This window comes from Prosopis cineraria, unplaced genomic scaffold, assembly GCF_029017545.1.
Source record: "Prosopis cineraria cultivar Desert tree isolate PC_DT_omini unplaced genomic scaffold, ASM2901754v1 PC12, whole genome shotgun sequence".
Lineage (NCBI taxonomy): Eukaryota > Viridiplantae > Streptophyta > Magnoliopsida > Fabales > Fabaceae > Prosopis > Prosopis cineraria.
Window position 1 is genome coordinate 37,684,127 of NW_026555343.1, and position 70,550 is coordinate 37,754,676.

Below are 70,550 nucleotides of genomic sequence, written 5' to 3' on the forward strand. Positions count from 1 at the left end.
AAAAATAATTTTATTTTAAATGACCCAAGAAGACATTGTTTATGGAACATAGGAAGAAGGCAGCTTCCGTTCCCTTTTTCATGCACTCTAATTTTATTTTAAAGTCTTTTATTAAAAATAGTTTCATTCAAGCCCTTGTATATAATTTTATTATTTTTTTGCAATATTTGTTTGTATATATTATTATTGTGTAATATTGAAATTTTCTTCCAAATAGAATCATTTGATCACTTTTGCTATGTTAAAAAATATAGCCCTTCTTTAAGATAAAAAAAGAAGTGTTTTTAGATAGTTAAAAAAATTTATAAAAAGATATTTATTTCTTGAAACTTTTATAAAAAATAAATATATTTTAAACTGGTTACAATAATAATAAAATTATGATATTATTTTACTTATTTTAGATTTATAATATTTTACCTGAATCTTTATTTATAAAAAAATAATTTATTGTTAGTTAATTTAAATTTTTTATAATTTATTTATATATATTTCTGTATTTTTATGATATTATCTATAGTCTAGCATCTAGCACATGGTATTATTTTCAAAATTTATTAAAGTAATTCTTAAAATAATTAAAAAATATGCTTTTTAATATCATAATGAAGAGAAATATTTAGATAGTAGATCGGTATACACGTCATTTGTAATATGTCTAACACATTGATAAGAATAATTATTCTTGTTATATGCATCCTAATTGTTAATTATTAATTTTTATTAATTAAATTACTTAGATTTTCGCCCTAGTTTAATTTAACTTTTATTATTTATTTATTCTCTTAAAAATTTATAATGAAGTTTCTACTCTCTCGGTTCAAAAGTGTAAGGACATTATTTAAAAGGTTAGATATTTTAAAATATAATACATTTTTAGCATTTTAACGTGTATTAATAATTGTTTTTTTAAAAGTGCTCATGATAAATAAATCACTTTATATTTATTTTAAAATAAAATATTATATTAAATTAAATAAAAATAAATATGAAAAGATGCTGCTACTTTGAAGACTATTAACTATTTTATCAGGGTTGAGATTTAGTTAAAAATGTTTTACATTTTGAATGAAGAGAGTATACTCTAGTAATTGTAATACTCATCTTCATGTCATTATTTTTGGGGGAGAACCACATCTAAGGATCAGGAAGAAAGACAATTATTCAAAGATATGAATCAATGCAAAATGAATTGTTATTAAAATGAAAATGTGACTTTTTTTTTCTGAATAGGACTTGTTATTGATTTTATCTATCTTTCCTAGGCCCTTATATGTGATCTCCTTTTTTTTTGGAAAATATAATTTTAGTCCCTATACTTTACCTAAGTTTGGGCATAGATTCTTGCACTTTTTTCGGTATTTCAAGTTCTTACACTTTGCTTTGTTTGCAACATTGATATATACATTTTTAGGAGACATTGACAGTTCTTTTTTTAATTTGAATTTGATGCTTTATTGGTAAAAAAAAAAAAAAACTAGCATTTGCTTGCTATTTTTATACATGCCAGACATGGCCAATTGGATTTTTAATACCACAATTATTCTGCTCTATTCAAACATTAAGGTTTTAATGATATCAAGCAAGTACTTGGCAATGCTTTTTTTGTGGTTTTAAAAAGTTTAGCACTAGAAGCTATAGCTAAAGATTTTGAAAGGCTCGGTATGCCAACAAAATGAAGGTTGGAATCTGTTGTGTTTATATAAACGAAAGTCTAATTTATTTCAAGTTTTAAATGTACTTCCACAACATTGGGAATAACAGTTGGTGTGCACTATCATGTATTGCTTAAGCTATAGCTATTTTTCTGTCTGTTTTTGTCTTGTTATCACTGTTGATTGTCAATTATGTGCAGGCCTAGTTCTTCTTGCTTTTAAAGAGTTACTTGAAGGTGTTGAGCATTGCTTTTGTGGTAAAAGCCATTTATATGCGATATCAAGACAAAATATGGAGGAGGAATCGGAATTGTGATTTAGTCCTTCGTGCTTTGAAAGACACATATAAGGTGAAATGGAAACAACAAATGGATGAGTTGAAAGCAATTTTGAAAAAAGCCTATGATCATTTGATAGGATTTTCTTCCTAATTGTTGTACCAAAGTTCTCATTTGAAGAATACTACAATTGGGATGTAATCACTTGCAATATTTTTAAAGTCATTCAACAGAAATTGTCAACGTGCTTATTAGATCAATTGTTAGCATGCAAATGGGAGGCAAGAGAACTTCCAATTGTCAACATGCTTGATTGGATTGAACATGCCTCATGACACGATTGTTGAAAATTGTAATTCCTCCTTATATTAATCTTGATTAACTCGAAATCTCAAATTAATTAAGAGATTGTATTAAGATAAAATAAACATAATGCCATGTTTATAAATAGTTGAAAAGTTAGGATCCAAAGTTTTCAAAACTAAAACCATTACCAATGATATTTAAAATAAAACAAATCAAAGTTTACAAATTATGTGGAAGCATGAGATCATTTCAAATATTAATGCATTAGCTAAGGAAGCAAAAATAAAAATAATTTTGCAAAAAAATTAGGGTGTGCGCCATGGCTTATTGAAAACATATGTCGCGGTGGTGTGTTTGCCTCTGTGTCATATGCCACAGCTTGTGTGCACATGTGCAGTGGCACACTGCACGATCCATGATAGTAACTCTACTGTCAATTTGACAGCTTTTGGAGAGTTAGCTTGTGATGTGTGTCCATTTCTTCGTTTGACGTCCAATTGATGCAAACAAGATGTTTGTGAAAAGATTTTTCAAGCTCTAACTAATGACTATGGTCTCATAATCAAATTATTACACAATTAAAATTTTGAACACTCGTTTTTAAAAATTATACTTTTCAATATTTTTCTCAAACTAAGTATCTAACTCATTCACCAAAAGCCATAGATATTAACATTACTAAGACTACATGCAATATACCAAACTCACTTATGCAACGTACCACATCATATCAAACACTTACAATTCACAATTCTATACTCAACCCCTTAATTCAAAACACAAAAAGGGGAGTTCAAGCACCCTTTCCATCAAATAATTCATAATCATGACACAATATGCCCTCCTAACTCTCACTTGCATTAATATTTTGGCCTTATCACAGATATCACATTTCATAAACTCCACTCCCTAAGGCCCAAAAACTTACTCCACAAGACACATAATGCAAGTTAAAATAAAAAATAGACTATTTCTAGTTGGCAAGTTTCAATTGTCACATACATAAAGGCTAAAAAATAAAGAGGCCTACTAAATAGGATCGCAGTCCTAAGCCTCTAGTTACCTTCTTATATTCGATCTTCTTGAGTTATTTCCTTATAATATTGAAAAATAATTGAGTGAGTACAATCACTTAGTAACCAAGGTCTAACTAACTCATACTATGTGTATATTAATTAATTTAAATGTAAGTGGCAAATACAATGAAATGGCATATACTCAAAGGGATTAAGACTCAATTCATCATTTTTAGTATTAGGTCACAAATACAGACCAAATCATGTGTCTTTTTTCACTATATGCATGATCACATCTTCTTTATATCCTCCTTATTCCTCTAACAAAAAATCATGGCTTTTCATATACTAGGATAGCCTATAATCTGGGACTTCCCTAGTGTAAACATTTGTGAAAGGATTACTTGGCCAAGGTTTACCCAACTTACTTGTGCAACATAATTTCTCTCATTTTTTCACACATGGAGGTGTCATACTCCTTTAAACTAGCTTTTTTCTTATGAATCAGTGAATAGCTAAGCTAGCTAGTGTGAGTCTCTCGTTAAACTAGTGAGAACAGTCCCTTGTTGAAACAAGTAAGAACAATACGAATGTAATCAATCCAGGCAAGCCATCAATTCGAATAAAAGCCTTACCATATGGATTTAATTTTTACTCCTCTACCTAGGTGAACTCCCACCTCTCAAGATCATGCGATACATATTCATGCAATAATTCAACATTTAAAACACATTATGAAATTCCATAACACATATGTCATTAAACTCCTTAAGTACATAGTCATTGTACTCTATCATAATTCACATCATTGAATTCTAAATAAACCAAGTCATTGAACTCTATATTTTCACAATCATTATATCTCACTTATTCACAGTCATTAAACTCTACTATTTTATATATTATTGAACTCTTTATAAACACATATACTTTAAAACTTTCATTACAAGAAATCATTATACTTCACTAATCACAAAATCATTGAATCCCAATAAATCACAATACAAAAATCCACCAATATTATTTTCAAAGAATTTCACATAACAAGTCATAAGACTCACAAAAATCAACCTAGTGGATTCTTAAATAATTCATGCCATACTTGCATTTCATTTCACTTTATACATTTCAATGGTCAATTATTAATCAATAATCTAATTAACACACAAAAGCTTCAGATATAGAATTTCCCTAGTTATCTCAAACCTTTGAAAAGTTAAAAGTTTTACCCTTTAGATACTCACTCTTAAAGCTTCCAAGAAGATTAAATGGTGCCAAGGATAGTCACTCTATAATCATTATAATGCAAATCATCAATATCTACATTTGGGCTAATTTTTACTAATAATTTAACACTTTTTCATACTCAAGATTCAGTCTTGACTCATATGAAAGTACCCATAAAGTTTTTTTTAACTTTCATTAACTCTCGCTAACATCATTAAGCTCTTTAATGATCATTAATAAAAACCATATTGCCCTAACTAAACACATTTATAGGGAATTTTGAATATCTAATGCTCCTCAACCACCAATCATCATAACTCCATATTTGCCTAATCTAGTCCCCTTAACTTTATTTAAGCCAATGGGTTCGGACCTATAGCCTATATGGATCAAAAATCACCATTATCAACCAAACCCTAACTTCTACTACTAAGAAAATGGAAGAAGAAAGTAGGATTTAAGTGTAGAAACTTACCTTTAATATTTGTGAGCTCCAAAATACTCCAATAGTCAAACTCTTCAGTTCTAGCACAACTCTTCAGATGGCCCTTTTGAAATTCTCTCTTTTCTCTCATTTTTGCAAGTAGCAGGATAGACTTATTTTTTGTAAAAAAACATCCATACGCTGCAGCACATGGCACAAAGAGGGCTTCGCTAGGCATTGGCTCTTGATCTATAAGTCGCGACGCATGACACAGAATGTTGCCTTCATATATTTCTTCCTTTTTTCATTCTCTCAAGTAACCTGATTCTCCTTCAAACTTGTGTTTAAGGCTAAAATTGAAACCAAACAACACCTGTTAGGCCTCTCTGACCCATATATCTGCTAATACACTTAATTAATCTAATTCAAGCTTAATTAATTTAGTTTAAAATTGAGGATGTTACAAAAAATCATGTGAAGGTCAAGGGAAGAGAAGTACTGTGACAAGGAATATTGTTTGTCCAAGACCCCACAAAAGGTTGGATAACTAATTGCGCAAGAATCAAGGAAGGGATGATTAGATGAGCATGACATTAATTGATATGAGTTTCATATCTCTCACAAAAGTTCAAGTTTAATCTAACTAATAAAATATGTACTTTATAATTGGTGGCAACTGAATGGCATTCCATGCAGGTAATTTCAATAAGCTTTGCATATAAGCTATTTTTTATGTCTATTCTAACTTTCATAATACTTGTCATGCAAATAATGCATTTTTTCTTGTCTATTTAACAAAAAAGGGAGGACCCACATGAGTATGTGGATCATTACTTAGATTTGCAAACTTTTATAGTTTATTACTCAAATATCATAGAGCTTATCAATAGAGATAAAATGTGGACAAAAAGATGATAGAGGACCCTATTGATCCCTTAGTAAGCCACAAGCATCTTGGACAGCTAAAAAAGAAATGAAAAGGAGGTTAGATGAGGATGCAATATCAACAAAGGTGATGAGAGAAAATACAAGTCTTAAAGTGTTTAGGTGTTAGGAAGTAGGTATGGATATAATTGAAGGATTTGCAAGGACCTTAATAATAACTTGTAAAAAAGGAAGAAGCATACTAATCTCCCTATCAAAAGTACATTCATCTTGCACACAAGAGTCCATTAATGCAACTCTTCCTAGAAACAGTCAACCGTAATGTAGATGTGAACTTCTTGTAGTTATAATGAAAAATATGGGATGCCTTTTTATTCATGTTTTGTACATGGGATTTGACTTCAATGTGTTTTTGGGGGGATGTGACTTAAATGGTTTTTTTTTATGACTTTATGTATTACGTTTCACTATATCAAGACAAGTTATGGTAAACGTTGTATTTGACTTGGTGCACTAAAATATGGGATACATGAGATCATCATAAGTTCCTTTATTTCACATATATTGACTTGGTTTATATCAATGGATACACACATTTTGTTGCTTGATAGGTTATAATCTTTTGGCATATATTTATGAGCATATAGGGTACCATGTTTCACGAGCAACAAGTATTTAAGTATATAATAGATTCCTTTGCAGGGAGTTTGTAATTTTTGGTTTATTAATGTGGAAAACTATTTGTTTGGTGAAAGAAAGTAGGTGGAGACTGGTTTTTGTTTATTTTGTATTTGTGTAATTTTATACATCCTAAAAAATTTTAAGACTCAAATTTATTTTAAAAATAAATAAAATATTTATAATTAAATTAAAATTTAGAATAATTTAATAGAGGGTCTAGAGTTTTAATTTTTACTAAGCAAAAAAGTTTGGTTTTATTTGATTTTTAACTATGAAAAAATTACCAAAGTTAACCCCGAGCTTTTTATGCTATAATAAAAAATGTTGGGTCCTTTCTTGTAATTTTTGCCAACCAACTTTTAGCAATCAGCAATTTAAAAGACCAGAAATGATTGCAAAAAACATAGAAAATGATCAAGGAAAGAAACGCACACAGCCGGGAGAGAGAGAGAAAGGAAGAAAGAGAGGAGAAAGAGAGGGAGTTAGGCTTAGATTTAGGAGTCTTTGCGACCATGCGAGCTCGGCTACACGATAGGTAAACTCCCTACTTCAATCCTCTTCCCTTTCTCTTGATTTTCTTTAATTTTTGGAAGAGAAAATTTTTGAATTTGTATCCCCAAAGGCTTTATCTTATAAGCTTTTGTTTCTTTGAATCTTAGGGAGGATGTTTTGAGTTTTTCTATATAGTAATCTAATGTTTTAAGTGGATAATTGGATGAAAAAAGGTTGTTTTGGGCACAAATCAAACCCCAAAAGAGACCCAAGAGATTGGGTTTTTTCTCCTCAATGGTTTGAGCCTATTGATTTAGTTATAATTTTGCTATTTGAGCCAAAATAGATTTAAATTAAGGGTTTGGTTTTTCATCATAAGGGCTAATGGTGAAGTTGGTGGTGGCACTAATGAAAGTTTTTAATTAATTAAAAATTATAAATAAATTGGAAATTAGCCTACTAGTGATGGTTAATAAATATTTTGGTAGTCAAGCGATACTATGTGAATGATTGGTTTAATATATGGACCATTAGGATGGACTATGGCACATAGACCCAAGTTGTGTGGTATGAGTTATAGTCTTCATAATGCTATTTTGGACATAATGATAAGTGATGTGGATCACTTATATGTTGTAGGGATTGTTAGTGGAATTTGTTCGGAAGTTAAGGAACAAACCAAGTTTTATTTGTATAAAAAGGAAACCCTTTTGGTACCAAAGGGTTGGGTAACAGGAGAAATTTATATTTCTTATTACTTCTAGGTTATTTTTGAATAAATATTATACTAGTTATCATGCATTACATGTTTTTAAAAAAGATTAAATGTGCTTTATAAAGGGGGTTATGGGGTACTAATTTAATTATAGTGGCAAATAGTTTTCTAATTATTTAACAATAATGTTTTTATGGAAACGAGATTTGTTACATGTATTTTAATCATAAGGAATAGAAGTTACACTTAAGGGAAAGTGTTAACTAAGGTACCTTAGATAAGGCTAAGGAACCATTTAAGGGAGATTTATAAATGTTATACTTACCTTAGAGTGTTGAAGTGGTCAATTACTCGGGAAAGGTAGTGACACGAATAAAAGGCATGATCTCGGTGGGAGTTCACAATGAAAAGGTGTGTACTTTTGATATTCTATGGCACACTGCCAGTACTCAGTGTTGCCTTACCATATTATGGGCTCAGTGCACTAAAGTGGTTAGTGTATTGAGTGTTCGACACTTCTCAGTAGGGGAGGGAATCCGACATATGAAGTGTGAGGTTAAGTGCCTAGGCCAAGGTAGCCTTCACATGGAGAGTAAGTCAGGCTGGCTCTGAAAGGGGAGTAGCTTTAATTGTTCAGAATTCACATCGAAGGGGCATAGGCGGTTCAGTGGATTAGATCATGTCTTAGATTTGTTTTGTGCCTGTGGAGGTACAAGTAGGTATATATTTACCTGCAAGTTAAAGAGTGCCAGGGGCATTCTGTTGGTCATGACAGGGCATACCGGCCTATGTCATGCATTCATATATTTTAAATGGCTAAATTATGTACTATGTGATTTATTAATTTGTTTATTTGATTATGGCTTACTTTATAATAATCAATGTAGATTTCTCTGTTACTGAGACTGTGGTTGTCTCACCCCTTTCTTTTCCATATTTTCAGGTCTAGGCGAAGGGATTTAGTGGTGGACAGGGGAAGGAGCAAAGCTAGGGATTTGCTTGTGATTTGTAAAGAACTGCAATCCCTTTCTTTTGAGAACAATATATTGTAATGTATTTTAGGATTAGGGTGCCAGTAGGATATGATATGATTATGTATGTGTGTGGTGAATATGTATGGATTGTGTGCTTGTGTATGAATTTTTATCTGTTTGTAGACGTGTGGCTAAGGAAACTTAGTTATGGTATGTGGTTTTGATGGATTTACTAGTAGACTCAAATTTTTATTACAAGCAGATATTTATTTTGATGATATATCTGTGTGTGTGTGTGTTGTGTGTGTGATTCTATAAGCAAATGCAAAGTGGTTGCATTGCAAATGGTGTGCTATAGGCAAGCATACACCTTGGATAGAGAGAGTGGTGCGTGGGGTCCCACAAGGAGCTCTGAGTCAAGTGAAAATATTTAGCACATATATTAATAATATAATGCATTTTGGGGGTTTAGGGTCCATTTTGGGGAAATTGGCACCCGGGTGGTCAAATTTTGATGTATGGGAGTTTTTCATCATTTGAATGTTCTATCAGGTGTTTTTTAATCTTATTTGACGTGTCCAAAGTGTTCCCACAGGTTTTGTGACCATTAGGATGGAGATTTGGACAATTTGAAAATAGTTTTTACCAAAAAGCTGGCACTTTTGCATCCGGGGTGTCCAAATCTTAATCCGATCATTGGATTTCTCTAAAATTTGGGTCACAAGTAAAAAACCTTTTATAAGCTTTGTATGGATTTTGGAATCATATCGATCAGATATCGGATGGAGAAACGGCGCACTCGGAATTTAGATTTAGTTTGGCGGGTACTATCATGACAGCTATATTAGTGATATTGTAACCTGCATAAAATTCAATTCGTCTTTTGGATATTTTCAAAATTTGGTATGCTAATAGTATTCTTTAAAAGTGACATGTGTGCTTTGGAATCACTCCGATCGGAGATTGGATGATGAATTGGTGCACTCCGAAAGTTGGTCCGAAAGTGCTGTCGTGACAGCTTTTTTAGTTGTGGTTATGACAGCAAAAGTACCAAATTTAAACATATCAATTTTTAATCCAACCGTTGGATCTTTTTTGAATTTAGTAAACTTATAGTTACCCTTGAATGTGACGTGTGAGCTTTAAAATTTTTTCGATTGGAGATCGGCAGACAGAACGGGTGCCTCCCTGAAGTGACTCGGGAGGGTTGTCATGACAGCAATTTAACAGCATTATTTTTACCTTTCTTTCGTCTAACTTGCTCCTTGCGTTATAGGTAGAACCTATAAAATTTTTTTAAGGCAGTTTAAATGTTTAATTTGCAATTGTGTGTTTGCTTAGTGATTTAAATGGTTTGTTTCCTAAGTTGGTTTTAGGATTAATTCCTTAACCACACTTAGTTTATTTGAATTGAATTGTGTGATTTTTGGATAACACTCGGGGCAAGTGTTACAAATTTGATATCTTAGATTCATTTAGTGATTCATGGTGTTTTCATTCCACAAAAAAGTTTAAACATAGAACCTTTAGGTAAATATATGTCTGTATCTTTTTATCCTAATTTGTTATTATTCGATAGCTAGAATTAGAAGATATTAAGATAAAAATGTTTAATCTCGGAGAGAAAACTTATGTGCCCAAGACATGTTAGGTCTCGGAGGAGAAACTTATTGTTGCCAAAAGACAACGTCTATCCTATCGTACTTTGGCCTCATGTTGTCTTTGCAAATTTTGTTTGTTCAATTTTCCTCTATACTCTACTATGTGTCTTCTTAATTGCTTTCATATGCATTGATTCAGCTTGTATAAGAGATTTGCTCAGCTCGAACTTCATTACATTACTTATGGAGTTCAGCTCGAGGGGTTTTCATCCATGATTCATTTCATCGCAGTCTTCTCCAGCATCATTCTAAGTAATTTTACTTTGTGTGTTTTGTTGGTCCTTTAAGAGTCCAAGTTAGCGCATGACGTAAGCTGTTTTTTTTTTTAATTCTTGTTATTAAAAAAACTACACTAGCATTAGTTTGACACATATGTACAAAAATAATAATATTAGTTTTTGATAGTCAGCATTATTAATATTATTTGTATCACTAAATGTCTCTTTAAAAAATGTAAGAAACAATTGCTGTAGATAGAGTAAAGCATAGAGACTTTAAAACACGAAGAGAAAAAATGCAGGGGGCCTCTATCAAAAATTAAGCAAAGTATATTAATTAAAAGTTGTGCTTTCTCTAAATTTTTTTTTATGCATTGATATAGAACAATAAATTATCCTCAGAGTAAATATTATATAATTAAAACTTTTAATGCGTTTGGGGGGGCTGGAGTAGCTCAGTTGGTTAGAGCGTGTGGCTGTTAACCACAAGGTCGAAGGTTCAAGCCCTTCCTCTAGCGTTTTTAACCTTCAAAACAGTTTCTTTTTTCCTTCCTTCAATCTACCTCTGAAGGTTTTAGCAATGGTGATATCAATATTTATTTACATCACCAATCCAACCAGCATTAAAGGGGGAAAAAAAAAAAAAAAGGTCATGCAATGCATAAGCAGATAATATAAAGTGAGTATGTGAAGTATTTTTATTTCATCAAGTCATCACCTGAAATTAAACAGTGCGGAGTCAGATGACAAAAAAATTGATAAAATTCTTTAAAGTGCATGTCATTAATCTTGTTGGCTCAAGTCTGTTGAAATGGGTATGTATGTAATAGATCTCATTATCTGAAACAATACTACAGGCAATTAGTCGGAGGGAGTTATTAAGAAAAGTTTTAATTTTTTATGGAGAGGGGTTACATTGCTTTGTTTCTGGATATGTGTACATATTTGTTCACAAATGGTAATTCTAGAAGGAAATTAATCATTTAATTCATTGATTTAGTTTTAAACTCAATCTCTAAATTTTAACTTAGTGCCAACTCATTAATCTTTGTAGTTTTAATCTGATTGGAATTCAATTCATAAACTCTAAGTTGGGTATATCTTACTCCCTGTAGTTCATATGGGAAATTAGCACTTCTACCATTTCCGCAGTTGCCGGATTCAGCGCTAAACTCTTTTGAAGCAACAGTACAGATTCCAATTACTCAAGTTTGCCCAAACACCGCACATTTTCATCAACTGTACTTTATTTGATCATCACAATACCCATTTCAAGAGCTTATACTCATGCATATTGAAGAATCTACCATTCCAGTTAATTCTACACACAGTATCAGTATCTTCCAACATTTTGCAGCCTAAGCTCAAATCTGGCAAAGAGATAAATCCCACAGAGAAATAAGCATGCATATGGATATGGGTCCTCAAACTTGATATTTTTAACCCATCAATGCTTTATCTTGTCTTTGCATTTCTTGGCCTCTTTTCTTCGGAAGATCAATCATTCTCACTTGATGGGCCACACATACACCTTTCGGCTATAATGAACAAACGCAATTTGCATGAGCATCTCCATCAGAAGCAAAGTGGTGTCACCTTTATATTCACTAATTCAACAGAAATGATCTTGCTTTGTTGGATTCCCAAATTTTCAACCTTTCAGAGTCTTATTTTCCACCTTTAAGCAATTATCTCTCAATCTTCTCAATCCATTTGTCAGTTTGCGATGATTTGAAAAATTTACAGAGTCTCTACTTTTTACTCAACATGGCAAAACCATGACTAGCTACTATAACTTGTCCATTGCTCTTGTAACAACATGGCAAATGAAGATGTCTAGCTAGTTATTAGGCTTTTTCTTTCTTTTTTTTTTTTCCTGGGATTTTCAATTATTGTTGCGATAATCACTTGCATACATAATTTTCCACCTTATTCCTCCAAGCACAAAAGTTGAAAGAAGATACTGCAGAAAAAGAAAGCCATAGAGATCAAAAAACACTACTTCACATACGCCAACCTACTGAATCTTACAGATCATGATGATAAATTAACCCCAGAAAGGCTTTACAACAGAAACAAAGATGTCAAAGAAGGAAAAAGCAAGCAACTCATGCCTCATGCTTCTTCCTCCTTTTATTACAGAGAAAACAAACAGGAATGTGTATCGATCAGAATCAGAATATCAGAATCAGAACTCATTAGCCAAAGGTGCATGTTCAGAGTGCATGAAAACATTGGGATAGACAAGGCCAGCCAAGCCACCACCAATGAGAGGTCCAACCCAGTAGATCCAGTTTGTCACGGAAATCACCACTAGCCACGGCAGGGCCAAAGGACCGAGCCGGGTTCATCGACCCGCCGGAGAAGGGGCCGGCCGCCAGGATGTTGGCTCCAACAATAAAGCCAATGGCAATGGGAGCAATGGTCCCAAGAGAACCCTTCTTGGGATCAGCAGCTGTAGCATACACAGTGTAGACCAAAGCAAAAGTGATGATAATCTCCATAATCACTCCTTCTATTGCTCCGACTCCGGCAGCCAAACTGTGTGTCGGAGTTGTCTGACAAAAAAAAAAAAATCACCAAAACACAGTTTGGTTCAGTTTTATTAACATAAACCAAATAAACTTTTTAATAAGCATAAAGATGAAGATATATACACACACATACCAAGCCTCCGGTGACAAACTTGAGGAAGAAGCAAGCGACGATGGCGCCAACAAGCTGAGCAATCCAGTAGAAGATACCAGTGAGGATTGTGATCTGACCTCCAAGAGCTAAACCAAAGGTCACTGCTGGGTTCACATGGCCTCCAGATATGTTGAATCCAACTGAGACTGCAACAAACAAAGCAAATCCATGGCAGATTGCTACTGCTACTAACCCTGGAGGATCCAGTGCTGCATCGCTTGTCAACTTCCCTGCATTACGCACACAAAACAAACAATCACTTGTCAGAACCTATAATAAGAACCACTTAAACATAGTCACATGTATCTGCAGATGCATCAGTTTTTTGTCTTATAAATATCTGCATGGACACAAACATGAAGGAACTAACCATAGGCCATGGCAGATCCAACGCCAGCGAAAACAAAGAGGAGGGTTGAGATGAACTCAGCAAGGTAGGCTTTAATGGATCCCAGACTGAAAGAATCATCGAAGCGTCCGAAAGCTATGCCTGCCATATCTTCAGAATGTTTCTAGAGGATTCCTTCTTCAAGGTGGAGAGAGATAGAGTGAGAGAGAAGATAATAGGGAAGTGTTGAGAGTCAAGAAGAATATGGAATGAAGGGCTTCTCTGATATGATACATGTATATATACTCACTAGAACTTGCCAAGTTTAGTTTTGAGGCTTATTAAATAAGTTCCCTTTCTCATGAGCTCTAGAGTTGCATCATTACTGTACTGTTACGTATGTCTTTTATTTATTTATTATTATTATCATGAACAAGTGATTTGTTTAAAATTTCTTTTGGGCGTACTTTCATCCAGGCGCGTTCAAGATTTTAGATATTACTTGTAAATATTTTTTAAAATTAAACAAGGATTATTAATCAATCAATCAATATATATATAATATATATATATCCCAATGGATTGAGGTAATCGTATATTGTAAGTGTGTTTGACGTTTGAAGTACAAAAACAGAATAAGAAAAATTAAATTTAAAAAATTGCAAATAATATCATTAAAATGATAACCAAAATAGATCCTTAAATTACATAAAGCTTTGAAATAAGTTACACTATTTATGACATTTGATTATATTAGTTCTGACAACTTTTATAAATATTTTAATAATTATTTAAAAACATAAAATTATTTTTAGTTATGTATCTTTTTTAAAAAATAAAAAAGTCAGTATTAAATTTTATTTAAATAGAGAATACAACTTTTAATTTCTCATGTTTGTATCAATTATTACTTGGTCCTTTAAATTTAATTTTTATTAATTTAGTCCCTTAAATTTATTTGGATTATCAATTTAATCCTTATTATTTAAAAACAAGATTACACTGTTAAAATTTTTCTAACTTGAATGATAAAATATTGATAGCAGTCATGTAAATAGTGAAAATGTTCTATAATTATTTAGATATAAAAAATAGACTCTGAAGTTTTTTTAAAAAAACACACATTATAAAAATATTATATTAATAAAAATTAAAGTCATTTGGGGTTAATTTATTTTGTATAGCTACATATACATTTTAAATCATCAATATGCTTTATCTATTATATCATTTTGAAAGTCAATATGTGTTTTAAAACTTAAAAAACTTACATAATATTTTAAAAAAGTATAAAAAATAAAATTAATAAAAATTAAATTGACAGTGTAGATAAACTTGAGGGATTAAAATTTTTATTATCCTTTATTTAAAAAAACAATGTATTATCGTTCATCCTTCACCTTCCAATTTGAGATTAACTTTTAAACTTTGAGAGTCCCTATAAATTTATAGAATTTCCTGAGAACATAAATGAATGAAGTTTGAATTGTTGCATATAAATTGAATTGTTGCACGAGAATATGGTTAGTGAGTGTGGAAGAAAGAAATCCATGGGCGTCCAATGAGGACAAGCTTAGCTGGCAGTAACGTGATTTAATAGAAATGTCGAGAAGCACATGAATGATTCCTCCATGTGAGCAGGAGAGAGAAAGGCGGTGTTTGGTGGGACAGAAAATGAATCAAAATCATCATCAAACCCAAAACCAGTGGTGGGTGCAACACATCAATTGCTATTATGGGCCACACAGAGCACCGCCCATGCCCCTCCAAAATGGCTAACAAGGTTGAAGGACTTGGAAAATGGGCGGACACAAATTCATGACAATGAATTATTGAATTAAATGATAAAGTATCCGACGTTGATTTTAGTGGAAGTGATTATATGACTGCTTAAATGCAAAACTTCAGTTTCAAATCAATGTGAATACAAAAAAAAAAGGTCCTTGAGAGAGATATCTTTAGTTAAATCGGACAATACTTAAATTTGACCCTTTCAAATAATCATATCAAAAATTAAATTGATAGGTCTCATGAGTTTGGCTTATTAATTAATGATTTGATTTGGAGCTGATATATACACCATTAAAGAGGAGAATCTTGTGGAATTTTCTAGCTCCTTTGCTTGGTTAATGCACAAACTTCCCCTGAAAGGTTGCTTAATCATGATTATGTTATCATTATTTTAAATACTAGATAAAGTCTTATATTGTATTCATTAATAAGATATAGTATATGAAATATTTTTGGTTATCCAAGAACAAAAGTAAAAGGGACTTTATTTTTGGGTCATAAAAGAGGCTTTAGGATATCCCCATGTGATTCTTGCGTCCTCTGGCCTAGTCCAAAAGTTGACATCAAATTAATTAAACGGATAGTGAATGGTCCTCCATCGACTATGCTTTTCGAGTTTTCTGTTTCTTTATTTGTTCATTTATTTATTTATTCAGTGAGGTGGGTCAGGAACTCTTGCATAGTGTTTGATTTAACAAAAGCAAGGAAAGCTTGGGGATTTTACCAAGAGAATGGGAAGAAATCAATTTTATAGAATATAAATCATACTCTTGCCATTTGGATAAAGTTTTATTGTTGATTTGGAGTTCTATTCTAAACATTGGTTGAGGTTGTCTCCATGTCAAATGGTCATGTTCTGTGAGAGAACTTCTCTCTGGATGCACACAGAACAAGAGTATGCAAATGGAGAGGACAAAAATAGATGTTTAGAAGAGAATATTGATCCCCTAAACACACTTCATATTGCTAATATCTAAATGCTTATTTTAAATTTTAAAAAATTATTTTCTTACCTGATGATAAGGCTCAAAAAATACTTATAAGATATTTTTAAATTACTTATTAACAAGATTCTTATGTCTTGGCAAGAATTTGAATCATATTTTCATAAATAAAATAAAAAAGTCATGTCCTTCTCATCTTGCGAACTTTCACTATGCCTTATATATATATATATTTTTTTTTGTTATTTTTTAAAAGTCTGAGTTCGCCAGCTTGGCATCTCGTGTTATAAGATGAAACACTCCTTTAAATTTAATGTCTGAAATAAACATAAATGAAATGAAAAGAGAATAAAAAACTATTTTGAAGATAAAAATTAATCATGATGTGTGTGTGTGTGTAAAGACAACTAAATAACAATTACAATATGATAAACATTGTAAAGAAATCATTCTTTCCTCCATCAAATGGGCTCAAGTATACTCTCTTCCAAAATTATGCATAGCTTAAATTCAAGAAGAAAATTGAACCACACATGATGATAATCACATACGGTCTTCTATCATGAGATTGGAAATTTCATACCCCAAGAACTACTTAGATATGTTCTAGTAATGAAACGTGTGAATAATTATTACTACAACATTTATTAATAAAACACAATAATTAATATGGGTGTTTTAGCTTTTACGTATAAATGATGGGATATGAAGTGAAAAATACAACATTAATACATTAACAACAATATGTGTGGGAAACATATATATGGCATAACAATCAAATCGAGAGAAGTCTCTTTGGATGCCTTTTGGGAGTGGCATTGATAGTAATTATGGATCCTAATAGCAGACAACCGAACATCGAAGAAAGTGGCCAACAAAATCACAGCCAAGATTGCTTTTTGTGATCAATGGCTTCCCCGTGTTGAGTTTCATTCCAATTTGCAGCAAACTTAACCGGATCAGATTAAAAAGGAAAATGGAATGAAAAACAGTCTTGAAAATAATAATAATAATAATAAATGTTCATATTCTTAATTTTCTATAACAAAAAAGTAATAGGAAACATAAAAACTATCAGACAAAATGAAAATGTCAACTTTATGGGGCTATAGGACCGGATTGGGATAGTCCTCTATAGGTTGAACAGGCCGGTACATCACCTATGACACGTATTTATAACTTTATTTCTCATCAGATGAACAGCATAAAACAATAATGAGGATATGTAACTCGAAAAAGAAGAAAAATAGATTTCATTGAGGGATTTCCACATATCACAATTACTAAACTGATACAGGAATCATTAATACCCTAGCATTAATTACGAAGAATTTTTGCTCATATATGAACAGGAGGAAGTATAAGTCTACAAGAAAGCCATTTCAGGTAACACATTTGAAACTAAGAAGTTAGACACCAAGGTTGACAGATCTTTTTATTCCCACAGAAAATAAAGCTGACTAAGCATATCGTCAATGCATTAATCATTCTACTTCTACCTCCATATTTTCAGGAAACGGTATTGAAGCACAGCAGTGATAGTATCCATTTTCATCAAAGGAAAATCTCTGGGAGAGATGTACTTCTCGAATAGGATACTCTCCCCAATCCTCTGATCCGTACTGCTCGAATATGCCCCGTGCATCGAAGGAATCAAACTTTCCTTTCCTCTTCATCCTGAACACCGGCAGCTTATGTCAGCTAAGGGCTATTTAAGCTAAAAATATCTTAAGGAATTCCAAAATTATACCTTTTCCTATGCCTTGCATTCATCACAGTTGCATGCAACTGCAAATCAAGAAGAGAATACCTTGATGATTGCAAAATATAAACCAAAACCACAAACAAAATGCATGGAAGAAGGAGACTGATTATGGTTGCTAGAGATCCTACCCAAGCATCAAGACATATTTTGCATCTCTGCTTTTTCATAAGCACTATTCATGTTTTTGTTTTTCTTCTATCACAATCAGCTCAGAATGTACATATCATTCTGTACATACCATGCTTAGTTAACAGTTAACATCCAAAGGAGGAAATTCTCGAGACGTGTGCATATGACATCATGTCAAAATCTGGGTTTAAACAGTTTGCGTGTATATATTACAAGACAAACGGGTATTCCACTACATAGCATTAATACCAAAGGGAAGATAAAAGGGAAAATTACATTGAAGTCCCCCAGAATGAAGTTTATTACTGAGATGTCGCATGAATTTTACAAAATACTCCTAAGTTCTAAATTCATGATGTCAATGTGCAGTTGCCCAGTTGCCCATGAATTTTTTTTAAATGGCCATTGCCCAATTGGCAATGTCCTTAGTTAAGTTGTCAATGCATAAAATTTGAAACTTGGAAGTATTTTGTAAAATTCATGGGACCTCTCAATAATAAACTTCATTCTGTAAGACTTGAATATAATTTTCCCAAGATAAAACTGTCACACCAAAAACTAGCTCAATCAGATGTATATTATGTCAATATTTGATTTACCCTTGATCCAAAAGAAACAAACAAATTATGATAATTGTCTAAATTTAACGTACCTTCAGTTTCTGATTAAAATCATTCTCCAAGACTAGTCCAGCTTCAACATATGCATCAATAATGATTTCTAGAGAAGCTCAGAAAACTCTTATGACTTTGTAAGACTAATATATGATCTAAACCAGACAGAATTAACATCATTTTTCACGGGTTTAGAGAATAAGAGATGTTTGATTTCATGTTGAAAACCACCGATACCATGGAGAGATTCTTTATAAGCCTCTTGCTTTTTCTTACTTCAATAAAGATTTTATTAACCTTCTGTTCTCGTACTTTACTATCTTTCTTTCTTTCCTTTTTAACCTTGTTTATTTTCTTGCTCTTTACTTTTTGTTCATCATCTAAATTGTGCAGACTACCGCTGTCCTAGAACCATTTTAACTTTTTTAACTTCTTGTTTTTTAGTTTCTGCATTATTATCTAGTTGCATTCGTTAACTATTTGCATTCTTCAGTCATATAGAGAGCAAAACCATAGTTTTAGTGCTTTGGGACATAAACCATACATGCACTAACAAAACCAATTTCTCTAGTACAATTATGGATACGACAAGCAAGTAGAAGACGGCCCTCACTGCCAACCTCTTCCACTGGGGCATACAGAACACGAGCTTTTGCTTGAGAACCTTTCATGCAATCCTGCAGGATTACATACATTATTTCCTCAATAAAAATATCTCATAAACTTCCTACCAAAAAAAAAAAAAATTCCACAAACTGCATAGAAGTTTAATCTGATAATAAGAAGAAAAACAGTCTCCAACTTACGTACAAAAGCCATAACAAATCTTTTAATGAAAGACTGCTTTGAGAATGAAAATTATAAGATCCTATGGTTAAATATTAAAAAAAAAATCCTATAATGAAATGCTGAATTATAGGAACGATTAATCTATAAGCCAGCAAAGGGTAAACTTGCAAATTCTATGTATATCAGTAAGAAGAAATCTGCAGATATAAAACCTTTAACTTGTGCAGTTATTGCAATCTACAAACTAAGTACAAATATAAGACATTGTCAAGGCACGGTATCCAATCAATAAATACTCAGCATTTATAAATTTATATGATGATTGCATCAGCCAAATGGAGATCAAGATGGACTCCTACCAATCCTTTTAATTTTACAGAGAGGGGCCGATTGTCAAGGGCTTCCCTAACTCTTGAGGAGATATTCTGCATAGTGACAAAAGTAATTACAGGCAAAGAATTTACTAGAAAAAAAAATCATATTTTGTAGAGATTATAATAAAAACACTATATGCATAAGCCTTCACTCAACAGGTTAAGCTTTTAAGTACAATGAGCTTTCACTTACCTGTAAGACCTCAGTAGCTTTCTTAACTCGATCCTTGTTCCACAATTTCAGCATGAGTACAGTAAGATGAAACGTTCTAGGCTTAATGAATATAGACTTGTCAATCCCCAGGTCTAAAAGGTGCAACATAAATCAGCATATAAGGAAAAAAAAAAAAAAAATAATGAATAGAAGAATGTAATTAACTTGAAGCTTCTAACAAATCCTCGTTGAGTTTCAAAATTAGGCATGGAAGTAACTGATTACAGTTAACATAGGCATGCCTTGGGAATATAACTTGAACAAGAATACAAGATTAGCTAAAAAGTTCTCAAGCATAACATAACATAATATAGCTTGTTTTTATACCAGATAGATCAGGAGACTCGGATGCAGAAGATTTGGATGCTTTAGGTACATAACTGACAAGTGGTATGTTTTTGAGATTTACTTCAACTGATTCATTGCTGTCACCGACTTTAAGTTCAACTGCAACATTAGGTTTTTCCTTTGACAAACCATGCTGTTCTTCATTGTCAGTATTTTCTTCATTGGAATCAGATTCAAGATTCTCATCCATGCAAGAATCACCAGTTCCCAATATAGAATTTTGAAAACTGACAAGTTTATTAACTAACTCAGGATGGATGGCCAATGGTAGTGATATGAAGTGTGAATAATCAAGATTTCGACTCTTAACTGCCTGTTATCAAGGAAAGATACAATGCATGATACAGTAACTACAGTAGTCTTCATTATCACTGACATAATACACTTTTAATAAACAAACTGGAAAGAGGAGTTAAATTCAAGTCTAATCTTTTAAAGGGAAGCATGGACAGGCAACTGACCTCATCAATTATGGCTTGTATCCTCTTGGAAGCTAGAGTCACACTATCAATCGAAATGCCTTCAATGGCTGCAAAAGACAATCATACAAAATCCATTAGATGTAGGGCCATGATACCCACTCTTCCTTGATTCATGATGACGTCCAGTGATTAGGTCAAATTTGGCTTTAGGGTATATAGAGTTCAACAGAGTCTAGTCCAGCTTGAAGCAGAAGCCCAGAAAATCAGAGTGATTCTTACATTCTTTTGAATGTAGGCAAAAAACTATTTCTTATGTTAAGCCAACATTCAGTTTTCCAAACATCTCAAAGCATAACAAAAATCGGGCTCAAACAACGGCATTATAGAGAATATTTATTTCTTCTGAGTCTAAATGCTGGTTCCAAGAGAATTATTTCAAAGCTGACGATGAAAAGACATACAGTGTGTATGGGCAAATCCAAAGACTTACTGACAAAATCATCTTCTTTTGAAGATGGTAATATTATCTTAACCCCCATCTCCTCCTCAATATTTTTCCGCGTGGATCCCCTGAAATAATATCAACCATCAAACATAAGGTAATAACTAACAATCAAGTAATCTAGTTTACATGTAATATGCACAACTTTCCACCCCATCCCTCTGATAACATCAATAACAACAGGATTTGTATCCCTTATAATGTTTGTTACATGAATCCCAACTCAAACTGTTTAGAATCCTTTACCTATATTACAATTTTCTTTTCCAGTCTATCTTTAAATCTTATCAGAGCCTACACCTTTATCAAGTATATATACACAAACTTCCACCCAAGTGATCATCAGCATCCATTTCATCTTCTTAAATTAGTTATCAATGCCAAATAAAAAATTAAATCTAGTTTTTACCCTTTGCCTTTGATAAAACGAAATAGAGAAGCACCAACTGCACATCAAACATAATAAAGTTAAAACAGAATGAAAAGGCTGCAGTAATTGACTGGCTAACGCATAATAGGAAAAAGAATAACAAAAAAGTACAGATTAAGTGGCTGAACCAGAGATCAGAAATCTGGTGGCAGATAGTGTAACAAACTTTCCACAAAAGCAACAAGTAATATCATTTCTCTCGCTTACATATTTGTAAATAAAAAATAAAAAGACCAGAAATAACTCAAGGTATAAACTGTTATTATAAAAGGGGGAAAAAGATAAAAGAAAAATATAAGAAAAGAAAAGAAAAGAAACCAAAAGGAAAGGAAAGGAAAAAAAGCACACAATATAACACCAGCATAGCCTTTAAGTTTTCACACCTAGTTAAATAAATAAATAAACTTTACCGCCACAGTAATATCATATATAGATTGAAACAACCTATTCAGCAACCGGGTATCACAAAAGGACAAATGGTACCGCAACATATAAGAGGTAAGATGAATAAATACCAGTTCACGTCTGCATAAAGTACAAGACCACCAAAGATGAGAACAACAAAAACTGAACAGAAAAATTATAGGCTTGCCTCAACAGAAATGGTGTGCTTTTCGGTGGAAACAGATAAGCTTTCATCTAGCACTTTGTTTTCAATATTGTACTGCAATGAACTAGATGTGATAGCTGATTCAGTTAATTCAGCCATAGTTTCAGCAGCTGCCTCCATAACACGGTCATTTGTAATAGTGCTAGATTCACTACAGCCCACTGTATGAACATCTCCTCTGTCTTCTGACTCAACCATTACATCCTTTACCGAGCCTTCTGTAAAAACAAACAGTATTAGGTCAGATAACCACCTCCCCCTATTGCCCTTAAGAAGGGGCATAAAGTATTCATATTTATAATGGAGAGATACTATAGAACTTCATGTGCTTATCAATTATTAATTATAGGAAATATATAAAATTCAAATTCTTCACAAACTTATGAACCTGGAAAAACATCATCATAATCTTAATATCAGGCAGAAGTAATGAGGACATCTGTTCTATCACACTGCAAATAATGTTATGTAATATGGATGTGTGTTTGTAATTTTTTGGAGTTAAGTGATTGTTAGCCAGTAGTAGGCCAACCGCCATGGCTATACAAGTGAGGGAAGGAGGTGTTCTGTATTCAGGTTGATGGTTAATAATGGAAATTTTTTCTTTTCCTCTCCTATTTCCTCTCTCATCCCCACTTCTTTCTTCTTATATCAGAATATTGCCCTTAGCTTATGATAAGGTAAACAAATAATAGATTTCAGGAGACAACTGAAAGTTTCATATTGTTCCACAACGGGGAGAAAACAAACCTTCATAAGAACTGGAGCAAGAGACTGGTCTCCACACAAGATTTGTACTTTTATGTTTCTTGCCATGACCTTCAATCACCAGTCTCTTCTTTCTAGCTTGCATAGTTGAATTATGGTTTAAGCAATGATAACTTCTCTGATCCTTACAAAAAAATAATAACAAATTTAAGCTTATAGCAAGCTTGAATCCTTCTAAATAGCTTATAACAGTCAACAATGTAATTGTGCTTAGTTTGTGAATTGCATTATTTCAATGCGCATATGGGCAGAATCTGTACTTCAGTATTTTCAAATAAAAGCAACGGTGCTACCTCAAACTCATTCCTCAAATTTCAACTAGTAAGGTTAATATTAACACTTCATACAAAAAACGGAAGCGATGAAGAACCTTATTGCAAAGGATTAATAATTATAAATGAACAACGTCCGCAGTGTAACACAATAGTTAAAGCTTTGAACCTGAAAGCATCCTACAGGTTTCGGTGCAATATATGTAGTAGTGAATTTTAAAACTCGATCAACTCTGCAAAAAAGGCCGAGTAAAATCACGTCACTACTACCACCCCATGAGGGGGAAGTGGTAAATTAATTATAGTTCTTCAAAGAAGCTGAACAACGCAACACCAGAAGGAAGAACACAGCTAGGTGAACAAAATGGTCGATGGGGAATCCGAAAGAATTCCATTAACAGTTTTACAATCGCAAGAGCTGAACAATGAATAGACTGATAAACGGAAAGAAATCGAAATATCTTATTGGATGGTAACTAACATAAAAGAATTGTGGCTGATGACTTCAAAGTGAACATGGTGTATTAGCTAAGACGTGAATATGGATAGCAAAAAAGAGTTCTAGTTTGCCTTTGGGTTTTTCCCAGCTGAGCAGAGCAAAGAGATTCCATATGACATACCTGAAGAAGGACCTGCAAAGGATCATTCGCCCTTCCGCAGTCTTTTCCCGTTTCTTTACCTAAACTAGAGCAATTGAACGGCTTTGGGTTTGTTTGGAGGGTGAAATTTCTTGCCCAGATTAATTTTCCTCAAAATCATGGAAAACATAACTTTTAATTTTTAAATTCTCTTTTAATTATTGATCTTTTTTAAATTTTATTCTACACAGTTCAGTTTTTTATAATTTATTAAGTTAAGGTGTCATGAAAATTGAATTGCATCCAGTCAAAAAAAAATTATACAAATTGAGTTATTTTAAATTAAAATTGAGGAATTAAATTGGTAGCAGAATAATATTTAAGGACAAAAATTATATTTTTCTCTTAAAACTAAATCTCATGATAATAAATTAAAATAAAAAACTGCAAGATAATACCTGAAATAATAACACTAATGAATAATGAATAGTTTTTGAGCAAATGAATAATGACTAGTTGACTACTATTTTAGATAGAGTTTTATCGCCACGCAGTCTACTTTGAGTTTTAATTTTAATTGATTGATGAGTTCACAGCTTGACGTTTATTTGCCTCCAGAAATTGAGTCTGTTTTTTTGGAACTTTTTTCTTTTTTCTCTTTGCTGATGGATGTTGGCAAAATTGGTCTCCTTGAGACATTGGAAATTAGACCATTGAATTTGACGTTCATAGGTTCAGTGCCATGATTTTGATGACGAAGGCTACAGTGAGTTGCAATAAATTTCAGTGTAAAAGCATATGCGTCAATATGTATACACACACACAACTTTTATTGAGTGAAAGGGAAATTTTCATTAAATGAAGTAAACAAATTGGGGTCCAAGCTGTACGAGTGGGAAAGAATAAAGGATAGGGGAATAAAAATATTTACTAAGTGATCAATTAAAGATATTCAGTACCTTAAAGTAAAAAAAAGATAAAAATATTTATAATATTATATAAATGAGTGCAAAAGTGATCAAACCATTAACTTTAACTATTAAATATTAATTGTGCATGTCACATATTAGTATTTGCTGACGTGGATTAATAAAGGGCAAAAATATTCATAAAGTTTTTAGTTAAAAGTAAAAATACCCATAACTTTATCAAAATTAGTGTAAAAGTAACCAATCTATCAAATATTTTAAATGTTAATCGTTTAGCTGATATTTAAGCAAAAATTGACCATTTTTTTGTTGGCATGCACAAAAAATATTTCTAGATGAAATTATTTGGAGGTTAATCGATCATTGTATGAATATCATGTGAAAAAATATCGCTTTGATCAAATATCAAATTAAATCGCATGTTTTTTGTAGCAATGGCTAAAATCATTTGAAAATTTTGAATATATTATGAATAAAATTGTTTAAGGTTGTAACAATGTTCTTAAGGTATGGCAGCATATGAGGTGTGTTTAGTCTCGGTTTTTGATTGTGTACAACTTATCTCACTATGTTGAATCTCAGGTTTTGCAGACAAGAAAAATAAGTAGGGAGGGAGGGAGGAGGAAGGCAAGATACATGGCGATGAAAAGAAACCATGTGACATAAATTTTGATGGACTGATCACTGTTACACCTACAAAAGTAATATTATGGGCACTCATACAATTATTGATTAACATTCATAAAAATTTATCTGAGAATATTTTTTTTGTCTACATTAGCAAAAAAATAGTCAACTTCTGCTTAAATATTAACTAAACGGTCAACATTTAATAAATTTGATAAATTGATCACTTTTGCATCAACTCTGATAACTTTATGAGTACTTTTGCTCATGGCCGATAACTTTGTGAATATTTTTGCCTCTTTATTAGTTCACATTGATAAAAACAGACACGTGACATGCATAGTCAGCATTTAACGATCAAAATTAATGATATTAAATCAAAATTAATGGTTTAATCACTTCTACACCCAATCATATAATGTTATGTTGCCATTTTCTTCATTTTAGGATAATAGGTGCCTTTGACTAGTCACTTTATAAGTATTTTTATCCTTTTACCTAAGAATAAAACTGCAGCAAAGTGGAAGAAAAAAAACAAACAATTACATCATAGATGAGAAACGATTGAACGTTTTGATGGCATGATCAACAATGGTACGAGCTTGGCATAAAACACCATCTAGAGTGCAGGGTTCATCGGCAAAAATTCTAAGGTTTCTGGCTTCCCATATTTCAAAGCATAAGACACTAGCCCTAATTTTTCAAGACACATCAATCCTCTTAGTAAGAGTTTGGAAAACTAGATATCCGGATTAATCCCATAAAAATCAAGACACATATCCATTGGCAAAACTTTTTTTCTAGACTACAGCAACAAGTGGACAATTCTTAAATGTATGCTTAATGGACTCTTCAGATCCAAGACACAAGGAGCAAGATTGGTCTGATGACACATTGCTTTTATAACACTCAACACTAGTAAGTACTTTACCTTTGAGAAGTAGCCACATAAAAGTTCTAACTCTTTGTGCTTGTGGCAATTTAATTAAGAATGTACTATCTTCGTCTCTTCAAAAGCATTCGGATTCGTTTACGCACTTAGATAAAGATTTCAATGTTAGCCTGTGTGGTTTTATTAATTTTCGATGTTATTTGTTTATGTTGAGGATAAAAACCATGGTCCTTAAAAATAACTTTCCTTGAAGAAGATTTCCAGCATATATCTATCAAAATATTTGCTATTCCTACTATTATATTATAGTTCGCCTATTATTACTCCCTTCTATCTTTATTTCTAGACCCTTCTCTGTGGTTCTTGATAATATAAGACTTTTATAATTTTACCTTTAATATTAATTTCTTAATTTTCTTCGTTTTGATGTTTTCTAACAAACTAAACATTTTTTTTCTAATTAATATATTTTATTGTAGGCATTTTGAAAAATTGTGAACAGGTAAAATTAGAAGAAAACATAATTAATAATACATTTTTACGTTTAAAAATGATCATAAATTAATTTGCAAGTAACATAGTATATTTTAGACTAATACTAATAAATTTTGGTACCATTTAAACTAGGATTAAATTCCTAAACTATACGCAAAAAGTTACAAATTACTCTAAACTCAAATATAAGTTAATTCTATTCCTTAACTTTAAAAATTTTCTTTCTCATCAACCTGTCATTTTCTTATCATTAGTTGACCTTTAACAGGCCTGCATTATTTTAAATATTTAAGTTGAAGGTGTCCACTGACCTCTTTGAATAAAAGTTGAACACCAAAATGATCCTTAACTGATAAAAAATATTAAAAAAAAGTGAAACTCACTGAAAATTAACGGATATTTAGTGTTTTTAATGTTAGAATAATAACAATGAAAATTTTTAAAGTTAAAAAATAAAATTGATCCATCGTTAAGCTTATGATCATTTATGATTTTTTGTATACAGTTTAGGAATAAAAATGAGGTAAAAATTTATTTTTGCCTTTAAAGTATCTCAATAACCTAAATTTTTTGTCGTAACATTTTTTCCCTTTTAAAATATTTAAAGATAACAACTTTACCTTCACCATTTAAAAGTTTATAACGTCTATTAAGTCTATTAAATCAATATACTGGGACTCACAAGCTACATGTGTGTCTTTCAATTTTTCTTTTTACTCTTATTATGTTTTTTCCCTCACTCTAGCTGACTTTCCATCTACATAAAACCATGTAATCATTATATTCATTCTCATACATGATTAGATTTGAAGTGCAAAATTGAACAACAACAAATCGAACAATTCAATCTCAAATCATAGATTCAATCAACAAACCTGATCATTAAAAAAATCCCAAAAAACCAAACATAAAAAGATCAACAATCTCTCTCAAACAACAGCCTCACAATCTTGTGGGTATCATTGTAGGCATCACGAATCAAAGTTAATGCATCAAGCGAGTCACTTCTAATCTTTTCCCTTTTGCAATCTTTGTTCCACAGCTAAAAGCATCAATGGGTGAAGTGATCTCAAGTTGAAAGCTGAAGCTAAAATGGAAACACAACTCCGATGATACTCAAATTGAGAAAAAAAGAAAGCTTGAAATTTCCAAACAATTAAACTAGCACATTCTTTCAGCCTTATGAAATTTCTTAGACTACTTTGAACAAAAACCCAAATTTGGAAACATTCAAAATCAAATATTAAGAGTTGAATTGCAAATTTTGATGGAAAACCCAAAAAAGCAAACAAGAAAAATCCCCAGAACTTTTTGCAAAAACAAAGCAAACCTGGCATAGGGGAAGAAGATTTGCATACTTTACTTTTGAAGGAACATAGAATCGAGACTTACTAATGGTTTGTTTCATTTAAAGCTTTGAGATTGCCACCCAGAGTTGTATCTTGCTCATCTTCGCTTATCTGTGTTAGAGCTTGCATTTTTACCATCCAGATTGCTTTCGCGTTTGATTTTGAAAACATCGTCGAACAGATTTTCATAGTCACAAAGCTCCACAGCAATCGATTTTGAAGTCATTGTCCTTTGATTTTGCAATCACCTTCTCGTTCTAGATCTCCACCTCCATACACACCCTGCCTTTACCGCAAATCTAGGTTTCGAGAGAAACAAGAGGAAATCGATTTTGCCTCCTTGAGTTTCCATATATGGGTTCAGAGAGAAATCGCGCAAATCAACTAGGGAGAGAATGAGTCTGGGTGGGTATTTCTGGAAATAAAATAATAAATAACTACATAAATTTATGTAATTTAGGTTTTCTAACAGGATAAGACTTGCTGCTGTGTTGTTGTAGATTTTCTTAAAGTTGTCAGCATCATGATTATGATTATGATTATTTTTAAACCATGTCCTATAAATGATATGCTGCTTGATACACAATTGATCTCTTTTATAAAATAATTAATAATAATTAATTTCACATTTTCCCGTTTATATCTATTATTTATGTGTTATAATTTATAAATAATATAATATAATAATATAATTTATTATTAACTTTATATAAATAACCATGCATGAAAATTGAAATAAACGTGTTTGATGATGCGACAACAAAGTGTAAAGGGACAGGAAGAGGGAAAGGGACATCTTGTTACCAAATACAAAAATAGCCGTAAGTTACTGACATTGGCCAGTGGAAGCTACATTACAATATTAAGCATGTAACACGTGATGCCAAAAGTTAAAAATGGATGTTGAAAATATCATAGATGAATATTTAATTTATTAATACTCATTGGAAAAATATAAAAAAATAAGTGTTTAAAAATTTAAAAACTGGGTGCTAGAATATATAGTATATAATTATTTATATTATTAATATCAATCCATACATAATTCATATTTGTCTCTGTTAAGACTTAAGAAATTTGCCAACAAAGATAAAAGCTTGGGAAAAAGTATTCCCAATAACTAAATTTAGAAATTATTTATTTTCAAATATCCAAATTTATTAAGCTAAAATATATATTTAATTATTTAACTTTATACAATGTTTCATTTTAGTTCATTAATTTTATAAAATATATTTTTAGTCCTTTAACCCTAATATTATTAGTTTTATCTCAATAAATTTTTACATTGAACTTTTAATATTGACAAAACATTCTCAAATATTAACATATTAAGTTTAATTTTTTAAAATGATAATTACTGATACAAAAAAAATTATTTGAAACTAACAATGTTAAGATTAAAGAACTAAAAAGATACTTTACAAAATTAAAGGATCAAATTAAAATTTTATATAAAATCAAAGGATTAAAAGTATAATTTAGCCAATTTATTATTAATAGAAACAAAATTTACCAATTAGATTATGAGTATCTATTAATAAAATAAATTTACAAGCAGTAAAACAATGAATATTAGTATTAGAAATATGAAATAAAAAAAAAACTCTGAATTCGGTCGTTAAAATTATTTTTTCTTGAAAAACCTTGTTTATATGGATGAAAATATTTGCTATTCCTAATATTATATAATAGTGCACCTATTTAATTATTACTTCCATGTGTCCTTATTCTTAGGCCCTTCTCCATGGTTTTTGTTAATATAAGACTTTTTATCCAGAGGATATTTTTTTAATATCCTTTAATTTGTTTGATATTCTCTAACTAACTAATAAACAATTTCCTATAATTAATAAACTTAATTGAATGTAATTTTAAAAATTTAAAATCATATACTATTTAGCTAAATTTATTAATTTATATAAAGTTATTAATAAGTCTTTATAAGAAGAAGAAGGCGATGTACAACATTTAAGGTGTGTAGAATTATAATTTACCATTTGTTGATGGTGCACGAGTGTGACACAAAAAACAATATATTTGTGTGACTGCTTTTGGAGTTGTTGCAATTTAGCAATGTAGGAGGGTCAGTGACTTTCCACAAGTGTAAGAGTTGTTTTGTATAAATAATTAAATATCGGTGCATTTTCTTCAAACTTTATTGGTTTTGACGATAAATTTTCTCCATATAATTGTTCATGAAAATCCTGTTGGCTAATAGAAAGATTCCATTTGGCATCATATACACATCTATTGGATTAACTTTGTGTATTTTTAATTTATTACTTGCCCTACTATTTATGAAATACAATTTGACACAAACAAATACTTATATAATTAATTTAATAATGTTTTGTAAAAGTCATTGGCTTGCATTTCTTGTATTATATGCAATCTAACACTCAACCCAAACCACATGATATAATTTTGCAAAAGGATTGTCAAAGAATAATAAATCATTTGGGCTATTTGCAAAGTATCTGTCTCTTCATCATAAAGAGGAGATCAAAGAATACAAATTACGTGTATTATATTATTCACTAAGGTTGATAATGTGTACAAGTGGTTGAAGCCTTTGTATCTCTCATTGATGTTATGCTGACCTTTTGTGATACAAAATTTTGAGTGCTTACCTGCTATAAAATGTGTACAAGTGAAGGCCTCTAATATATACAAGTGAAACCTCCTCATTGGTTATAGCTAGCCAACTTGCAAAAATGTTACACATAAATGAAAGTAGCCAAGATACCAACAATTTCTTTCTTATTATTTGTAGAAAAGTCATAATCATAATATGCTTTGAAATTCCATGATATACAATGAATTGAAATTGGTATTGGACTCAAAGTGGTTCATTCCTCCAGAAACGTCCCTTTGGGAGATGTATTGAGCTCTATGTTTGATGGAAAATCAATATTGATTGATATTTGATGTGTTAATTATTGATAAAAATCAAAACTGTTAATCATATGGCTAGCGAAAATTCATGTTACACTTGATCTATTGTTTTAAACTCGGACAAAAGTTTGGAAAAATATGGACCTAAGGTCTTGTCGCTTCCTTTGCAGAATAGTTACTTTCAACAATGATAATAATTTGATTTATTCTTATATGAGGAATTGCAAGTTGATAACTGAGACACGGCTATATTTAGCAGTTTATATAAAAATCTGATATTAAACTTTTTTGAGTTTCATTTAGTGGAAATTAAGATTAATATTAGCTTTGTTCCTTTGTGAGACTTTTTTTTAACTTGCAAAAATTTAACATTGTGGAGCTATTTTTTATGGAAATAGTAGATAATGTTTGGAAGCATTGGGCACAATACATTAGTTATATATATGTATATATACATGAATTTAAATATATAACACGTTTTTATATATAGGTTTGTAAATAAAAGATAAATCATAATTTTTTTTTAAAATTACAATTAAGGGAACAGTCGTTGTAATCCATGCCCAAATAAATTATGATATTTATTCCCTTAAGGAACAGTCACTGTGACATACTTGGCTATGATATATTTCGCCATAATTCATGCCCAAATGGTTTATGGCGTCTGTTGCCTCAAGGAATGCACACCATAATTCTACCATATTACCACCATTGTTATATTTTTATTTGCTGTGAAAATTAACTATTATTATTACACTTATTTTTACTACACTACATGACTGCATGTACACTCGCGAAAATTAGATTTATGCACTAGTGAAAGCATATTTAAATTTCTGTAAAACTTAATGCTCCATAATTAAGTGCATATTTGGGTATTTTACTTTCCATTTTTGTAACTTCTAAAAAATGAAAGATGATTGGTTAGGCTTTTATTTCTAAATATACATTCTAAAAATTCATTCATATGAGCACCAAAAGTCCTTTTCCAAAAAATTAGGGAGAGTTACTTGGGAGTTAAAAAATTTAACCACCTCTTTTTCCATGTTGCCACTTGTTAATATTTTTTTAAAATGCAGATAAAATATTTATAATTATTTTTTTAACATATCAATTTTTTATTATTTATACTTTGTTATTAGTTAAAATATCAAATTTTATATTATTAAAAATTTGTCATTTTTAGTAATTATATATTTAAAAATACTTTCCATCATATATTATCCAAATAATTTTTAATTTACTAAATTAAATTTTTGAAAAAAAATTCAAACACAAATCTCATCACAATAAGTAACTTTTACCAAACTGATTTTTGCTAAATGCATTTTTGATGAATAAATTTTTGTCAAACTGAAATTCAAATGTACCTCGAGTCCTTCCAATCGGCTCTCATGTACTAACTATGTCATAAGGAAAATAGCAAATAAAAACGTTGAGATGTTTGATGTTTAAGATTATGTCATTTTTTGAGAAATAAATTTCACAAAACTTTATGTTAATTAAAAAAAAAAGACTTGGATCAATTTGAATTCATATGGGTTTTGAATGTATCAAGACAAAAAAAATCAACGAAGCATATCATGATCAAGACAGTCACAATACGGTAAACAAGTCACAGTACATCACTATAAACAGATGTCAATCCAAATGCTCAGTCTATAATTTATATTTATTGCTATACTTCAAATTATCTGAAAATTGAATGATGTTATATGTATTGTTAACCTGAAAGAAAGCTAGAGAACGTAAATTATATGCTTTGTTCACTAAGAAAAGATGTAGAAGTTATGCATATAATACATGCATGATGCAAATAGGTTGAGAGGGTAAAATAATCGAGTGATAGTATATCCAACACAATCCTAACGATATAGAAAACTATATAATAGATTTATTATATATATATATATATATATATATATAACAACTATTCATTGATCATCTTATGAATATGTTAAAATGTGAATCAAGATGTAGTTTATTAGAATAACAAAGTAATGACACAATACTTCCTATCATACTTATAGCAAATTATTATAATTATAGTTTTGAAGAAAAAAACTATTATCGACAACACTTGAAAAAAAGGTAACCAAACAAAAATGATAATTTATCAATACACTTGTAATTAATGACACTTTTAAAAATCATTATTATCTATAATCTTGCTTGTTTAACTCCAATCCAAACAGGCACTATATTGATTCATTCAATTTTTTAATCTACATCATTATTTCATATTAACTAATAACATGAGATAAAACTTCGTGCTAGTTTCACGGGAGGGGGGGGAACTTCACGCTGGTTTTTCAAAAATAGTATATTTCTAATTAATTTTTCTGGTATGAAATTATTTTATTAATTGCATTTTCGTATAATCTATTTTTTATATGAGCTTTTTCGTAATTTGATGTAAATAAAAGGATGGTTATCAACAACGTTTTAATTTATTGAATTAAAAAATGATTTTATGATTAATAACAATTTTATTTGCAATAAATTAAATTAAAATTTTTTATCCAAACATATCTGAATCTATATATATCTACTCTATATATTTATATATAACTAATTTTGTATACCTTCAAAATTTTATCTCGTTACCTATAAAATCTTATTATATTTAAAATTAGGATAGAAGCTGATATTTTTTTTTACTTTTAGATTTTTTTTTGCTTATTCATCCAATTAAAACACAGATCAAGTTAAGAGCCAAATACATAAATTAGTTAAACTGACTTTTTATAACTGAATTTTGTCCTGATTTCATTTCAGTTTTACATATTTTAACGCATGCGCCCGCTTAATTAGAAAGCTTTAAGGCGGCTTGACAAAAATCGCATGTTTGCAAAAAAAAATAATTTTATTTTCGTTTTCCCAAATGATTGTTGTGATATAAATGAATTCGTTTTAAATTATTCTGTACATTTTTTCATACAACCCGAAATTAAAAATTTTAATTATTTAAGTCTAAAAAATAATAATAATAAGTCACTCACCGAGCGAAAGGAAAAAAATAAAAATGCGCGGGCGATTGCTAACGTACGCGGGTAGCGAAGAGTAAATCTTCGTCATTAACCACGCGGATCGGTGGTCGCGCAATGACATGGCATCTCCTTTCTGATCTTTGATGCCAGAAATCGTTCGTTCTCGCTCTCACCCTAACCCCCCTCAATCATCTTCCTCTGTGCCCCTCGTCAAGCTCTTACTTTGATCCTTGTAGCACAGCCCCGAAATCCTCTAGTCCTATTCGTATCACTGTATAAAAAATTTCAATAATTAATCTCTTTCGCGAGACCACGAAGTTTCTACCTTGTCATCGATCTGTCGCTGTTGATTATCCTTCTTATAGAGTCTGTGTTGCATGTATCCTGAGAATACCATTGTTCGCTGGTAAATTAGGGGGCCTCTCATCTTAATTGAGGCCTTTGGATTCTGGGGTTGTGTTTCAATTTTGTTTAGTAGGTTTTGTGATCATCGGGCGAGCTTTGTTCGTCCAGTTTAGGAAATAATGGAATCAAGTCGAAGAGCTGTGGAATCTTACTGGAGGTCGCGGTTGATCGATTCTGCTACATCGGATGAAGATAAAGTCACTCCGGTGTATAAATTAGAAGAGGTTTGCGAACTTTTGCGGTCTTCGCATGTTAGTATTGTGAAGGAATTGTCGGAGTTCATCTTAAAACGACTGGAGCATAAGAGCCCAATTGTAAAACAGAAGGTATGGTTGTTGTTTTCATTGTTTTTCCTTGCTCAACTTGCACGAAATGGATCTGGGTCGTTGAGAGTTAGACATCCAATGGGGAGTTCTGTTATAGTCGATCAAGTTTTGAATTGGAAAAATCGCGGCCTTTCAAATTTCTGTTTTATGTTGCTTTCTTATCTCGGTCAAAAGAAATAGGTTGAATCGCCTTCGCTGGGAAAATATAAGATTAAGTTGCAAATTGAGTAATGTGATAGCGAAAATGCAGATTTTTTTTTTTTCTTTCCTTTTTACGATCTTCTCTATTGCGTCCTGTGATGAAATTATATGTAAGCATATTTTTCTTTTCAACTTGCATTTTTGCCTTGGCCTTTTTGAATGGTATGTTTAATAGTTAATCTCATTATGCTGCATTTATCTGTTCATGTTTGCAGGCTTTAAGATTGATAAAATATGCAGTTGTGAAGTCTGGTGTTGAGTTCAGGAGGGAAATGCAGAGACATTCAGTCGCAATTCGTCAGTTGCTTCACCACAAGGGACAACCGGATCCATTGAAAGGTGATGCACTAAATAAGGCAGTGCAGGACACTGCTCAAGAGGCCATCTCTGCCATCTTTTCTGCAGAAGACAGTAAGCCAACACCTGCTGAAGATCTTAACAGGCGGATACAAGGGTTTGGGAATACAAACTTTGAAGTATCATCAGAAGATAAGAAATCCTTTCTCAGTGAGGTAGTTGGTATTGGAAGTGCATCAATCAAGCAAGGACTTAGTAACTTAGCACAGGGACATTCAATTATGAAGAATGAAACTGGAACCTACAAGAGTCCAAATCTTCGAAGGTCATTAACTATGGAAACAGAAGATAGTGGCAGATATGAACCAGTTACATATATCAATGAAACTCAAGGTAGTTTTGGACACTCAAAGAATCAATCTAGTGGCTCTTGGAACCCGGACTCAAGAGTGGTTAAGATGGAAGCATTGAATGGTGATTCCAATGCAAACCATTCAGGGAGTAAGACACGAGAGGACAGGCTGCTGGAGACAATTGTAACCTCAGGAGGTGTTCGCCTACAGCCCACTCGAGATGCCCTTCAAGTTTTCCTAACAGAGGCTGTGAAGTTGGATGCCCTGTCTTTAAGTCACGCCCTCGAAATAAAGCTTCAGTCTCCAATGTGGCAGGCATGTCTTTTCAAAGTTTACAATGATCTTTCTGTACAAAAAGAAAGAAAGAAAAACACATGCATGAACATGCATGCCATATCTATTTCTAAAGCACATTCTTGTATCTACAAATTGAGTATTTCATATATTTTGAAGGGTTTTTTAGGGATCACAGGATGATGAACTTTTCATCGCTCTTCTAGCTTAAAAATATCATAAGTTTGAAGGGCTTATGTTTGCATATCTACATGGAAATATAGGACCATGCATACACGTTTAACTGAAAACCTTCTGCCATGAATTGTTAATTATCACTTATGTTGAATATTGCCATGTTGCATCTATGCTAATGCAACTTTATACATTAATAGAGAGCTGTAAAAACTTCTATGCAAGTGACATGTCTTTTCAACTTCGCTTGAAAATTACATTTATAGGTTCGCATGAAAGCTGTCTGTGTCCTTGAAGCCATCCTTAGGAAAAGGGATGATGTTACTTTTTCACGTATAGCATCATACTTCACTGAAAATAAAGATGTGGTTGTGAGATGCTCGGAATCTCCCCAAGCTTCACTGAGGGAAAAGGCTAACAAGGTACTCTTATAATTGATCTGTACACATAATTTCCACATGAAATTTCATCTTCTCATTCATCTTGACACTTAAATTTTAAACCAATCTATCATTGCTTGCTTGCTTTCATGTGCTTGGACGAGCATTTTTCTAGACATGTTGTCAATTCTTACCAATGCTACTATAGATGGACTTGTTGGTTGAACATTTCCGGATCTCATTGGTAAACTGCTAATTTCCTGCCAGGAAAGTGCTGAAGATTGATTGTTGAATAGTGAAATAAGCCTCTCATTTGAGATAACATTACTCGGAGAGAATTATGATGATAGGTGTCGTTTTAAAATGTTGGGTGGAATATAATATAATGCCTAAAGATCCAACTTCCAAACAGAGGGGTTTATACTTTTTTCTCATAATTTCTATAGCTGGGGCTTGAACTTGCTATTAATTCTAAATTTTCCCCTTTTCTAAGTTAGCAATTTCCTCTTCCTTCTGTGCAATCATGTGTTTTTGTCTTTGGATTTGGGGTGATGACTTTCTCGTAGTATGTGCCGTTCACACACATCTTCATATATTAGAACTTTAGTCGTCATTAATTCTCGGTGATTGTCTTACTCAAAGCTGCCATTCTCCTGAAGGCTTTGGAAAATGTTCTGATTATGTAACTCTCATATTAATTGAAAATAATTCGTCTGTAAAATATAAGGTTGCAGTTATTTATGGAAATATGGAAACCAGAAAGCATCTTAGGTTGTCTTAATCTTGTATAGTATGAAGCTCTTTCTTTTCTTGGCAAAGTTTTCTTGAGGTAAAAAGAAGTTACCCATATCAAATAGCCGTTTAATGTAAGTATCATTTGCAATTGTTTAAAGAATGATAATGTCTTGCACTCTTTCTATATGGAAGCAGATAAGTTCAATAGAATTCTCTAAAGTGCAAAATTACATTTTGTAATTTTATTCCCTTCCTGGCCCCTTGATGGACAGGTTATTGGTCTTCTTGGTGGAGATCAGCCAAACAGCTCTCCATTTATTTCAGAGAAGCCTGTGAAGGCAGAGGCTGCTAATGTTGTTGAGCTTCCCAACTTGATAGACACTGATGATTCCGATGAGAATCTTGGAGGGGACAATTTTACGAAGACTACAGATGATCAGAATGTATCAAACTTGGCACCATCCACACCTTTAGTTGATGATTTATTTGGAGATTTCAATGGTTCTATTGAATCTAGTATTGAACAGAAAAATGATGATGACCCCTTCGCTGATGTATCATTTCATACCAATGAAAATAAAGGACAAGCAGATGATCTCTTCTCAGGGATGACTATTGGTGATAAACAGAGTGATAATCTGATTCATGGGCTGGAAAGTATTAGTGAGCCAGAAACTTTTGACATTTTTGCTTCCGATTCCACTCAAGCAAGTCATGAGCATGTTAGTGATTTGATGGCTGGGCTGTCTGTTAATGAGAATACATCAAGTACAAAGCAGAAAACAATATCTTCTGTCTCACAGTCGGAATCTTTATTGGCAGGTTTGAATAATCAGTTTGGCCATCAGGCCCCTGGTCATGACTCAGGCAACATGTTGAACTCTCAAGCAGTTGGGTTCAACGCAAATCCCATGTTTCCTACTGGCCATTTGCCTTATAATGTACAGCCTGGTATTATGTTGAGCCACACTTATCCGTCTCAACCACTTAATTATAGCGCCATGGGAAGTCTTTTAGCTCAGCAGCAGTTCCTGGCAACCATGGCTAATTTCCAACACCTTGGTAATGTAAGCATGCAAGATGCAGGTGTTGCTCAGATTGCTGGAACCGATGGAAGAATGCCGATGCCAGACATATTCCAATCAAATTTTCCTACTCAAACTCCTACCTCAATGATTAGCAGTTCGAAGAAAGAAGACACTAAAGCTTTTGATTTCATCTCGGTAAGTCTCAGCATAGATGTCTAATCCGTACCTCCCATCAATTTTAGGATTGTGGTTATCTGCTGGAAATCTGTGCTCTACAGGATCCTAATTTTGTTTTTTCTATTGGGTTTTGCAATTTGAATGAAAATTTGGTCATCTCGAAATTGTGATTAATCTCCAGAAATCAGCCACTTGATTATGCAAGCCTACTATGCTGAAAAATATGCATTGCCAGAAACCTATGATTTCATTTTTTCCCCCTTTACATTTTAACAATATTTTTATAAAATATTAAATTGAACTATTGACTGCAGATTTGATGATTTAAATATGTGAACGAGATAGAAAGCGCACTAAAGAAAAACTGTTCTCTAGTAGCTTGAATAACTAACATTTTCATGTCTTGGTGATTACTTGGCTTGCTTGCTTTACTTGGTGGATTAGGTTATTCGAGTTTTCAATGAAAATAAACCATAGCATGTGATAAACTTGATTATTATATTATCAATTCATTCCTTATCTATTTTTTGGTTGGTTCGCCTGATTACATTGTTTCATTCTTGTAGGACCATATTGCTGCAACTCGTGATACTAGGAAAGTGATTTGAATTTGAAAGGCTATGCTTTTGCGACGATGGACTTCTGTGGTTTTGTATTGTTGGATTTGATACGAATAGAGCGAGCGGTTTATGATTTCCCTAGAAATGTTGTGCAGTTAGTTGAGCTATTGCAAGGTGCAATTCAGGCATGAATAGAAATACATGGTACTTGAGGGTGCTTCATTCACTATTTCTTGCTTCGAGAACAATAAGCATGGTTAATTTCGTTTAGCATGTCAGAAAAAAATTACGTTGTTCTGTCTCGCGCTGCTTATGATGTGGTTTGACTGTAGACCTGGGCATGAGTCAATGATTTAATTGTCTTTACCTGGTTTTATCTGCCACATCGGTGGTCTGGAATTTTTCTTTTTCCCCCCTTTTTAAGCTAAAGGAGATTCTATTAAAAATTTTACCTCTTGTCAAGTATTTTCAATATTTAAATTTAAATTTTTAAATTTTTCATCTAATGTAAGTAGGTATTGATCATTGAACTAATTAAGGAATTGGTTCAAGAATTAATGATAAATTATAATCAAATTATGATCAATTTGATCATGAATAGAGTATTATATTCAATTAGTTTAATGATTTATCAATTTAATGTTAATTATATATAAGTTTAATATTTAAATACTGCAAGATTTATTGATAACTTGATAAGGAAAAATGATGACACTTTATGTGAGAACTCAATGATTCTCCCAATTATAAAACTGTAGTTAACATAGACTAGGGATAACCCTTTTCAACATGTCTGATCTATTAATCAATTAGAGAAAATTAACTATCTCACGATGCTACAAGTCAATATTGGTCTTTACTAGTAAGATTTTCAGCAAGGAATTTTTGTGTGGTGCTTTTTCTTTCCTTCAAAGCGAGACAATCGAAACCAACCTTAAAAGCGTTGCCTCCTTTTAACAGGTTTGCCAGAACGAGAGGCATCCATAAACAAATGTTCAAAACAAAGACTATCCATGAAGCAAAAGATTTTGTCATCAAATGAGAGGAATAAATTCGTTGTGTAATTGGAAACTTGAGAGTTATCTATTGGATTACCTAATTTGATCCCTTTTTATTTACTATATGAAAGCATGAAAAAATTTTTCAGCTATTTGACCAAAAAAAAAAAAAAAAACTTTTTCAGCTACTTAGAACAGAGTGTTGAAGACAGCGAGGTTCAAATTTCCAATCTTGTTACCACCAATTCTAGGGTAATCAGAAAATTTACCCCTCCACATATTTTGCTGAATCATTCTTTGAACTTCCTTCCAACTACTGCTTTCCTTTATGCCACCAAAAAATGCTATCGCAATCAGCATTTGCTTATCACATAAACTATAAAAGAGGAAAATCCTCAAAATTATCATGGGTGAATCTTCTCAGGCTTCGACCATCAACCCTCAGTAATTTTTCCTCCAGGAGCTTCCGCATTACTTACCTTAAAACCAAGCTCAGCCAAGTCTTGCTTTGCCATCAAGTTCCTGCAAGATGCCAATTAAAGTTCATAAACAACTAACTTGTCATAAGAAAATCGTGTCAAAAGATACCTGAGAACAATATATACCCACTATATTAACGATAGCAATGTTGCAGATGTGCTTGTTGTAGCAATTAATCAAAGAATACATTCCACCAGTCTATTGCAAGTGAAATTCTTATAAACCATAGTGTACAACCAAGTTTGGAAGGAGACCATAGAACTCCTCAAAGTGTCTGTAGATCCTACCACCTAGACACACACTTTGATGAGTTTTCAGTCATTGAAAGGCCAATCTGTGCACATAATTGTTAAGTGTGAAAACAGAAAGAAAACAAGAATGGGAATGAAATAGATGAAAAATAACTCTTGTATCCCTACAATACATAATTAAAAAAACATATGTTGTCAAATAATGATAACAAGAACATGATAGATATTACATTAAAAAAAAAAAACCCTTTTTGTCCATTGCATATTTTCACTTTTGTCAAGCACTGACATTCATTTTAACAACTGTTCAGTGCACTTCAATTTCTTTTTTTTTGGGATAAAAACTGGATGGCTTTGTTAAAAAGATTATGTAGAAGGCTTCTCAGTCATCATTTTGCAACACATTATTAGGCTTGCGAAGAGATTCCATTTAACTTCAACATCAGATGCTAAACAGACAACAAAATTAGAGATGAGGCCGATAGCACTATTAGGACACATTAAAATCCTGGACACAAAAAAACCATGATATGTGATAAGGAGAAACCAACTCACTTTTCCATCCGACATTCCAGGTATTTTTTTGAGAATTGCCTGCATTTTTCTGACTTGTGACCAAAGGACTTTAGACAACTGAGATATTCCTTCTTCTCCTGAAATGACACCAATCAACAAGTTAAGCTAACTAAAAACTGAACTAAAAAATTCAAAAGCAACATGTTGGAATGTACAGTCTGAAACATTGGAACTTGCAAGGACGTGCTTCCCTCATATACAAACATTAACATAAAAAAACTTCAATCTTTTATCGAACACAGAGAAACACTACCAGGTCACATAAATGCATATGGTCCAATGGAAATATTCCTTTCTCAGGAGGCACTGGACGGAGTCCCCTGTTGCCACCAAATGCACCACCTATTACATAAGTTTGAAACAAGGGAAATGAGTGACAAAGCAAAGCGTCAAGAAATATGCATATGTATATTGATTTGGCAAATTAAAAGACCACACTTAAGGAAGTTACTGAACAAGATCCTAAAGTGAATAATATATCCAAACAATAAGTTACTGATGGAGCACAATGGTGTTTCATGTACTCAACCTTACTTAATGGGATACAACTTGTCAATGTTGCAAGCAATAAAAATACCGAAGGTCAACAATGATCACATGAAAATAGAACCAAAAAGATGAGATCAATCCTCTCCTTTCTGAGTTAATAGATTCTGACTGAAAAATTGAAAGCAACACCTTTTCTATAATCTCCATCAGGTTTTAAGTAACACAATGAGCAACATATAAAAGCTAAAAATAAAATAAAATACTCAGGCAACGAAAAATTAGACGACCCAGAAGTTTTAATGCAATTAAAGACTACTCAAGAATCCTTAGTTCATAATTCTTTCATCTGTATAACATTCTAAAAACATTTTAAACATTACTTTAAGCAGAACCCCTTCCAAAATCTCATTAACAGCTACATACATGTATTCAACCAGTAAGCCTGTTTCAGAAGAGAGCCACCTTGGTTATTTGCATCCATGCCATAGAATTATTAGGCATCATAAGTCAGTTATTAGTGCAGAGTTCAATTTGTAACAACCCCTTCTAAAGCAATAAACAAATCAATAAAAGTCTTTGAGAAATCAATCATCCATGAGCAGCAGCTTTAGAATAAATACCCCATTATTTAATATTCGTATTTCTGTTGGTGCGTGTGTAAGGCTACCAATTCGAACTCGAGAATTGGGAAGTGAAAGCACGACACTTAACCATCAAGCCAATATTCGTATTTCTATAAAAACCTAGAACCAAAAACCATGGAAGAGAAGTAAAACAATGTGTAACGCAAGATGACCTAATTCGCCCATCTCCCGTGCAAATCACGCTTCCGTTTGGCCGTATCGAAACGGAGTTGTCTGGCTAACTGAATCTGTTGAAAATTTGGTAAACGGTGGCCGGAACAACACTCCGGTGACTGGCAGTATCTATAGGCTTCGGACTTCGGAGCGAACGGGAAAGACTGAAATGAATTTATGATTATTGTCCGCACAGAAATGGCATTCTCTCCCCAAGCTTCCAAGGGTTTTGAGTTCAAACATGAAAACTATCACAAGAAAAAAAAAAAAAAACACAAACAGAGAAAATAAAATTTGGGAATAGGAGGTTAAACATTTAAGTGATAAGAATGAGGTGATATGATGATATACTAATTATAGTGTTTAAACTATTTTATATACTAAAAAAATAATTTAGTTTTCAATTATTAATATCAATCAATAAAAATTTAAATGCCCATCTATATCTATATTAACAATATAAATATTACTCAAATATATAGAACTTAAAGAAAGACATATGATGTGTAAGTTTAATAATATGACTCATTTTCAAATAAAATGAACCATTTAGTTGGTTTTACAATTGAATTACCTTTACCATTTTTATTGAAAATTTATATCTGAACATCTCAATTGTGTTGATCATCAAACTTAAGAGCTTTATATGATTTAGTTTTCTTATAATTTTTGAATTTCAATAGTCTATAATTTGTTCTTATTATTTATATTACATAGTTCTTTCAAGTGACAATATAAGTTATTATTGATTAATTTATATTTCTTAATAAGAGTCGGTTAGGATTTTGATGTTTTAAAAATTTAAACATCTTTTAATAGTACCTTTAAGAGTTATAAATATAACAATTGATTTATCTAAAATATCCTCATTAATTACTCAATAAAGTAATAGTGTAATTAAAAAAAATAAACACCTACTCAATTTTCTATATAATTAAAGAAAACACCTGAAAAAAAAATTAGGATCAGCCATAACTCCATTATAAAATATTTTTAAATAAATGGGATCCTAAAATATACTTAAGTTTGGAACCAGTAGTTAAGGCCCCTTTTAAAATACTTAGAATTAGAGTGATATTAGTTACGTAAATATGGCAAATTGTTTGAGTATTAAAAACAAGTTAAGGAGGAGTAAAAGAATTATTTTCACAATTCTAATATAATATGTTGTAGCCTTTGCACAGAGGTCCTTCCATTGCAGCCAAGTTGACCATCCACCGTGGCTGACACCCATTGTGTTATCTATTATGGCTAACAAAAACTTTTGCTATAGCCAATAAGACTTGATAGCACATAAAAGACATTATCTAGAATCCAACTTCTGGAGCATCTAACTTTTAGCTAAGATCTCAAATTAAAATGATTCAAGTATCCACACATAAATAATTCAATCAACTAGCTAACGACTTCGGTCTTATAACAATCCGACCTAAAAGGGACATTTTGAATACTCGAGGCTAAAAGTACTTATTTTCAATCAACATATCATATAATTGTCTAAAACTCTATCATAAAGCCATTAGCCTTCATAACCACTTTTAGTACATTCCACAATCATAAATAAACATGCTGAACACATACAAACATTATCAATCACCTAAAATTGTAAGCCTCACCTCCCAAGCATATTGTTAAATAGGAGATAGGTATATAAAACCTTTTTTTGATAACTTAAAATGAATCACACACTTGCTCAAATGACCCAATACCAAAAGCAAATTAAGCTAAAAACAAAAAATGCCTAAATCAACCTACTATACTATGTGCAAGTAAATGATAGATTAACATAAAATAACCCCTAATGTTGGCAATATAGACATTCAAATTACATGAAAATTTTGCTAGAGACTTTACACTCATATGTCTCTAGACCTTAGAGGCCTTCCTTTTGCTCCTAGCAAGATTATCTCTCGAAATCATTAAACTATAGGGAGTGAGGTATGAAATATTTGTAATAAAGACATATAAATTCAAGCACATGTAAGTGTGGTAATTAAAAGTGTGCAAGGTGGGTACGTCACAACTAATCACCATCAATTACTCAAGCATGTACATGAATCATATGTATTACACACGATCATGTATCCAACATTATTACTCTCCTCATATCTTCTGACTAAATTCATGGGCTACTATACAAGTAAGATTAATTAATGTGATCGAATTAGCCCCATTCTTCAATTTTAAGATATTACCGGCCAAAGGTTCTCACACTTATGTAAAATCTCTTAAATATCCTAAATACTTATCCATAACAATAACACTACCATGATAATTAAGGATTAACTACTCTACCACCCTTATCATAGTAGAAAGGAAATAATCACAATTAAAAAAAAGAGATAACCATAATAGAAAAGAAAAAAGACCCAAGTTGAAGTTCTACTATGGTTAATTGAATTAAACATATAATTTTATAACTTAAAATAAACAACAAATAGATCCTACAATTATTGAATAGATTATATCATGATAGATAGAATTAAAACCATTTTAATAGTTGTTCGTATATTAGAAAAGAATAAAACCTATAATTTATAAAATTAAATTTCACAACCCAATGGCATCCCAAGTTAAACAATTAAATCAAACCTTTCAAGGCCCAAAACAAATATAAATTAGAGTTTAAAAGTATGCAAAAGTATGGGATATCATTAGATTTGAAAACCAATTGAGAAAAAGGATAAAAAATGTTATTTAACATTTTTCAAAGTGTCCATCATGGCTAACACACATTTTGCTACAGCCTAACTTCCTCGCACAAGTATCATACATCACAACACAATACACAGGCACAAGTATAGCATTGTACTGTCACAAAACAATCCCAAGGGTGAACATTCCCATGCCCTAATTCTCCGTCTAACGTTCAATTGAGATAATTCAGATATCAATAGAAAACTTATTCAAACCACTAGCTAATGGCACCGATTTTATTTTCAACTAATTTCATATCATAAGGTTGCACACTAGAAACCACAGTAACCACATTTTCACTCTTTTAACCTTTTAGGATATTCAAAATCCAACCAATGTGCCAAAAGCCTAACAACACCCTTAGGCTATACTCAAGAGACTTAAGACAACCTATACAATACACCACATTAGTCAAATTCATTATAGAAAACCCCACATTTCATCAAAATCAAAAGAGACAAGTTTCAATACCATTTTCCATAACAAATAACTACATTCAGCAAAATGACCATATCTACATGTGTGCCGGTATATTAGGCCCTTTCAAAACAATCTCTAATATACAAGTCATAAAACTATGGCCTAACATACAACCTAAAATGCAACTTAATAAGCATGGTGTAGATATGATGGGAATGACATTCTAGTTGGCAATATCAATTACACATATATTAACAAAAAAAGGAGGCATGCAGTAGGATATTCATTCCTAAGCCTCATGTCCTTCCCTTTTGCCTTAACCGAGGCTAGCATCTATAATATGTTAAAGAAAATTAAGTAAAAACCATTTAGTAACCAAGAAAACTCTAATTCATACACATATAAGTCAAACCAATTAAGGCATGCATAGTGAACAATCAAACCATTCAAATTCACATTCCATGGTATGTACATATGTGTATGAATAATGCATGATCAAATACTCCTTGTAACCTTATTATAATTGTCGACTGAATCCATGAGCTAATAATTAAAAAAGAGTTGCGTTACCTAACCAAAGGTGCTACACTTACTCTTAAACCATAGATTCCTCTATTGTCCAATTCTTAGGGACCCGTAAAGCCCTACCTCACACCCAATCCAGGGTGATATTAAGGATTGAGGGTCTAGGTAGCTTATACTTAAACCTATTCCTAGGTAAGATTCAGAAAGACCTAACCCTAGACTAAATATCGAGGCTACCCATAATGTTGGTACAATCCATATGGATATGAAATATTACTAACTCTTCTTAGGGCGACCTCTTGCCCAATATGATCATGCCACATGATCTCATGCTCATGACAATTTATAAAAATATCATGCTTTTATAAAAATACAATTCACAAAGTTATAAATTATATAACTTCATCTACAAACATTTACAACCATACTTACATAATTTTTCAAATGATAGAAAATATCAAATTCAAACTTTAGAAACATGAATTGCTATTTAAGAAACTATAAAAAGCATAGTTCACATTCTCAAATAACCATAATCAATCCAACATGAAATAACACAAAGTAAAATTTTTCCTATTACTTCAAAATTGTGAGAGATTAAAAGTTACCAATTTACCAAAATTGCTTCCCAAGCTTAAATTGAGCTCAAATGGTGCTCCACAAGATTAATATATAATCCATAACAACAATAATCACTAATAATCAACAAATATACCACTTTCAATTCCTAATTATACATTTTATATACCAACATTTTGAACCACTAGCACAATTTCAAATCTAATGGGTTTATTAACTTTCATTAAATCTATTTAACTCTCAAAAACTTAAATAACAATTACTATAACATCTTACGATCCAATTTCTTCATCAAAGAGCCTAAGGTTTGTCTAAATCAAAGAAATTCAGATTGAATGACCCAACAATCAATACCCATTATTCTAGGAGCAAAATCTAACAAGTAATACCTTCATTTCATCCATTTTAGTTAGCTCATAAATTAACCTAAGGTTTAGATTTAAGATCAACATTCAAAATCCTAACCTCAAAATGCAGCTAAAAGGGAAGAGGAAAGATTTGGGAACTTACATCTAATGAATCCAAGATTTTAGACACCATAAATCGTTGAAAACTCATGCCCCAATAGAGCTCATCTTTCTCCTCTAACCTCTCTCTCTTTTTCTTTCATTTTTCTTTTGCATTTTTGGATATTTAAATCACATTTTGAACCTTCATCAAACAAAAATTATGAATTCTACTAATTTTTTCTCTATCGCCTATGGTCATACATGTCTGCCCCTAGTCAAACAAAAAAAAATTACAAATTCTACCTCTAATTTGGGTTTGATCCGAAGACTAAATTCTTCCTTCACAAATTACCGAGGTGTCATATTTGCCCGACCCACACCATCCCTTGTAGGAATCAATGATATTAAGTATAGTGCCAACCCATACCATCCCCTTTAAGTAATTATAATACTAAGCATATTTATTAATTAATATACATCAACCATTGAGCGCAACTCTTAGTAGAGTTTACACCAAGTGGATTTTCACATCACTCTACACTCACTTAGTAAACCCTCACCCATCAATGATCATGCAATTTATCACATACTCAATGATATATTATGATAATTAATATACTGAACTTGTATCAAGCTCATTCTCATGCTTATATTCATATAACCAAGTAATTATATCTATACTTGACATCCTACCACATATATCTAATCATTCACTATTATAACATGCTTGCATCCAAACATTGCTCCAAAATCATTCGTACAAGCAACTCATGCTCATAATAATACCTATCAAGCCATGTATCATACTCATTTTTCAATTAGCCAAATAATCATACTCATGCTTAACTAACCACAAAGCTACTTCCATATCAAACAATAATTTGAACATTAAACATGCATATCCTATACCTTGCAAATAGCAAACGTCAACAAGAATTTAACTCTCGATTATTTCAATTCTTGGGTTACCATCCTAAAAGTATAACTTAGAATCTAAAGGAGCCTCCAACAAAGCCCGAGTACTTCCAAAGTAATCAATATATATATTAGGATTAACAAACATTATTAATGACTAATTGTCTTTTATTAGCTCTTAATCACAATTAAGGCCTAAAACCTTCATTAATGGTATTAATTATAAACAACCCCATTTCTAGCTTCCATTAACTTATTTAACCCTCACAAGCTTAATAAACACTATTAACTCCCTCTATTAGCTTAATCTAGGTTATTTAGAGTTAAGGTTAACTCTAAACCCATCATTAATGACATTAAACACTGTCTTTAGCATTACCTGATGATTAGAAATGTAATAACTCTCATTAGACTTTATTGAAATCAAATGAAAGGGCAAAACTTGATCCTAGGTTCATACCTTCACTCCCTAACCCAAAAACTTCTTAGAAAAAGCATAGAGAGAGAAAAAAAGTGAGAATGGAAGCTTACCCAGCCAAAATATTGAAAGTCCTCAAACACTCTAAATAAACGCCAATATGGAACCCTAGAAAAACTCCTTTGAATCTTCCTCACCAACTTTCTATTTTCCTTTTATTTTTCTGTTTGAGTTCATGTATATGGAGTTTAAAATTTTATCACATCTACCGCAACACATAATGCTATCTATCATGACAAATGATTCAAAATGGATAGCCTTACTTAAGCCCAATAATTTAGGCTTAAGGAGGCTTGAAAACTTTCCAAGCTCTATTCTAAGTCACATAAAGGGTCCAATAGACCAAATTATCATCCATTCACTATAATTTAACTCCCAATAACCTTAATTAATTAAATAAACCCCTACATTATTTTAATTAATCCAAACATTAAATTTTAGGATGTTACACTTGGATCAATCAAAACTTTTAGAAAACAACTTATATTATGGTATAGAGAGAGTATATTGTAATTTCCCTAATCAAGAGAAGATGAATGTAGTATAATTTTTAATAAAAGGGTCAATTTTGTAAAACTAAAAAAATTATACTTTTGAAACGACTAAAAAAACAAAAATACAATTATATTTATACAACAACAAGCCTTTTATCCTACTAGGTAGGGTCGGCTACATGGATTGTAAGATGCTAATATGCTCTATCATTTATCAAGCTTTTAGGAATATTATTAATTAAGAAATCATATTTAATAACTTTCAAAAGTGTTTTTTTAAGCCTTCTACTACCTCTCTTAACAGGGCTCAAAGTTATATATTATTCTACTCTTCTCACTGATGCCTCCTGTGGTCTTCTTTATATATGTCCAAACCATCTTAAATAATTTTCTACCATTTTTTCTCAATAAGTACTACCCTTATTTTTTCACATATGTGCTTATTTTGAATTTTATTTTTACGTGTATGTCCGCACATCCATCATAACATTCTTATCTCTACTACTCCAACTTTATGCTCTTGATATCCCGTTAGAGTCCAGCATTCACTACGATATAACATAGCCGGTCTAATAGCAGTACGATAAAACTTTCTTTTAAGTTTATTAGGCACCTTATGGTCGCAAATAACTCCTTTAACTTTTCTCTAATTAAACCACCCAGCTTAAATCCTATGTGAAATATCCTACTGATTTCATCATCATTTTGAATAATGGCTTTCAAATATCTAAACTTTTTCACTTGAGGTATAATTTGATTTCTCAATTTCACTTCTAAATTATCATCGACTAGTCTCTTACTAAATTTACAATATAAATATTCTGTCTTACTCCTACTCAAATGAAAATCTTTCAACTCTAATGTCCTCCTCCATAATTCAAGTTTACAATTAACTTCTTCTCTTGTCTCTGCTACAAGAACTATATCATCTGCGAAGAGTATATAATTGAAAATTTTTCTTTAAATATGTTCCATCAAAATATTTAAGATCAAGTTAAACAGATAAGGATTCAATGATGATTTATGTCCAAAAAAAAAAACAAAAGGATATGTTAGTCTTTTGTGCATGGTACAAGACCTAAGAAATATATGATTTATGACTATGTCTTGTTAAATTTTTTATATCTTATTTTGATATATATCCTTTACAAGACATCCTCCGTAAAAAGTGAAGTAAATTAAATGTCAAATCAATCTAAAAATTATATCCTCTCTGAAATTATAAAATAACTTTAAAGAAATTTCATTATCCTAAAATATAAAATAATTTAAAAAAATAAGATTTCATTAATGATATTTTTTTTAATATTATCCTTCAAATGGAGAGAGATTTAAATGATATTATAATATAATAATTAAGCGTGTGAGGATATTTTTGAAAGTTTATAGCTTTGTTTTAAATGATATTATTATGTTTTATTGATATGGGTAATTTCATTTTAAATTGTTTTATAATTTGGGATAGAATGAGAATTGTTTTATGTTTTACTTCAAACATTACCAATCTTTTTTTCATTTTTTCCCCCAAAATTGCATGCAATTACTTGATTTTTTGAAATTGTAAGGATGTTACAAAGCGCCAAATTAGTGATTGTCTAGTTGGATATAAGGCCCATTTATTTAAGATTAAAAAAATATTATTTTATATTTGATGACACCAAAAAAGTGATTATGAGGTAGTTATTTTTAAATTTTATAATATCTTTATTGATTTTTATTTTAGAAAATTATTTATTATTTAATTATTTTAAAATTTTATGATATTTTCATATATCTTTCTTTTTAAAACATTCTCTCCTATATGCCACATCAAATTACTTTCTAAAGCTATTCAAAGCACCTTAGTAAAATAATTAAAAAAATATTTTTTTATTTTAATTATTTTCAAAAGTTTAAATAAATATCATAAAAACTCATATAATAGATTTGTTTCCCCAAGAAATAAGTGTTTTTTTATAAAATAAGTTGAAACAAACAAAATAACAAAAATAAATCTTATTCTACTAAACGAGGTTGGTTACATGAATTATATTACACTGTGGTGCAAGACCCATAATTAATCAAGTGAACAACACAAGAAGGAAGAACAATATAAAATTATCATTTACTTTGATGGTGTACAATCTACAGATACATTTGTTGCCTCTAATCTAAGGAGAAGTGTAAATGAGATCAAGCCCATTGTTCTACCCTCAGCACTTGACTAACTATATCCGGATTTTCTAAAGTAAAATCTGTATAGTGTTCAAAAATAAAAGAGAACAAAAGAAAATCGTAAAAAGAGAGAGAGAGAGAGAGAGAGAGAGAAGGAAAAAACACCAATATATACTTTTACTGCTTGTCTCCCTTCAACTTGGAAGACGATTCAAATTGGGAAGATTCAAATCAATCTCTAAATCCCCAAGAAGTGAGTGTGCTACCATGTCCATGCCAAATTGCAAGAGAAAAGGCATGAGCAACCAATAGATCTATAGCTAATCCTAATTGATTATATTTTGCATTAACATGTCTGTGAAGTAAGATTTGACACCGCAGAACAGTCAGCACTACGAGAAGAAGTATCAAGCGTTCTTAGCCTCTGCGAGTGGGGATGTTCAATGATCACTAGAACTGCATCTTCTGGGCTTTCATCACGGCAGGCAGAATTTGGCTGGTAAAACATATAAAAGTGTCTCAGCCGAAAGATATATCAGTGAAAGTTTAATATGAATACACACCAGCAAGCTCCTTTCGCGAACAGATTCTAAGAATGACGAGATTAAACTAATTAAAGTTCTTTTTTTTTTTAAGTTGTTATTAGACTTTTAAATAATAACACTATACATGAAAATTTTTACTTTATAGTTCACTGTTCACACAATATTATCGCCTCTTCAAAATAATTTCTTCACGAGACATAATTTATCGAATAGCTTAATAACAAATGCTAAAAATTGTACCTGAAATCAGTTTTTCAATTTTAAGGATACAAGATACTGTGAGAGTAAGTTTAGACTACTTACCACCCCAATGTGCCATTCATGACTACTAAAATCTTTAAAAGTAGCTGCATCCATTTCCTGCAACAACATGCTCTGTGTAGTCAGAATATGGTGCTACGCTATATGAACTAAATCTAAGATGGATCAATTCTTTATTTTAGAGCTCAAGATATGTGAACCAATCCTGCCTGTCCAAGCTACTAAGCGGTTACGTCAAAGACTCAAGATATATATCCAATGAAAAAGATGCTGGGGTGTTCAATAATCGTTTGCATCCATGAGACACAAGAAAAGCTACAATGTGATGAACTCTAATTTATCAGTGTTATGGTGGGACACTATCAAAAGGATGTACGATGAGTCCACAATCCATATTCTTCAAATACAGTTCAAGCATAGGTCATTAAGGCAGGAGAAGGAAGAATTGCAGATGAAAAATCAAGACAAAATTTAATGAATTACTAACAATTGTTCCTTAAGAAACAAGCTAATTCTACTAAGCAGAGACCGATTTTATCCTCATGATATGGTGCAAATTTAATTTTTGCATTAACGACTGCAACATATGAAGAACTTGTAACTTACAATACTGTATATGGGAGGCACCAAAATGTCGCCTCTGTACTTTGTGGCAGGCATAACAGAGAAGCGTGGCGCCAAGTCCTGTGACCTGAAAGTCCACCTGCAGATAAAGGATCAATGAAGAACAATTGAATGTTAGAAAATGGACTCATCAAAAAAATACGCAGTGAGGCTGTATTGTACGTAAAAGAAATTCATTAATTTATTGTTCTTGCATGGGAAAACATATTCACATACCCAATGTATGAAAAAATGCAGAATTGTGCCCACTCTCTGACTAATAACCGAAGGCAGTAATTCTCTGAAGAGTCATCCATGTTCATGTATATCTAGAAATCAAGCGGCTTTTTAAAATAAGATACTCATAAGTAAATTATCCATTTATAGTTAGAAAGTGAAGCCCAAACATAATACCACAGTTTCTGCCATAGCAACTATCTGCATTGCACCCTGAAATTTCCTGCACGCATGAAAGAAAATGTGTCCCCTATGAAGTATGATTTTTTGTCTTGTACGAAGTACTATGCTTAGTTATTTGTAAGACATCAGTAAGAAAAGTATTGATACACATTTTTCAGGTCCGTAACACTTACTTGAACATCATGTACTTTGTATACAAAGCATCATGCATTGTCCGAACATCCTCGTTTTCAACAATACTCAATTGTTCTCGCAACAACAATAGGTTTTGTGATATATGCCGGAAAATTACATAGAATGAAATAAAATAATTCAGTAGCAGAAGAACCTGCAAATTTAATAAATTAGGAGTTATCATCACAGGACCATGCTTGCTTAATATAAACCAACGTGGCAGTATGATAAATTGAACTGCAGATTAAATAGACCATGTAAAAAGCCTACCGTGAAGTATGGCACGCAAGCTTTGTAACCAACAAGTGTTAAGTAAAAGACACATCCAAGTGCAGCAGTTGTACGGCGTTCACTTAAAGAAAGATGCTCACACATGATACAGTAGCCATGAGCAATGAGCAAGAAGGAGACAAAGGCAGCAGTTTGAAAGAGCACCCCAGTTACATACACCCCGAACGACATCCACAAGGAACATGCCTGAAAATAGAAGCATGAATACCTGCAGGAATGGTGTGTTGAATGCTTAATGAAATAAATTTTGCAGGCAGCAAATGTTAAGTTCTCAATGCTAGAATGTATCATCAAACAAGCATCAAACTTAAAAAAAAAAATCAATTAAAGCTTTATTCTTCGTAATAAAAATGCACAATTCTTGATTTGCAGATCCTTTACACTTACGACTTTAGGGCAACCAGACAGTGGATGTTATGTACCTCAACTAAATATATGGTAGAAACAGATTCATTATTACAATCAGAAGTTATACTATTATTGTTTGGACAGTGTGGCAGTGTCCCCTTTTCCTGTCAATGATCCCCAACATCATATTTACCATGCACCTGTTTAGGATTTCTGTAATCTTATGTGAAGCAAAAGATAAGTAAGTGCGTTCTGGTAAATTCTGAATCCAGTAACTTTATACAGGATTGCCCGCCTATATTGGTGAGAATGCCTGCAAATATAAGACATCACACTATTTTATCTCGATTTTACCACAATTGTTTGCCCATCAGTCGGTCTATCCTTCAGTTACACTTTCTTTATTGAACAGGCTCATCAGAACTCAGAAGTCTGAGCCATATTTAATTCTATGCCCATAGCCAGACAAGTTATCCAAAAAGATATCGTACTCTCCATCATCTTATAGCTGGCTACCTCATGGTTCTCACGAATTCTCTAGGGTGCCTTTGCACAGGAGCAAAACACGTATGAAGGGACCATATGCATAGTAAGTTCTATCTATTCCCTTCCCTCTATTCCGTTAATCCTTTTATTGGCACTCCAATGGTTCTACTAATAATCATGCCTTTTAGCACTCATTTGTCCACTGAGCTATCAACAGAAACAAGAGTTATCCCACTCCTCCAAATATAAGACACTTAATAAGAATTGACTGAAATATTTGACCATCACAGAGTAGTGAATTTAAATTATAACACTAATATATTGAAATTTAAATCTTGCACACGTACAAGAAGCCACGGAACTCATCCAAAACGTACCAGAAGAGAAAGGACAGCGTGAGCTGCAATACTTTTATAAAGGGAACTGAGGTAAGTGCCCACTGCAAATTATTTGACTGCGCCAGCAAAAGAGTTAAAAAAAAAAAAACAAGAGTTATGGCTACAAAGAATTAACCTTTTCAAAATGGAAGCATAAATATAAACGCCGAGAAAACAGAAACCATCACGTGAAATAAAACAAGGTAATCATCACAAGTAACAAGAGTACACAAAAACAGATTACGCACATATTTTCGCGCTCGATTGAAGAGTTCTCTATTAATCGTAAAAGGAGAAAAGAATCTTTGCGGCAAGTTTACATCACGGAGACAAAGGATTCTCTGTAGTCTGTGCACTAAATTGGGGTGACTTGGGAAACTCTGAAAATTTTACCGGGGAAAAAACTACGGACGGGAGCAGGAATGAAATTTTGATTTCTCATGAAGCTGGATTTCCTCGGAGGTCATTAGTAAAGAAAAATGATCAAGCTCTAACACGGAAAAAGAAACACAAGTAAGCACACGGAGCATAGAACTCTTCCGAACCACCAAACAACACTCAGTGATCACCTACTTCTAGTTGAAGCAACCAATAGATGAATCCAGCATGAAAAACAGTGAAAACAGGATTCATTTCTAATCTTTCAAACCAACGAAACAACAATCACATACAGAAAGTTCCATGACAGCGAGAAAATATCTGCACAGAAGAGTGAAGAAGCTAATAAGGGATAAAATTACGATAAGGATAATGAAGGACCTGAAACCGGCGCTTTTTGTAGGTATTAAGGGTCCAAGAGCAAGCAGAGACGAGCCATAAGGACAGGAAGGCCAAGTAAAGCGAGGGAAGTGGCCTATACGACTCGTCCAGTCCGAGAGGATAGGCTCCGTCGCCGACGGTCTCGTCCATATCGGAGAATTTAAATTGAGATTTGGAGTTTGGGCGTCGATGTATTGCTGTGAGCGTTTCCTACAGCTCCAGCTTCTGTTCTACTTATACGCAGAGTGATGAACACGTCCCCAACGTGGCCTTCTCTGCTAAGAACGACATGCCCGACATTTATCACTACCCATTTTATTAGCGCCAACAATAATAAATAATATCACTATTTCACAGTTTAAAATTTCCCCAAAATTCTATTTATTATTGACCTTTTCTTTAAATAATAAAAATAATTTCACCCAAAATAAAGATGTATAGAGCCAAATTATACATATATATGGAGTAAGTTTAAAAATTACATGCTAAATGGAATTTTGACTTAGAAACAGAGAGTTGCTTTTTTTTTTTATAAATTTTTTATTTTATATTATTTGACTTTTTTACAAAAATTAGGTGAAAACTCTTGTATATTGTAAAGTTTGAGAAATTAGTTATTCCTTCCTATCCAAAATATAGGCTATTTTTAATTAATATTTCATAAGAATTAAGAAAAATAATCTATATTATTAAAATGGTAAATGTGTTTCTTTGTCAACTGAAAGAACATGTAGATAAACACATTTTTTTTATCATGGAAATAAACATATTATTTAAAATGCAGCAATTTTATACTATATATGTATGTATTTTTATATATTTGTGAAGAATCTTAAGAATTTAGGAATAAAGATTTTGCATTTGTTCGGGTTAAAAACAATTATATTTTACCCAAAAAATATTGTATATATGTCAATGAGAAAAAAATGTGTAACGCTAACACGTTTCCTTTTTTTTTTTTTGGTAACAATATTGTATATATTGTATATAAGTCCATGCACTTAAGTTAATCATAAAAAGAATTGTGAATAAGAGCCTTTAAAAATTCAAACCCATAAATTCTTTTATATTAGCATTAGCACTTTTTTCAAGATTAGTCTTTATTAATAAGGTTTAAGGTAGAGCTTGAACACCTGCATAATTTTTTGTTTTTAAAATTAAAATTTCTAATTACACTAATATATATATAAATTATGAAGTATTTAAATTAAATATTTAAACTAAAACATTTTTTAATCATTATTATCATCCATCTTTATTTAAAAATAAAACATTAGACTCTTAAAAGTAAGGTTTATTTAGAGGAGATGGTGTTATTTCAAAAATCTCACTAACTTCATTTTCATCACTTAAAATAAATATGTAACAAATTGTGTTATTTTTTATATAATTTTTAAATTTTAAATAAATTATATAAATAAAGTTAAAGAAAATAGTTATGAGGACTTTAGGGCTAACCTGAACCCTTGTCATGGGTTTTATAAAGACAGTGCCTAAAACCTCTTTTATACCAAAATTTTTTGTTTTTTCAGACTTGATATTGGAAAAATACAAGGCTTTAAAAAAGTAGCTCGTCAGGTCTAATGGCTCAAACCATAAATAGTTTAAGAAATAAGTATAATCATTTTTATCAATTACGAAAAGTACTAAAAAGGAATACCCATAAAATTCTCAAGAGATAAAAGTAGGGTCTATCACATTATATTAACTGAGATCTGAAATACAATTTTATCGATGGCATCTAGAAGCTTTGTGGCAAGTTTTGACTTCATGACATACGAAACAAATAAATTTGCGGCTACAAAACAAAGACAACATAGTTTACCAGAATTTGTTTGCAAAAATAATAATAATTTACCAGAAGATAATTATGAAGAATGCTTAGTGACTTAAAAAGTGTGAGTAGTGAATTAAGGAACGAGGGCCACATGATTATTTTGAGTTTATTTTATATTTGGAAAAATAAATAAATACAAAGTTGATGGGCCAAATTTTAAGGAAAGAAAGTTGGTGGGTGTAACTATCCGGAAGTGGCAAGTGGTGGATAAATGGATATGGAGTCACACAACAAAACCACTTTCTCATTAGTTTGTGAAATTCCCACATTCAAATTAAAACTAAAATATCACCTCTATGATCTATCCCTAGCTACCCACTCATTACCCAATAATTTAATAATTATATATCTTACAATTTATTATCATATAAATTGACCTTTTAATTTTATGATGATTTGTTACATATAAGTGACGTGTTTGCAGATCCGCGTTCGAAAGAGGACGTGAAGAGCACTTAATTAAATCATTATTATTTGCCTCAAGTCCTCAACCACCCATTTTTATCTGTTCTTTTTGTTTTTTTAAATGGCTTTTCACGCTAGTGATTCATCATCTGATTTTAGTTGGCCTAAAAAATCGATCGTCTCACTTTGTTTTCATGGGCTTTAAAATTAGATTTTGACTTTAAGTCTTCAAAAATATATATGTTCAAATCTTTTTTATTAAACTTTTTTTCTCCTTTTGATTAAAAAAAATGAAAGAATAACAATGAAGTCTCAAAATATTAAATTAATGATAATTAGGTCCTGTCATTTTTTTTTCTTACGTACATATGTGTCCTTATTGAAATTTGAAGACAATCATATTGAAAGGCATGCTTGAAGACTAAATGTTAAGCACATCTTTTAATAGAGATTTGAATTTTAGTTTATTAGTTCATTATGTTAGATGCTATCATAGTTGGTAATAAAAATTTTTAAAAAATAAGTTGTAAATATTGCTTCAGACAATTACAATCTTAGAGTTACATTTAAAACCTAAATATTTTATTTATAATTAAAATTTTTAAATTTATAATCATTTAATTTAAATAGATGTTTATTTGTCATTTAAAAAAAAAACTCATTCAATATGGCTGGAATTTGGATTTGTCGATACTTGCAAGCACTCAATTATCACTTAATGATTCTCACTCAAAAAGAAGAAGAAGGAAAATTGCAATCTTGATCCTCTATTGCAATATATATACTCACTCCGTTTAAAAATATAAAGCATTTTTAATTGAATCTCACCCCACAATAAAATAGTTATTTATTTTTAAATTAATTATATTTTTTTATATTTATTCATATTAAATACTCTACAATAAATATAAGTTCATTATCAATAAGGGTATTTTAAAAAAATATAATGATTACACTTTAAAAGACTAAAAATATCTTACATTTTTTAACATCCAACTCCTCAAAAAATATCTTATATTTTTTAATAGAAGAAGTATGTGTGTGTGTGTGTGTGTATAACATTTAAGATGAAATAATTTATTGAGTTACTACATTTCAAAAAATTACAAAAAAAAAAATATGATAGTTAGAGATTGTAGCCAACGATCATGTATGTGGTCTAACAACACCAAGCTGCCCAACTTATGAGAGGTGATCGGCTGGATTTGGTTAGCTTTTAAGTTGTTCATCTTTCCCTTTCGGGAAAAGATTAGAGGGATTACGAAAAGGTGGGATTTGAATTAATTTGGGTTTTTTTTTTATAAAATAAAATCAGAGAATGAGAACATTTTGGAAGAAAAGAAAATGGTGGGAGGTATGTTTGACCAACAAGGATGAAACTGAAGTTGAGAAAACAGGTGTTGACCATATAAATTAAAAGCTTTAAACTTCAATGAGTTGTTGTGATTTGTTAGATACAAGATGGTCATCCATCTCGACACTTTTGGTCAACAAACTCACTCTCCTATGCAGCTTATATATATATATATATATATATATTTCCCTTCCTGCCCAATCATATCTAATCTTCTCATTATTTATTTATGCCAACTCTTTACTTAATTATTTCGAAAATTATTTTTTTTAATCATATAACCTATAAGTAACCTTTTTCCAAAATTATCATTAATTTTTTAAAATCAATAAAAAAGTTTAAAAAAAAATAGAACAGAAATACATTTTTATAATTCCATGTTTTTCAGTCAAAAAAATGGAAATTAAAATAGGTTTTCATCTTAAACAGAGAGGGAGGGATGGAGTGCGGTGTTTGGATTTCAAGCCTTGATGTGAACTTTTTTTCTCTTTTTTTCTTTAATAAAAAAAAAAAACCAATTCCAAGTCAGAATTCGAACAAATGTTGTCAAACAAATCAAATTTGGGCCTCCATCTCTCCAGACATGGACCAAGAGCCCAAAGCCTCATGCTTTTTGGGTCATGGCAATATCTTTGGGCTACTTGTCATCTCCAAATTTAAATAAACCCGGCCCAAATCATTCTGTCCGTAGCTTATTGGACCAAATATTAGCATCATGGACTTTATGATCTCAATGGCTCCCAATGAAAGACCCATAAAAGATTTTCAATTTTTTAAAGTTTATTCTCTCTCCCCACCCCACACACACATTATTTTATTTAATTTCAAGAGAATTTTTTTAATTTCAAATCATTTTAATTGATTTTTTCAACATTAATGCCAAAAATCTCAACTTGAATATTGACTTATACATGTTTATAGGTGCTTATTTGCAACAATTTATTTTATAACTAATACTATGTTTTTATTAATGATAATCTGATTGATTGAAATTATATCTTTTTCATTCCTATCATATTTCTACTACACTAAACATAGTAATGCAGGAGCATTCCGACCATTTCCTTTGACCATTCTCATTCCTTTATATCATTCTAATATCCCAAACATAGAATAGCGTCTCTACTAAACTATTATCGCGACATTCACCATTGACCATAGCTTAATTGATTAGATATAAACATAATGACTTGAAATATGTATGAAATTTAGTGGGTCTAATTTTTTCACTCATTTTTTTCGAAAGCACTTTGTAAATTTCTAATGAGGGAGGTCAAGATTATTTGTTACAGTGACTAGTGTCTATATATACGTCCAGTATACATACATGATACAATATGACACAGATTTCAACTAGAAAGAAAGAGGAAAATAAATAAATAATGTTTAAAGGTCAAAGATATTGAGGATTAGGTTTGATATGGTTTTAGCAGCCTTTTTGGTAAAGGAAATTTCTTGTAGCCGCGTGACCGCTGCCCCAAGTACTACTTTTGTTTCGCCATACAATAACACTACCACAAAATGCATTAATGGATGAAAAGTCAATATTTAAGTTTTACCATCTTAATTTATGACCAATTCAAGAAGGGGCTGTAAAAAAAAAATAAAAAAAAAGAGACAATATTATTTTACAAGTTGTTGGTAAAGTGCTGTGATCCAATGTTGACATAAGATACTATTACAAAAACAAGAAGTCTATTTTTAGTCTTTACTTATTTAACAGTTTCACATCATTAGATCAAGCAAAACGAAAAAAAGATAGATACAATTATAATACGGACAGGGAAAAGGACAGTATTAATTTGAAAGGAAAATATAAAGAAAGACTTATGATAAACTATGTGTACTGTAAATATACTGAAACATATAAACTGCTTATGAATAGAACAAGGATTAACATTCTAATGCTGTAATTCATGTGGCTGTTGATGAAGAAAGGACAAAAATAGGGGCAAACTATTACATTGTAAGATCTTCTTATTGGTGCATAAACTAATTTTATTGAATAAGAAAAACTCAAAAAGATTAAGAATAGGTTCCAATATGCTCAATCAAAACATTTGATATTCCAGTCACTAATGTGTAATAAAGAAAAAATAATACAAAACAACTGGTGATTTTTTATTAAAAAATTAAAGGTGGCTGAGTAAACATCCCAAAAAATAAAAAAGAGATCCCGCGACAGCATTTTTGTCATAAATCAGAGAGCTTTAATTATTATTATTATTATTATTATAAAATAAGAAGGTGTGTATGTAAGCAGTCTTTTTATAAAAAAAAAAAAATCAAAAATCATGATCAGAGAATCTATAATCTATAATAGATAATAAAGAGTAAAAAAGTTTCATTAAGCCAACTTACAGAAATACAGTATATCTACTTGTGTGTGCGCATAATAAGTAATTAATTTAGTGTGATTTAATTTTGTATTGTTCAATAATGCAGCCTGACAGGATTGTAATATAAGAAGGAAAATAAATTAAATAAAGACTGTTGAATTGTGTCTTCTTAATAATTAATTGTCATATGTTAATGGAAGAGCCAAAAATAATTAATATTTAAACACCGCCCTGCATGTTGTTACCCCTTTTATTTTTTCCTCCTCGTGGCAAAACAAAATTAAAATAAACTATTTCAAGCCCTTTAATTTTAAGAAAATATCTGGACTCAATCACTAATGTATCAGTACTCCCTCCGTTCAAAAATATAAAATATTTTTTAAAAAGTTAAATGTTTAAAAATATAAGGTGTTTTGGTCTTTTGAGGTATAATCATTGTTTTTTTTTTCAAAAGTGCCCTATTAATGAATGACTTTATATTTATTATAGGATGTTTAATAATTAAATATAAAAAGATAGGATTAATTTAAAAGTAGATAATAACTTTATTGAGAAATGAAGTTTAGTTAAAAATGTTTTATATTTTTAAACGGATGGAGTATTAGTTGTCATCTCAATCTAATTAGCAATTAATGACAATGTGATTATAACGCTGTTACACAACGAACAAGAAGATCCCCATCGTCGTTAATTTTTCTTTGGAACCGAATAATTGTACCTTTACGTTTTCTTTTTCTTTGGTCAAACAATACGTTTATGATTTAATTAGTTTTGTGTCCCACATGTGATATGTTTATTTATCATGCAGGGATTGCTGATTAAACAAAAATATATATAAAGATTAAGAATATGGTGATTATAAGAGGTATATATACAGTTTTATTTTATTTGAATATTTTAATTTCCTGCAGGAATGTATTCGTTAAAAAATAATACAAAAATGGGAGTATATAAAAAGTCTATTTTTTCTGATCACGCCAATGTTTTTTATGGCTTTCAATTTATGTTAGCAATTAACGGAGAGAAGTCATCAAAAATAGAGAAATAATATCATATTTTAATTTAAAAATTTAAGGCTCATATTTATAAGTCCTTTTATTTTATTATATATTAATTATTAAACTCAATTTTATTAATCTCATATTGATAAAATGCCACAAACACCAAATTTATTTGTTTGCAATAAGGATCGGCCTCATTTTTAGTGTCAAATGATGTTGCCCATATCAAATTTTGATTAAGTGAAGTTGCTTAACCCTTAAAACTAATTCTAGTATTAACCCTAATGTGATATAAGTGCCAACCCTAGTCTTCTCACAAGGAGGTGATTCACACTACCTAGGCAAATTAACTTGATGAATAGATTAACCAAAAGAGTGAAATTGTTACCTAATTAACTAGTAAATTTAAGTTGCAAACTAAACCTAAATGAGATTGATGAACTTCCTTATTAAAGTAGGAGCCCTAAGATATTGTTAATAGAAGAATCCTAACTTCTAAATGATAATGGCAGCTCAATCAACTTCTCCTCCTTGGTTGAAAAAGTGACCACTCCAAACAACTATCCTAATCAATCTAGCCTCACTAATTCAATTCCTCATGTGCTGATTACAAGTCCCCTGAGTAACTTTACTAGTTTAACTTAGAGATTAACTAAGTGTTTTTAATCAAATTCCTTTCTCTAAGCCACAGTCATGAAGCACTCAAGCAAAAACTATGCAACTTAAGCAATTAATCAAGTATTTACTAAACAATTACATGCTAAGTCAATGCAAAATATTCACCATTTGAAAATCGCATATTACAGTGTAATTCACCATAGTGGCTAAACAATCCAATAGCAAAAGATGAAGAAATTCAAGTCGATAAACTTGTTTCGATACAAACATTTACAATCAACCATGAAACTAAAGTCAAATTAAACTATAATAAACCATAGTCATGGTCTACTATTGAAATTGAAACAAGATGAGAAATAAGTTGAACTTTGCCAAAAGTAGTCTTCAATGCTTCTCTTCCATCAACTCCTTTCTAAGATTTCACAGAGAATTTAGCTAAAAAACATCAAGATTATCTTGATCCTCTAAGAATTAGACATAATCGAGTGGAGCTCCATGGAAATGGTGGAATCAAATTTCAAATCTCCTTGCAAGTTGTGCATATAAGTTTAGCCAAGTGAGAGGAATGGAATGGTGGTGTTTTTGTGGAGGTTTGATGACTGAAAATAAAAATAGAGTGGCTGAAAATTAGGGTTATAATAGAAAATGTGAAAAAAAAATGAAGAATAAGATGAACTAGAGAGAGAGAGAGAGAGAGAATGGAAGAGATAAATGAGTATGTGGTGTTGAATCTAAATTTATGAGTGAATGGGACTTGCATATTGTTGCTTCAGCAGATCCTCTCATTAAAAATAAAAGAAAACAAAATTAAAAAGGCTAGAGAGCTTCACACATGCATTTAGGTGGCACTTTCTCATTGGTTGGGTGATAATTCCTATGCTAATATAAATAATCACATGCTTTGCACTTATGAAATATGATCTACCCCATCCATTAGCCATTTGCATCCCACTTTGTGCCCAAAATGCCCTTCTTGCACTTCCTTAACAAATTGATATAAGTTTACATACACATATGTCACCTATATCACATAATAAATAAAATTAATTAAATAAATACATTTGGGATAATAATTCATATTTTATAAAATCAAATTACTTATTTAGGTGGAAGATAAATAATAAAATGCAATCCAAGGGCTGCCCCATGTGAAAATTATGCACACACACATACACAAAATTCTAATTAGATCAACAATGTTAATAACCTTAATTTTATAATTTTTAATTAATATCTCCCAAAGTACATTGAATTTTTAAGTTATAATTTTATATTCATTATCCTGGGCATCAAACACATTTGGAATAATTTTTTTTGTACATTTTTTCAAAAGTCTAATTTTTTTTACCAAATACTCCTAGTACATATAGAGTCGGGAATAAATATCAAGCTTGGAAGCCCTGTTTTAATAAAGGTTCAGGCTTTAAAAATAATTTTTTAAACTAATTGGGCTTGAAAGCCTGACCCTAATAAAGCCAGTAAAAGGGGCTCGGCCCCAGGTAACCCCTCAAGCTCGATTATATTATTATTTTTTTTTTTGTGAAACACATTTTTAGAAGCCAAAAAGGACCTAAAAAATGCCTGAAGCATTGAACCGTGAACCCTAATCACTCCTCCCTCAACTTTTTGAAACCTATAACTTGCGATTGCTTTTCTCTCTTACTTGTCCTGGCTCATCTCTCCCTTACCGCCTCACGTGTCTCAACCACAACTCATCTTAGCCACTACCACTTTGTCTCACTCGGTCTCTACCTCTCATTCCTTGCCCCTCATCCTCATGCCTCTTACATCTTGTCCATCTAACTTTGCTCTTATTCTTGCCTCTTGCATCTATGAAAGTTGATTCTGGTCTCTTTCTTACCTCTCATCGTTACCCCCACTCTCCTTCTAACTTCCTATCTCTCAATTTCACAACCTCTCGCTTGTCGTAACTCATCTCTTTGCCTCTCGCAATCTCACCTCTTGCCTATCATCTCTGCTTCTCGCCTCTTAGTTTCAACTGTTGTCTCTCTTAGTCTTTCCTCTCAGCTTTTACTAGGTTAGTTAATTTCCAACAGATCATAGATTTTTTTTTATTTTGATTATACAAACAATTTTGTTAATATTTATTATAGGTGAGGAAGAAGTGGTTGAAAAATATATTGACATTGAAGCTTCTTCACCTTCAACAAGTGGACCTACTTCTGAGAGTTCTAATGTTTTTTTTATAAATGATGAGGATTTGGGTTTTGATTGATGAATGTTATAATTAATTTAGACTTCTGAATGTGTATTGTTTAATTTCTAAAAGATTAAGAGGATTTTAATTTTTTTATTTTAGAATATTTTAATTAATTTGTGTGCTTAATTTTATTTTTTTTAATTTTTTCAAAGCAGGGCTTGCGAGCTAGGCCTTGACCCCTTCAAATAAGGATCAGACTTTAGAAAAGGGGGTGAAAAATGGAAACTAGGCTTAAGGGCTTAGGCCCTTATGACTGAGCCTATAAGAGTCAAGCCTACCCGTTTTCTAGCTCTAATTAAGTAATTTTTTTTTTACTTTTAAGACCATGAATGCGTCAAAATGAGGAATATAACATGTAAAATGAGTAGATAAAATATGTAAATAATGTATCTTATTAATTCTCCCACACTTGTCTTTTACACTTTGAGAAAAATAAAGATAAAATAAACTCTCTTCCATAAAAATCAAACCAAAACAAAGAAAAATAATGCTTAAAGATACCAAATCACTAGCTCATGAACTTCTACAAATTATCAATCAATGTGGCAGCAATTAGGAATGAATTATGTACATCACAAACAAACCTTTATCAAGAATTAATTTCAAAGAGTAAGCCTCATTAGGTTAAGTGTTTGTTCTTTTCACTCAAAGTGTATATGGTATTTAATTTCACTAAAGTTTTCTTAGGATAAATCCTACTACATGTGAGAAACTGGGTTTAGCATAAAAAATGATGCTTTGGCCCAATCATCTAGTTTATGTGTTTTTTAATTATTGGTTATAAGTATCCTCCTATTATAGATAATCTTATTCAAAATATGGTAGGGTATTGAATATAGGCACATTTTCTATTAGAGATTTAAACTTTATTTCACTACATTGTAAGAAATTAACCTCTTCTGATAAACCCAACTTTCACTGGTAGAACTAGTTTATGTATTCTTTTACTTCATTTTATATTAATTGTTAAGCTTAATTTTATTTGATATACAATTTCTATATCAACTCAAGGCCATTCATATTAATTTGGACATTCTAACAGTTTTCCTAATTACAATTATCAATTTTTAATTATAAAAAATCCAGATTTAGTTTATCAAATAAACCAAACACAACCCTGCTATTATTGTATTTAATTACTTATCCCTCGTCAAGTTTAGTATCTTCAACATTTACATTTATCATCTTGCTTTATGTAATTGACAAGGAAATATGAAATATTCATGCGCTCAATTTTTTGGGAAACTCATCGTCCGTACATCTCGCGGGATGGCGGCAACCCCGCCAGTAATTTCTTATTTCTTGTACGATGTTCTTATTCATTTTTTGTACTATTTTCTTGTACTCGACATATTGTGTCACGTAAAGTAAGATTTCAACACTTGGTCAAAAAAGGTTCAAGGCTGCCTTTAACACACGAGGTATTTTATTATTTAACAAAATTAATTTAGTGCGACAATCATCATAGATATTTAAAAAAAAATTTGAGAGAATGACGGATAAACCTCAAAAGAATTAATTAATTTAAATTAAATCTTAAATGTTAAATTTTATAAATTTATAAATTCACCTCTTAATTTTATAATTTTGTTATAATGAATTTAGAATTTTTTTCAAAATTTAACAAGAAAAATTTACATGTTTAAGCACAAGTTGCAAATTAATCACAATGAAATTGTGAAATTGATAGTCAAACTTACAAATTTCTGCAATTTAATACTTAAAATTTAATTTAAATTAATTGATCTCTTTAAAATTTATCTGTCATCCTTCCAAAAAAATTAGTTATTGTTTTGAGAAACAACTATAAATCGGTCTAAGTTATTACAAAAAGGAGAGATGCAATAATTAATATTAACTAAACACGTTTTCTGTGATAGTATTATTTAAATGTAATAATTGCATGATTTATTATTTACAAATAATGTAGCTTTTTAAAAAAGTTTACATTAAAATAAATTGATAGAAATAATGATATTTGGGTTCTTTCAGACATTCAATTTATAAAATTGAAAGCTTGAATCGATACACATGGATCTTGGAATAATGAAGAATTTATTACTGAATAGTATAACTTTAGTTGTTTAAGTTAGTTTCAGTTATTGATTTGGTTTTTGTTCAAATTTAAGTTTTATCAATTTTATCTCTTAAATTTATTTTGATTATCAATTTGGTTAATACTATTTAAAAAGGAGGTTAGAATGTTAAAATTTGTTAACATAAATAATATAATATTGATTATAAATTAATAAAAAGAAGTATTGATTATTAAATAGGAAAAAACAGACTTTGAAATTTTTTTAAAATAAAACAAAAAAACAGTGTGAGTGATTGTATTGATAAAAGATAAACTAATTTGAGAGTTAATTCATTCTTATTTAGCTACATATACATGTCAAGTTATCAATATATTTTACATATTATATTATTTTAAGAATTAATTTATATTTTAAAATTTAAAGGACTCATATGATAATTTTAAAAAATATAAAAAATCAATAAAATTTAAATTTAAAAGAATCAACAATGAAAACAAATTTAAGGAACCAAAAATTCGTTATTCAAAAATAAAATATAGGTTCCGTTCTGGTCATTATTGGTATTGGTAGTATATTATATAAATCAATAATTGGTCGTCTTTTCACAAGTCATTTAAAATTGTGGAAAAAGCATCGATATTTACTTTTTATATCATCGTTAATTAATTAAAGACATGAATAGTATGATGACATGCAATTTTTGACCTAAAAAAAAGGGAGGCGAGATTATAAATATTAATAACTATTAAATATTATCAAATTAATACAACAATAAGTTTTTAAATAAAAATACATTGTAGTAAAAATAAAAAGATTAATACTGTTAAACATATAATTGTCTATATATTAGAGGTGATGACATGTTATTAGATGATTGATTGAATGAAACGGGCACAGAAAATATGATCTTTATTCCAAAAATCAACGATGATACAGCAAAGTCAATGTAGGACTCTGATGAAATGAAAGTGCTTCCTTTCATTTCTGTAACTCATGCTTCTCTTTAAAAAACATTGAAAGACATTCGGGGCCTTTGAAGAAATTCGGTGAAGTTAATAATACACAGATATATATATATATATATATATAAATAATTTGAGTTTTTATATTTTACTGATATTTTATTATATATCTTTACACTTTTTTTTATATTTTAAATCCTTATATATACTTTTATTTTTTAATATTTTAAAGTTTTTAAATGAACAAAGTGTAAAAATTTTTGGAGGATTTAAAAGACTAAAAAATAGAAATGTAGGGATCTAAAATATAATAAAATATAAACAAAGTGTAAAAAGCTAAAGTTATATATATATATATATATATATTTGGATATACAGAGATAGAAAGGTATACATATCTTTAGGAATTGAGTTTTGAAGTGTACAACACTCATGTTTTAATTTTTACTTATATGAAAAATTATAGGGCATGTTTAGCAACTTATTTTTAAAATAATTTTTTGTTCTTCAAAATAAAAAATAAAAAAAATTCTTTGGTAACATGTTTTTAGAAAATGTTTTAGAGAACACAAAAATCAAATATTATTATAAAAAATAGATAAATGAAAATATTTTTTAGGTATTTTAAGATTATTGTTTTGAAAAATTAGAAGGAATATGAAAAATGCATGTTTCATTATTTTTTTTCTCATAACATGTTTTGCAAAACCAGTATTCTCATAATAATAAAACAAAAATAATATCAATGAAGCCCATAGTTTCTATTCTTTGTCACCATATATAGTGTGCTTAATTAATATTGCAACACATGAATAATATGCCATGACCACGTGATTCCTTGTGGTTTGATCTAGTAGTTTTGACATGCAATTTTTGATTCACAATATAACCTCTATTTTATTTCTTTATTTCCAGTATCGTCAACTTTTTTCATTCAAATGGCTCTCTCTTCTGGCTACAGCATATACAAGGCCTACTTATAAAAAAATTTAAAATAAATAAAGGTTTAAGACCAATTTTTGTTACTGTATATTTCTACAATTTATAGATAATTAAATCAAACCTGGCAAAGTTTTCTATCTTGAAAATGAAATTAGTTGCTCAAAATGTATAGATTATTTTTTTAAATATTACTTTGAAATATATATATTTATATGTATCATAGATTCTTAGACAGTTAAATATCAATAGACATTTTTAAGAAATAATATTATACATTTTTAAGACATTTTTAATATTATACCAGTAAAATTTTCTTAATCATTTTTTTATAATTTTTTAGTCCCTTGTCTATAATTTTTGGATTATTTGCTGTATTTTTTGTCATTTTTGTTAATTGCTGATGTACTTTTCTTTTTATTTTCTGTCAACTAACATCTAATTTAACTTTTATAAACAATGGTAGATAGATTGTATTGTTTTTAAAAATTAAAAGCAAACATTGCACAAAAAATTAATTTAAGATCTCAAACTCCCTTAAACCTATTGTTTAAGGCTAATTTGCTCTTTTATCCATTAACTTTCAAGAGGAAAAATATAACATTTGAAAAAAAATATAAAAAGGATCGAGCATACCTCCTAATGTATATTTTTCTCTAGTCATATTTATAAATTATTTTTTACATATTTCACTGCAACTAAAACCATTAAAATTAACTAACTAATAAGTTTTCAATGTTTTCCTCATTATATATAGAGTACTTACTTAATAACATGCTTTCTTTCATCACTGCTTAATAGTGAGTACAAGAAAAAAAAATTATAATAAAAAATTAATAATATAACTTATAAATAGGATACAAATTATTCCATCTCAATCTCATAAACATGATCACAAGACTAGCTTATAAAAGGGACTAAAGGGAGTACAATGATTCACCCTCCCCTGGCTAAAAAAAACAAAAATCCAAATACAAAACCAGTGCTTTGGGTCTTAAAAAAATTATAAAATATCAGCATCACTAAAATTTGTAATGCAAAATTAAAATTTGCATTTAAAA

The 70,550-nt window shown here is 30.9% G+C and overlaps 4 protein-coding genes, 1 long non-coding RNA gene, 1 other non-coding gene and 1 pseudogene across 8 annotated transcripts; 2 read left to right on the forward strand and 5 right to left on the reverse strand.

Annotated features, from left to right (window-relative positions):
- Positions 1-10,976: 10,976 nt before the first annotated feature.
- TRNAN-GUU (transfer RNA asparagine (anticodon GUU)) lies at positions 10,977-11,050 on the forward strand. The gene has a single exon. It is a non-coding gene; the product is annotated as a tRNA-Asn (tRNA).
- Positions 11,051-12,520: 1,470 nt separating this feature from the next.
- On the reverse strand, positions 12,521-13,838 carry LOC129288663 (aquaporin TIP2-1-like; annotated as a pseudogene).
- A 3,669-nt stretch (positions 13,839-17,507) lies between these two features.
- On the reverse strand, positions 17,508-24,232 carry LOC129288662 (uncharacterized). Of its 2 annotated transcripts, XM_054925358.1 has the most exons (14): positions 24,141-24,232; positions 23,690-23,753; positions 23,231-23,372; positions 22,462-22,698; positions 21,850-21,886; positions 21,429-21,508; positions 20,978-21,045; positions 20,496-20,829; positions 20,148-20,260; positions 19,940-20,005; positions 19,378-19,468; positions 18,830-18,897; positions 18,034-18,071; positions 17,508-17,960 (listed from the first exon to the last, which is right to left on the reverse strand). In XM_054925358.1, exons 1-14 carry the CDS (start codon positions 24,164-24,166, stop codon positions 17,768-17,770), a joined length of 1,557 nt encoding a protein of 518 aa, XP_054781333.1. In that variant the 5' UTR covers positions 24,167-24,232; the 3' UTR covers positions 17,508-17,767. The 2 variants fall into 2 exon arrangements, with proteins under 2 accessions (XP_054781333.1, XP_054781334.1); XM_054925359.1 differs by lacking the exon at positions 19,940-20,005.
- A 3,567-nt stretch (positions 24,233-27,799) lies between these two features.
- On the reverse strand, positions 27,800-28,845 carry LOC129289608 (uncharacterized). The gene is made up of 2 exons (XR_008588175.1): positions 28,434-28,845; positions 27,800-28,128 (listed from the first exon to the last, which is right to left on the reverse strand). It is a non-coding gene; the product is annotated as an uncharacterized LOC129289608 (long non-coding RNA).
- Positions 28,846-34,385: 5,540 nt separating this feature from the next.
- LOC129288625 (protein MODIFIED TRANSPORT TO THE VACUOLE 1) lies at positions 34,386-39,591 on the forward strand. The gene is made up of 5 exons (XM_054925297.1): positions 34,386-35,009; positions 35,426-36,175; positions 36,595-36,750; positions 37,716-38,666; positions 39,215-39,591. Exons 1-5 carry the CDS (start codon positions 34,803-34,805, stop codon positions 39,254-39,256), a joined length of 2,106 nt encoding a protein of 701 aa, XP_054781272.1. The 5' UTR covers positions 34,386-34,802; the 3' UTR covers positions 39,257-39,591.
- Positions 39,592-40,370: 779 nt separating this feature from the next.
- LOC129288723 (uncharacterized) lies at positions 40,371-43,054 on the reverse strand. The gene is made up of 4 exons (XM_054925450.1): positions 42,799-43,054; positions 41,767-41,855; positions 41,493-41,590; positions 40,371-40,728 (listed from the first exon to the last, which is right to left on the reverse strand). The coding sequence occupies exons 1-4, from the start codon at positions 42,809-42,811 to the stop codon at positions 40,641-40,643; spliced, it is 288 nt and encodes a 95-aa protein (XP_054781425.1). The 5' UTR covers positions 42,812-43,054; the 3' UTR covers positions 40,371-40,640.
- An 8,383-nt stretch (positions 43,055-51,437) lies between these two features.
- On the reverse strand, positions 51,438-56,038 carry LOC129288692 (uncharacterized). 2 transcript variants are annotated; one of them, XM_054925411.1, is made up of 9 exons: positions 55,775-56,038; positions 55,016-55,092; positions 53,784-54,012; positions 53,513-53,667; positions 53,334-53,379; positions 53,157-53,248; positions 52,923-53,019; positions 52,359-52,415; positions 51,438-52,006 (listed from the first exon to the last, which is right to left on the reverse strand). In XM_054925411.1, exons 1-9 carry the CDS (start codon positions 55,922-55,924, stop codon positions 51,857-51,859), a joined length of 1,053 nt encoding a protein of 350 aa, XP_054781386.1. In that variant the 5' UTR covers positions 55,925-56,038; the 3' UTR covers positions 51,438-51,856. The 2 variants fall into 2 exon arrangements, with proteins under 2 accessions (XP_054781386.1, XP_054781387.1); XM_054925412.1 differs by lacking the exon at positions 55,016-55,092 and having other exon boundaries at positions 53,784-53,990.
- Positions 56,039-70,550: the final 14,512 nt, after the last annotated feature.

Excerpts from the sequence above, each read along its gene's own strand:
- LOC129288625 (XM_054925297.1), top strand. The coding sequence starts at position 34,803 with ATGGAATCAAGTCGAAGAGCTGTGGAATCTTACTGGAGGTCGCGGTTG. Across the intron at positions 36,176-36,594 it reads TTCAGTCTCCAATGTGGCAG|GTTCGCATGAAAGCTGTCTG; the intron begins GCATGTCTTTTC and ends TTACATTTATAG. Across the intron at positions 38,667-39,214 it reads AAGCTTTTGATTTCATCTCG|GACCATATTGCTGCAACTCG; the intron begins GTAAGTCTCAGC and ends TCATTCTTGTAG.
- LOC129288723 (XM_054925450.1), bottom strand. Across the intron at positions 41,591-41,766 it reads ATATGCATTTATGTGACCTG|GAGAAGAAGGAATATCTCAG; the intron begins GTAGTGTTTCTC and ends GTGTCATTTCAG. Across the intron at positions 40,729-41,492 it reads CTGGAATGTCGGATGGAAAA|GAACTTGATGGCAAAGCAAG; the intron begins GTGAGTTGGTTT and ends GGCATCTTGCAG.
- LOC129288692 (XM_054925411.1), bottom strand. The coding sequence starts at position 55,924 with ATGGACGAGACCGTCGGCGACGGAGCCTATCCTCTCGGACTGGACGAG. Across the intron at positions 53,249-53,333 it reads TTGCTATGGCAGAAACTGTG|ATATACATGAACATGGATGA; the intron begins GTATTATGTTTG and ends CTTGATTTCTAG. Across the intron at positions 52,416-52,922 it reads TGCCTCCCATATACAGTATT|GAAATGGATGCAGCTACTTT; the intron begins GTAAGTTACAAG and ends ATGTTGTTGCAG.
- LOC129288662 (XM_054925358.1), bottom strand. The coding sequence starts at position 24,166 with ATGATCCTTTGCAGGTCCTTCTTCAG. Across the intron at positions 19,469-19,939 it reads CTGTAAAATTAAAAGGATTG|GATTGCATGAAAGGTTCTCA; the intron begins GTAGGAGTCCAT and ends GTAATCCTGCAG. Across the intron at positions 18,072-18,829 it reads ATTTTAATCAGAAACTGAAG|TTGCATGCAACTGTGATGAA; the intron begins GTACGTTAAATT and ends CTTGATTTGCAG.